At 35.4% G+C, this 72,089-nt stretch overlaps 2 non-coding genes across 2 annotated transcripts; one reads left to right on the top strand and one right to left on the bottom strand.

The window, feature by feature from the left end:
• Positions 1-734: 734 nt before the first annotated feature.
• Positions 735-841, bottom strand: LOC128286182 (small nucleolar RNA R71). The gene has a single exon (XR_008276727.1). It is a non-coding gene; the product is annotated as a small nucleolar RNA R71 (small nucleolar RNA).
• A 47,740-nt stretch (positions 842-48,581) lies between these two features.
• LOC128286292 (small nucleolar RNA R71) lies at positions 48,582-48,687 on the top strand. The gene has a single exon (XR_008276835.1). It is a non-coding gene; the product is annotated as a small nucleolar RNA R71 (small nucleolar RNA).
• Positions 48,688-72,089: the final 23,402 nt, after the last annotated feature.

Genomic DNA, 72,089 nt, shown 5'->3' with positions numbered 1-72,089 from the left:
ATCATACAGTTCAAATAATAATAACAAGATCCATCATAGGTTTTATCCCCCTTAAGTATCTAAGGGGTTTAGTTCATAATAAAATAAGAGTACATCTCAAAAGTATGAAAATAAAAAAACATAAAGAAAACTCTAAAACCCCTGAAGGAATTCTGAGAGAGATCTTCAGTCTTGGAGTAGCTCTGGCTTTTGAGATGGATCATCTGGCTTTCTTCAAGTAATTCCCAGTGTGTGGTACTGTATTCCAAAAAAGTTCTAGAAAGAACGGCCTTATTTTAGGTCACACTTAGGGTGTTTATATAGGCTTTGGATTGGCTTTCTTCCTCCCTAAGTACCCTTTTCCGTGTAAAATACAATTCTTTGAAAAAGAGACATGCCCGTGTGCCACGGGCGTGTGAGATGCCCATGTGGCAAGGCTTAGGCCATGTCATCTTCTCGATTTGGTCCGTTTTGTCCCTTTTAGCTCGTTTTTGGCTCCTTTAAATTCTTGGTGCTCTCTTGAGAACAAAACATGAAATAACCGAATTAAGAGCACCAAAATCCACAAATCTAGTAATAAACATCCATAAATATGCTAAGTATTTGGGGTATAAACATGTATAATCTAGCATTTATCAGTTGTTACGAGATCAAGCACGAGCATGGCTCAATTCATTGTCACCTAGTTCCATATCTACATGGTAAGAATTAGCAGAGAGATTTTTAGTTAAGTATTTCCCGCTAGCAAAAACGCTAAGTTGAAGAATAAGATCACAACCTTCCAACAATTGGATGACGAGTCTTTGTGTGAGGCTTGAGAGTGATTCAATGAGTTAATTTGCAAGTGTCCTTATCATGGGATTCCTCATTGTATCCAGCTGGAGACATTCTATAATGGTCTCAATGCACATACAAGATTGTTGGTAGATGCTTCTGCGAATGGTGCATTTTTGTCTAAGTCTTATAATGAGGCTTATGAGATCATTGAGAGGATTGCGAGTAATAACTATCAATGGCCAACAAATCAAACAGCTTTAGGAAGATGCTTAGTCGGAGTTCATGAAGTTGATGCCTTCACTTTGTTATCAGCTCAGGTATCATCTATTTCGTCTATATTAAAATAGTTTACTGCTAATAGTGCTAATAATTTTGCAACTCAGCCACCAAATCCATTTGAAGTAATTTCCTGTGTATACTATAGGGAAGGTCGTTCTTTTAAGAATTGTCCATCAAATCCCGAGTCAGTGTATTATGTGGGGAACCAATATCAAAATAGGAGTGGACAAGGACCCCACTCCAACTTCTATAATCCTTCATGGCGTAATCATCCTAACCTTTCTTGGAGCAACCAAGGAAATGGACAGAACCACAACTCATTGTAGCATAAACTCAACCAATCTCAAGGGTTTAATCAGCAAGTTCCAAAACGACCTCAAGCTGAGGCATCAAACAGTTTGGAGAACTTCTTGAAAGTGTACATGGCAAAGAATGACACCTTGATCCAAGCCAAACAGCAACACTAAAAAATTTGGAAAACCATATGGGTCGGTTAGCTACAGAGCTTCGTAATAGACCACAAGGAACCTTGCTGAGCGGTACTAAGATTCCAAGAAATTTGGGTAAAGAACATATCAACTTAGTGGCATTACGAAGTGGTAAAATTCTAGAACCCTGATTGATTGATGTCGAAGATAAGCCCACTGAGAAGAATCAACCAGCTGTTGAAATTCCTACACCAAAGGAATCAGAATCTACAAATTCTGACAAGGTAAATCCTAACTTAGTGAATTCAGATACTTTAACATCTTCTTTGGATTCAGATTTACCTACTTAGAAAAGTTTTCTGGTTCAATCAAAAGTTCCACCACCTCCATATCTGCAAAGATTGCAGCAACACAAGCAGAAACATGAGGTGCAATTCAAGAAGTTTTTGGATGTTCTGAAGCAATTACACATCAATATTCCTCTTGTGGAGGCTTTAGAACAAATGTCGAATTATGTGAAGTTTATGAAGGATATACTATCCAAGAAGAAATGACTGAATGAGTATGAGACTGTTGCTTTGACAAAGGAGTGCAGTGCGTTCCTGCAGAACAAACTGCCACCAAAATTGAAAGACCCAGGAAGCCTTAGCATACACTGTAACATTGATGAATCTTAGTGTGGTAAAGCTTTGTGTGATTTAGGAGCAAGTATCAACTTGATGCCTAAGTCTATCTTCAAGATGTTAGGGATAGGTGAAGTAAGACCTACAACTGTGACGCTTCAGCTAGCGGATCAATCTTTAGCATATCCCAAGGGAAAGATTGAGGATGTTTTGGTAAGAGTTGATGAATTTATTTTTCCTATTGATTTCATTGTCTTAGATTTTGAAGCAGATAAGGAAGTGCCGATCATCCTTGGGAGACCTTTCTTAACCACGAGAAGAACATTAATTGATGTGCAGAAGGTGAACTCACCATGCGAGTTCAAGACGACCAGGTAACCTTTAACATTCTTAAAGCGATGAAATTTCCCAAACCGGTAGAAGAGTGTTAAGTTATGGAAGAGATAGAAACCTTGCTTTCTATGGCAAGCAAATTTTAAGAAGATCCATTGGAGAAAGCCTTAAATCTTAACCCTTTAAATGATGAAAAAGGTGAAGAAAACATGGCTTTGATGGAAGCCAATCCGAGAAATTTTATTCATTCCACATGGTTTGAACCGTTGGTGTTGGAAGTCAGAGAATTTGTGCAACCTAAGTTGTCAATTGAAGAACCACCCAAACTCAAACTAAATGTACTTCCTTTACATTTGAAATACGTTTATTTAGGTGACTACTCTACTTTTCCTGTGATTAATTCAACAGAACTAACGAAAGATCTAGAGGAGCAACTAATTGTTGTTCAAAAGAAATTTAAGAAAGCAATTGGTTGGACCATAACTGATATTCGAGGTATAAGCCCTTCTTTTTGCATGCACAAAATTATTTTGGAAAAAGGTGAAAGAGCTCGAATTGATGGAAAAGGAGGCTCAATCCTATTATGAAAGAATTTGTGAGAAAAGAAGTGATCAAATGGTTAGATGTAGGAATCATCTATCCTATTTCAAATAATTCGTGGGTAAGTCAGGTACAATATGTACCGAAGAAAGGTGGAATCACGATTGTTGAAAATAAGCATAACGAGTTAATTCCAACGAGAACTGTTACCTGTTGGAGAATTTGTATTGATTATAGAAAATTAAACAAAGCCACTCGGAAGGACCATTTTTCGTTGCCTTTTATGGAACAGATGTTAGATTTACTAGCAGTTAACAAATTTTATTGTGTTTTAGATGGCTATTCGGGATAGAACTAAATAGTTGTAGCCCCAAAAGACTAACATAAAACAACCTTTACTTGTCCATATGGTACGTTTGCTTTTAGGCGAATGCTTTTTGGTTTATGCAATGCACCTGCAATCTTTCAACGATGCATAATGACAATATTCACTGATATGGTTGAAAATTTTGTTGAGGTTTTCATGAATGATTTTTCTGTTTTTGTTAACACTTATGATATTTGTTTGAGTAATTTGGCTAAGGTACTAAAGAGATGCGAAGAGACGAATCTTGTCCTTAACTGGGAAAAATGCCATTTTATTGTCAAGGAAGGGATTATCTTAGGACATAAAATCTCAAAGAGAGGAATTGAAGTCGATAAAGCAAAGGTGGATGTAATTGAAAGATTACTGGCCCCACTGAATGTTAAAGGAGTTAGAAGTTTCTTAGGCCATGTCAGTTTTTACCGAAGGTTTATCAAAGATTTCTCGAAAATTTTTAAACCATTGTGTTTGTTGTTAGAGAAATATATAGTGTTTGATTTCAGCAAAGCATGTTTGGAAGCTTTTGGAGATCTGAAAAAATAGTTAATCTCAGCCCCAATAATCGTTATACCTGATTGGAACTCACCTTTTGAGTTGATGTGTGATGCAGGTGATTATGATGTTGGAGCTGTGATGGGTCAAAGAAGAAACAAAGTGTTTCACCCTATTTATTATGCAAGCAGAACTTTGACGGGAGCCCAACTCAATTATACGGTAACTAAAAAGGAACTCTTTGCAATAGTTTTTGCTTTTGAAAATTTCACTTATATCTTATAGGTACCAAAGTTATAGTATTTACTTGTAACACCCCGAACCCGAGACCGTCGCCGGAGTCGAACACGAGGTGTTAACAGACTTCAAACCACTTATTGAGAATTTCCCAGACAAGCTACCAATCTGTGTACTAGTCACTTCAAAAATCATAACTTGAGTTTTACAACTCAAAAATCAGTTTCGTAATTTTTCCCTGAAACTAGACTCAAATTTCCATCTACAGATTTTTTTTTAGAATTTTTGGTCAAGCCAATTAGTACAGTTTATTAGTTAAAGTCTCCCATGTTACGGGGGTCGACTACACTGACCTTCGTGCGTTACAACTCGAATAACTCCCTGTGCAGGGATTCAATACTGATGTCGTTTGTTTCTATAGAAACTAGACTCAAAGAGGAATTTATACATATATGGTATGACTCCTAATTATCTCTGGTTAATTTATAATGAATTTTCAAAGTCGGAACAGAGAATCCAGAAACCTTTCTGGCCCTGTTTCACGAAAACCCAAATATCTTTTAACATACAACTCATATGACTGTTTCGTTTCTTCCATATGAAAATGGATTCATCAAGATTCATTTACATAATTTATTCACTATTTAATTATATTCCTACTATTTTTAGTGATTTTTCACATCCACGTCACTGTTGCTGCCAGCATCTATTTCTAGGGTAGACTTTCTCTAACACATAGTTTCTATGATTCAACCACCCCTTTTTCATATATAGTCCAAAATATAATCATGATGACCCATTCTAATGGCTGGTCATTGCCAAACATTTCCGTGCTTCTTAATGAGCATATACATACCAAATGATTATAACATTATGCTCAAAACATTTATACGCCATTTTCGCATGGCTATTCAAAATTTTACATACCAAGTTCAAACAAAACATAATAGCCTATACATGCCGTAATGTACTCCAAGACCAGCTACGAAGAAAATACCAAAAGTTGTTAGCCGGTGTGATGACTTCGATGACGGTCCCGAATACACAAAAAGTCGAGTCCAAGAAACCTAAAATAGGTGACAAGCAAACACCGAATGAGTATATAACTCAGTAAGTCATAAGCAATGCACTAACAACCATTAATAACATTATCGCAAGAGGAAACAAAATGGAACAAGGCTAATTACTCCATTCAAACTGAACTATACCATAGTTCCTTAGACCTTTCGATTCAATCATACATCTACATGACCTTTCACTCATTCCGCGATAATTCTTATGTACGTGACTTCAATTTACATTGTCACATAGGTTCAAACTTACCAAGCTCAACTCCAAATATAAACATAGCGCCTATTAGCCATGAACTCAAGGTACTTACCCGACCCGCTGTCCGTGGTCAACTCAATAATGTCGCACACTCAGTTTCAATAGTGATTCAAAAGCATATAGTGAGTCCGCACACTCAGTGCTATATAATCAACTCGCACACTTAGTGCTATATGATCAAACTCGCACACTTAGTGCTGTACAAATTTTAAACCCGCACACTTAGTGCCATTCTCATGATCACAAATGTTTATACCCGCACACTTAGTGCCAAAATCAACAACTCAATATTTCTCACCTCTTTTCTTTTCATTCAATACTTTCATCACCACATACATACATGTGTATAAATTTATCATTCCTTTCGGCATAATTACATAGACATTATGTCTATTTAAATCAATACAAAATATATGCTTAGTGACCTACCTTGTGTTGGGTAAAACAGTCCAAGTCGGCTACTCGATGACCTTCGTCTTTCCCTTGCTTGATTCTCCTTCTTTAACTCCTTGAGCTTAATCAATAAATCAACTAGTTTAACCATCTTGCTAAACATTCATAATTCAATTACACATGCATATGTATGTTTGTATATTCGCAACCATCCTCACTTATTACCCATTTAGTCAATTATCTAAGCCAAGATAAGGCTTCAATACGGTTGCCTCTAACCGAATACATGCACACCAATCTACTTCATTTGGCCGAATATGCATGTCTATGTTGAGGCCAATTTTACACTTAATACCACACAAAAAAACAGCATACATTTTACTAACTAACGATTACATATTGTAGCTCAATACACATCTCTCATTTACTACATAACCGAAACATCATCACAAGCAAATATACACCTTGAAATAGTATATATGTCATACCAATTCATCATGTGCAAACACATATTCATGTAGGTGCAAGGGCCGAATCTCAAGTTGTTTATATCCAAATATAAACACATATCCAAAGCTCAAATCTTACCTACCATCATGAATCATACTTATGGATATACCATGACCGAATATATCACAACACCATAATTTTGGTCATGATTAAGCAAAGAACTTAATGTCTTACTCAAAAATACTAAAAAGAAAGTCCAAGAGCCATCAATCCCCCATCACATATACCATTAACAAGCTTCATATTTAACATGCAATGGCATTAACACAAAATCCACCTTGGCCAAATACCATCCCCATGATATAACAAAGATTTGAACCATGGGCTAATAAGAACATCAAGCTAGTAACTAAAAACATGCATGAATCTCATGGCACAACCTCAAACATACCTTAATCTTGATGCAAGTATAGCCAAACCCCTTCCTAATCCTCTTCCAAACCAAACATGAAGCGAAATTCCCTCTTCTTCCTTAGGATTTTCGGTCAAGAGAGAATGAAAGGATGATCAAATTTTTTTCTTTTCTTTTCTTCAATACACAGCAATAGGGGTTCACTCACACACATTTTTTTTCATTCTTTATTACCCATGCTTATTTGTTTATTTCTTTTCTCCCTAATGCACCAACAAAACATGTCTATGACATGTTTTGCCCATCCTCATTGTCATGGCCGCCACCTCTTATAAAAGAGGGATATTTGACATGCAAGGCCATTGTTTTGCATGCATGCTTTAATTAGTCATTACACATTCCCCATCATACTTCCAAAGTTTTCTACTAGGTCCTTTCTAGTGAAATTCACATTTATAACTCTAAATCAAAACATCAAAAATGTCACACATGAGTTAACACATATTATAGGCAATAAAATAAATATTAAATTATTTTTATGCCTCGGTTTTGTGGTCCCGAAACCACATTCTGACTAGGGTCGTTTTAAGGCTGTCACATTACTGACCATACGACCATTAAATACTTGCTCACGAAGAAAGATGCGAAACCGAAGCTAATTCTTTGGATACTGTTACTTCAAGAATGTCCTTGAGATCCAAGATAGAAAAGGTGCCAACAATCAAACAGTTGATCATCTGTCGAGGATGGAACAAGATTAGGTAACTCGATCATATGTGCCTATCAATGAGAATTTCCCAGATGAGCACTTATTTAAGGTAAATCAAATTCATGAAACACCTTGGTTTGCTAATTTTGCAAATTATCTTGCATGTGGAATAATTCCTTGAGAAATGACATACCAACAAAGGAAAAAAATTCCTTCATGATAGTCAGTATTATTTTTGGGAGGATCTATTTTTGTTTAAAGAATGTGCAGATAATATAATTCGAAAGTGTGTACCTAAAAGTGAGATTGCTGAGATCTTGTATCATTACCATTCATTTCCAAGTGGGGAACACTTTGGTAGTTCACGTACTACAGAAAAGATTTTGCAAGCAGGTTTCTTTTGGCCTACGCTATTTAAAGATGCTTATGCTTATGTGAAGAACTATGACAAATGCCAATGGAGTAAGAATATATCAAGGAGGAATGAGATGGCCTTGACAAATATTTTGGAGATTGAATTATTCGACGTATGAGGCATTAACTTCTTAGGCATGTTTTCTTCTTCGTATAGGAACAAATACATCTTAGTTGTTGTGGACTATGTATCCAAGTGGGTTGAAGCTGAAGCATACCCTACAAATGAAGCTAAGGTAGTCATGCGATTCCTACATAAGCATGTGTTTACCTAATTTGGGACACCAAGAGCTATTATTAGTGATGAAGGTTCTCACTTTGTGAACAAATGGCTTAAGTGTTTGCTTGAAAAATATGATGTGAAGCACAAGATTGCTACTGCGTATCACCCCTTGTCCAATGGGCAAGTTGAGAGAGTGAACCGTGAAATCAAAGGTGCCCTTGGAAAGGTAGTATCCCCTAGCAGAAAAGATTGGTCTCAAAGGCTTGATGATGCATTACGGTCCAATCGAACAGCATTTAAGTCACCGTTAGGAATAACTCCTTATCAGTTAGTTTTTGGAAAGGCATGTCATTCGCCATTAGAGTTGGAGAATAGAGCTCACTAGGCTTTGAAGTAGTTGAACTTTGATCTTAAGCAAGCCGGTGAGAGAAGGATGTTACAACTTGATGAGTTGGAAGAGATGAGGTTGTTTTCCTATGAGAATGCCAAAATGTGTAAAGAAAGATCAAAGAGATGGCATGATAGTCATATACAACCTCGCGAGTCTAAAGAAGGTCAGAAGGTTTTGCTATTTAATTCAAGGTTGAAGTTATTTCCTGGGAAGCTTAAATCCCGATAGAAAGGACCTTATACCATATACCGAGTTTATCCGTATGGAGCTATTGAATTATACGAAAATTACGAATGTACGTTTAAAGTTAATGGTCAACATCTCAAACATTACTGGGATGGTAAAGTTGAGTAAGTTGAATCCTCGTTCAAATTAACAGACCCTTGATTTTTCATGAACTCATTTTGTAAATAAATAAATAATTAGAACTTATTTTCTTAGCTTATTACATTTAATTAATTCTATCCAAAGAGATTGGAAATTAAGCGGGACCGCTGTGACCCCTCCAACCTTTCCTGGGAATAAATTTAATTTAATTTGTTAAGAAGAAATTTTCTAATTAAGATTGAAAATTTTTAAGTTTCATTTGTCTTGTTTAAATTTTAAATTTTTATGTTAATAAGGGGGTCAAATTTGGCCCAAGTACTAATCATTTTTTTTTTCTTGAGACAAGAAAGTTTTAGTTTGAGGCCCAAGATAGCAAAAAATGAGGGAAAAATCCATACGTTGCCACCACTCCCATTGCTTGCCGCCCAAGTAACCCGAATGTAGCTAAATTTTTGCTACATGTTGCCCTAATTTTTCCTATATAAACCCCTCTTCATTCTACTATTTTTTATATACCTCAAAGCAATTTGCTTACACCTTAAAAATCTCTAAATCTCCCTTTTGTGTCGTCAACCTCAAATTCGAAAGAAACCCTAGTTCTCTTCCCTTTTTGCCTAAATCACCTATTGCCACTGTAAGAAGATTGCCAAAGCACCAACTTTGCTGCCGCACATCCCCATTGTCACCGCCATACACTGCTGTTGCTGTCACACGCTATCGTTGACGCCGCACCATTCTTGTTGTCACAAAATTTCTACCGTAGCAAGTTCTACCCACTTTCCAATTTCTCTTGTTCCCAGTAAGTAGAAACTTTGTCAAATTTTTGGGAAAAGATACCATGTCTCGCAAAAGAACTAAATCATCAAAGACTACTCCTGAAAACCCGATTTTGATCGAGGAAGAAGTGAAAGAGAGATTTGATTCAATTTTCAAGCATCAACCTATGATGCCGGAAAAAGGCTTTAACTTGAATAGTAATGATTTGATGGTTATTCTTGTGCCAATTAGAAAGATAATCAATTTTCTCAAGTGGGAACGATTTTGTGATGCTCGTTCACTTTCCGATGATGAATTAGTTCTAAAATTCTATGCAAGTTTGACGACAGAAGATGCTACTGAGGTCATCGTTCGAAAGAAAAAGGTACCTCTTACTTCTAAGTCTATCAATGATTTGTGTAACTTACCTGATGTTGAAGAAGATGAGTACTACCCTATGATGAACAATATCAATTGGGATTTTTTTCAACAAGTGCTTGATGTTGTGAAAAATCCGAGATCCCAATGGATTATAAGAAAGTATGGGAGCCATTCTTGTCATAGGGAATACCTAAAACCAGTAGCAAAGGTGTGGTTTTATTTTGTTTGCTACAGTTTTATGCCTATCTCACATAGTTCCACCATCTAGATCGAACGAATGCTCTTGTTATAGGCAATCTTGACAAAAAAGTCCATTACTGTTGGGAAAATTATCCTCAATGAGATTCACGATTGTGCTAAAAAGAAGGTAGAAAGTACTTATTTCCCATCATTAATCACTTCACTTTGCTTAAAAGTCCATGTTAAACACAAGCATATCTGAAGGGGCGATATATTCAAGGGTGCATTTCAACTTATGATCTTGAAAGGTTAGTAGAGAGGGTGCATGAGCTGAACTAAGGCGAGCAAGAAAATCCAACTGAGCCAGATACTGAGGAGTCAACAAATGAAACTGAGACTAAAGCTAATTCAGTTCCAGACACTGAAGAGGAAGAATCTGATAAGGAACCAAACAGTTCTAAACCAGTTGAAGGATCTGAAAACCATGAACCAAGGGTTGAGCCAGAAGAAGAATTAGTCAAGCTATGTGTTGAACCTAAATCTGCAACTCCTATGCCGACTTCTGCAAGTGCTTCAAAGAAATCGGAGTTGTCAATTTTGATGGATATGTGCAAGTTCATGCATAATCAACAACAAACTTACTGGAAATATGCAAAAGTTAGAGATGACTCAATTCAAAATCCTTTTAAGAATATCTCTAATACTTTTGTTCCTGTGTTCCCATATGCTATCTTTGAGACATGGACGGAAGATACTGACGATGCAAGCGGAGATGGAGCTAAAAAAGACAAGGGGAATGGGTCAATAAAATAAAAGGGGGAATCTTGTCTTATTATTTATTTATGTTTAGGTCCTTAGGAATTTATTTCTTTCGTAATTAGGATTTAATTTTTGCAGAATAAAACATAGCAAGCATGAATAAACTTAACACTTCTTTAGAAAGAAAAAGACTAAGTGATGTGGTAATGGGAATGAACATGCCTAGGATTGGGTTATTAGGAAAGACTTGGTATTTAAGCAGTCTTAATGACTCACCTCTCTTTCTTTACAACCCTACCTAGTTTTCAGTTTTCATTCATTACTTTGTTCTTGCAATGAGGACATTGCTTCTTTTTAAAGGGGTTATGGCAAATAAATTGCTCAAACTTTTAAATTGTTTTCAAGTATGTTTCAATAATTTCTTTCATAAGTATGTTTTAATAAATGAATGTTTAAAGATATATATTTTTTAGTTAATAAGATAGTTTGTATGCAAGTATGAATGATGATTTTATCTGAGTGAAAGTATGTTGTAACGCCCCGTACCCGAGACCGTTGCCGGAATCGAACACGAGGTGTTAACGGACTTAATTAATTACTTAAACAGCTCATACAATTCATTTTAAAATTTTCCAGACAAGCTGGCTAACTGCATCACAGTCACTTTAAAAATCATATCTCGAGTTTCAAAACTCAAAATCCAATTCCGTAAATTTTTCCTGAAACTAGACTCATACATCTATCTACTAATTTTTTTCTAGAATTTTTGGTCAGGCCAATTAATACAGTTTATTAGTTAAAGTCTCCCCTATTTCAGGGTTCGACTACTCTAACCTCTGTGTATTACGAATCAGATATCTCCCTGTATAGAGCTTCAATGACTATGCCATTTGTCTCTAATAAAACTAGACTCAATAATGAATCTTTACATATAAATCATGAATTTTAATTATCTTTGTAAAATTTATGGTGAATTTCAAAGTCATAACAGGGATCCAAAATCGCCCGCCCCTGTTTCACAAAAATTTAAACATCTCATAAAATATAGCTCATATACCTGTTTTGTTTCTTCCATATGAAAATAGACTCATCAAGCTTCGATTCCATAACTTTCCATTTCTAATATTTTTAGTGATTTTTTCAAATTCACGTCACTACTGCTGTCTGAATCTATTTTATGATAAATTTTACCTATTTCATGGTTTCCATGGATTAGCTAGCAATTTGACATACATAGCACCAAATATGCTCATGATTAGCCATTCCAATGGCTAATCATTACCAAGCATTTCCATACCACTCAATAACCATATCATAAGACCATATATACAAAATGATTATAATGCTATACTCAAAATATACAAGCCATTTTCGCATGGCTATACGAATATATACATTACCAAAAGATACTTAATTAACAACAAATGTCAGTCCTATACATGCCATTATCAAAATTCAACTAAAAGAGTACCAAAAAGGGGCTTAGATAGTGTGGATGACTTCGACTTTGACACTTCCGAGTCCGATAGCTGACGAACAAAATCTATAATACAGAGAATTTAAGCAACGGAGTAAGTGTTTCGATGCTTAGTAAGCTTATAAGTAAGGAAATCATTTGAAACAAAAACACAAAAGAAATAGCATTTATAAGGATAAATAAATGTCTATGCACAAGATCACATATTCATTTTAATTTACACTTCTATCAATATGTTTACACATTCGAAGTCAAACTTAACTAAATTTCATTTGAATCAATTTCATGTAACTCGAGTGAGCTATAGACTTCATATAACCCTAAGAAATGGCTAGGAGAGCATTATTCGATTACATAATCACAACTTATACTGTACCAAATTTTTCCAATGTATATACGATCCATACCTAGTCATATTAGGGATTATGAGCACATTAATCGGAATTATTACGACAGAATCGCACCTTTCCAAACATAAATACTTTCGGAATTTGTCTCCGATATAACAACCAGCACGAATGCCTTCGAGACTTAACCCGATTATAATAGCCCGCACGAATGCCTTTGGGACTTAACCCGGTTATAATAACCCGCACGAATGCCTTCGGGACTTAACCCGGTTATAATAACCCGCACGAATGCTATGCACATATATATATCATAACCCATTAGCATTACTAGAAAACAAGTTCAACATGCTTATCAACCCTTACTTTTACTGCTCAATAGCTACATACACGTAATATGATTTCATTTCGCTATTCCACATGAATTCTTTAACCATTCGGCTCCAAGTCATATAAAATAAAAATCATTTGTTTCACTATGTAATTTATATAGAACCATAAGATCACAATTTATCTACTATGCTTTTATATGATACCTATAAAATCATAAGCTAAGTTCCGTTACTCAAAGACTTACCTCGGTATATTCGAACGGTTGTAGATTGGTTACTCTATTGCTTTCTCATTTCCCTTATCCAACTTCGATCCTCCTTGCTCTTTAGCTCAATAAATGTAAATAAATTTGTTTAATATCTTAACTAATATTATTTACTTATTATTCACATTCGGCAGTCACATAACTTCAAAGTATAATATGTTTTATATAATATGCCAAGACTAAATTTTTATGCTTATTATACCGATATCTATTTCACATGAACAAGCAAAAATTCACATAACTTACCATGCTTCCATATACATGAATTTAACTATATATATATATATATATATCTAAATGTCCCTATGTCTCAAGGTACATACATAAAGCGTTCATATATCTATACCTATGTGTGACTATCACAATTTAATCGATTACTTGTTTTATGCACTACCACGTATTCACATATATATATATATAGTATGCCATTTACTCATAAACCCCATTATGCCGAATATTCATTTAATATTTTGTTCACATACTCATACATAGACGATTTGAAAATTTCCCTTTGACCAATATACATTCGGCAATGATCATAACAACTTAGCAAGTCTTAGAATCCTTCTTTAACATTTTGACTTCATCTTGTTATCCCCCCCCCAAAGACCGAATGCACACATATAAAAATATAATGCCGAATGTCATTAACCAATAGTCACACACACTACTTATGTACAAAAATTTATCCACCCTAGCCTATAGTTCATTCGGCCATTCATCACTCAACCAAACAAAATTTCATAGCAAACTCCTATGACCGAGCACACACATATACTTACATCCCAATACTCATAATATTCAAAATCACATTTTAAATAAATTATCTTAAACAATGCCGAATCCTTAAGTGATTAAACATCAAATTTTACTCAATTCAAAACATATAAACAACATTTATTCATGACATTAAGCATCTTTATTTCGGCTATTACTAGTATAAGCATTAACCATTCATATTTTTTGAAAGACCAATTTCGTTCCTCAACACATTCATCATCAAAATTCAAATAAAACAATCAAAATTCCTTCGTTTATAACCATAGCCGAATGCTCCATTCACCCATCATTATTGAAAATTTTAGCATGGGCTAAGCAAGAACCATGATAATTTACCTAAAACAAGTAAACATTTCACAAATTTAACACAATATACTAACCTCCCTAAGGATTCAAGTGACCGATATTCTTCCCCTCCTTTCTTTCTTCTATTCGGCCACGCTGAACAAAGAGAGAACTTTGTTTTCATCACCAAATTTCTTTATTTTTATTTAAAGTATACAACCATTTAACTAAAATTAATACATATTTTAATATAAATTCATCATCATGGCCGGCCACTACTAGAAAAAGGGGATATTTGACATGCAAGTCCAAGCATTTTTATAACATGCATTAATAAGTCACTTCAACATTTGCCTAACACATTTCTAAATTTTCTCACATAAGTCCTATTTAATAACTTCGCATACAAATGATAAAATTAAAGCATGAAACTTTCACACATTCCTTTTCACATACAATAAACACAAAATTTAATGGTTAATTATTTTTACGACTTGGTTTTGTGGTCCCGAAACCACTTTCCGACTAAGGTCAAATTAGGGCTGTCACATATGTTATCATGAAGAATGGAATGCTTGTATGGTCTTAGCCTTAGTAATGTTTGCCATGAAAACTTAGTTTCTTTTGAGATTAGACAAGCATGAAGGTTTATATCTTTAGAATTGACTTAGTAACTTTCTTGAGGCGAAATCCTAGGGGACATAAAAATCTAAAATGATATAGGCACTATTTCTTGGGATCGTTTGAGACTTTTCAAGCCAACCCTATGATATTTGACCCTTAAAACTAAAATTTTAAGCTTAAAAGCCTGTTAATTGCAATGAACCTACATTATAAGCCACATTACCATCTTTTTAAAGTTATCCTAATTTTGTGCACCTATCTTAACTAAAGTTGTCTTGGTAATCAACATTTGAGGAAGTTTTCATAAAGATGCATGTGCTCATGCTTAAAAAAAAGTGAAGAAAAGTTTGCTCAGTCTCCAAAAAGAAAAAAATGTATAAGCTTGAGTTCAAAATAAGTTTGGGGGTCTTCCAAAGGTTCACTTAAAGAAAAAGGTTGTATTACGAGAAAACCAAGACAAAGTTAAAGGTTAAGATTTTTAAAAACCAAAATGTCCCATCTCTTAAAATCTCTACCTTTGACTGAGCCCAATTACAACCTTATAAAACACCTATTTATTTGATGCTTATGTCACTTACATTAGTAGAGAGAAAGTCCTAAGTTCAACATATGAAGATCATAAATAAGCCTTAAGATTGTTTTTTTTATTGATAGGAAATTATGTTGAATGAAGAATGTTATCTATGACTGTGACATACACGCAAACTATGATTCATGTTGGCATTTTTTGAAGCTTAGTATAATCTTAAGGAATGTTTGCATATGAATTACTTGTTAATAAAAAAGATTGATGAGCATGAAGTTATTAATGCATGATTATAAGACAAATATTGATGCTACTTATACAACTAGCAATTTTGCCTTAGCAAGACCTTTTACTGTGCATGAACATTCTTGGGATGAGCAATGATTTAAGTTTCGGGGTGTGTAAACGGACAAATATATAGGATTTTTCTTTTATCATTTATCACCTTTTTACTTAAAATTTTTGTTAAAACTTTTATCACCTTTTTACTTAAAATTGTTATTAATGTAACAGTTCGGTTTAGACCCTAGTCGGAATAGTGGTTTCAGGACCACAAATCCATGTCAGAGAAATGTTTAAATATTATTTCTTGTGTTTATGATGTGTGAATTAGCATGTGTGAAAGTCTCGTACGAAAATTTGAATGTTTGTGTGCTTAATTTAATAAAAAGGATCTAATCGCGTAAAATACAAAAGATGTGTGCTAGATGTTAAAAGTGCCTAATTGATTTGGCCTTTTAAGTATGAGGTCCTTATTATGTTAATAGACCATTGAAAGCATGAGTAGACATAAATGGCCTTATGTTTAATGATTTAATAGTTTTATAACAAAGGGTAAAATGGGAATTTAGTTATTATGTTAATAATAATAAAACAAATGCATGAAAATGCATCATTTTATGTTCATCCTTGGCTGAAAATACAAGAAAAGAAAAGAGAAAATTTTTCTTAGGGTTCGACACTTGTGACCTTTGATTAAGGTATGTGTTTTGATCTATTTTTGATAATTTCTACGTTTTCGTAATCGTTGCTTCGAATACTATCAAACCCATGCCTCAATTTCTAATTTTAATGATGATTTTGAAATGTGCTATTGATGAAATTATTATCTTTTTAAAGTTATTTGTTGATAAATGAAAGTTTAATGTTGGGTTTACATGTTTTTTTCTTTGGATTTTTGATGATTTTGAGTAAAATGGACTAAATTGTAAAAATGAGAAATTGAGGGACTAAAATGTGAAACAAATGAAATGTATGGACTAGTATGAGTACTAGGAGAATTCGGGTTAGCTTGTGTACAAGAAAATTATGTGTATTTTGTGATTTTGTGATTTAGGGACTAAAGTGTTGAAATGTGAAAATGTGATGGTTAGTTTGCAAAATGCCCTATTTGTGTGTATATGAATTGGTTTGAATGATTTAGTGAATAAAAGGATTAATTTTGAATACATATAGATCAAAAAAAGAGGAATTCAAACTTAGACCGAGGGAAGTTGAATATTATATAGTAAATAGTTCGAGTTGACAATTTCGAGTACGAGGTAAGTTCATACGTAAAACATGATGTTACAAATATATTTTTGATGCTTGGATTATACATAGATTGTATATATAATTGATTATGGTTGAACACAATGATAAATTAATGGTATTTAGCACTAAGTGTGCGATTCAAAATAGCTTCGACTATATGAGGCACTAAGTGTGCGATCCCGAGATTGCTTTGGTTAATTGAGATAGCACTAAGTGTGCAGAATTATTATAGCATTGGCTAATCTTTAAAGCACTAAGTGTATGGATGTTTAAAGCATTGGTAATCTTCAGAAAGTCTTAAAATATCTGAACAAGAGGTGAGAATGAAAATGAATGGATTCAGGAAATTTTAGGTATGTATGATACCTATGTGGTAGATGGTATTATTCTTATAATGTTCATTGAATAGGTAAGAACATATGGATGGTGTTGGCATAAAATTGATAGATGAATTGAGAATTTATAAGTACTTATGTGTTTTTGTTTTATATTTTATATACTATTGATGATTTTTGGTACGAGCTTACTAAACTTTTGGAAGCTTACTTTGTATGTGTTTGCATTGTTTTATAGATATCGAAGCTACTGTGAGCTCGGGGATCGTCAAGGATCATCACCACACTATCGAATCTCATTTTGGTACTTTGAAAATGTATATATTAAAGTATGGCATGTTTAGGCTAGAAGTGTAACACCCCTAACTCGTAAGCGACATCGGATTAGGGTTACGAGGCATTACCAGACAGACAGAACATTTCAGACCAATTCAAAATTACAGATATTATTGAAATCATTTCATAAGCAATTGTCACTTAAGATGGTCTACGAGACCTAAAACATACATTTAAGAATGGTTGAGCTAAACCGAACACATTCATAAAATCTAGAACATAGAAAATTTTTCAATTTTGTTGAGGTCACACGCCCGTGTAACCAGGCCGTGTACCTCACACGGGCATCAGACACACCCATGTGAACCAGCCGTGCCAAAACAAGGTAACCATACTGACTTTCACCCACAGCCAATAGGCACGCCCGTGTGCTATGGTCGTGTGTTACTTGGCTAGCTACTGACTTTAGCCCATGGCCACATGACACGCCCATGTCCCCTGATCGTGTGGCACCATGCAGGCTTGATTTAAGCCAATTTACAGCCCCTTTTTGGGTCATCCTTACAAGCCATATTAAACAACATTCATACAAAATATTTATCCAATTTCATGCTCAAAACATGCTTCATTACAACTATTTCATCATCATTAAAAACTCATTCAAACAATACCAAAACTTAACACATACATACCATTTGATAGCCAACTTTCATTGCATAACCTATATTTACAATTCAAAACTTAATATATAAACCTTCTAGCCTATACATGCCATACTTTAAAATATGTACACTTTCAAAAGTACCAAAATGAGATTGATAGTGTGGTGACAATCCTCGACTATCCCCGAGCCTTCAGTAGCTACGATAACTGTAAAACAAACAAAAATCACATAGAGTAAGCTACAAAGAGCATAGTAAGCCAAATACAATTGGTCTAACTAATAAAGCATAAAAGTAAAATTCAACAGTGAAGATTCATAGCCATTTCACTGAATAATTCATAAGCTTAACCATGCTCTTTTGTTGCATATATCTCATGCTTCATTTCCAAATTCCATACATATTTTACAGAGACAGAGTCTTTCATATTCAGAAATTTAGTACGATACAAACATACCTGCATAGGTCATTCATGTCATATACTCAATTTTAGATTTCGTAAGCTATCATCAGATGGGTCAGAAACAATACAGATGCTCATAAACAAGTACAATGCCGACGTCCCGGACGTGGTCTTACATGTAATTCAATATCGATGCCTTTGTCCCAGACAGGGTCTTACACAAAATCAGATACGATGTCGATGTCCTAGACATGGTCTTATACTCAAATCTCAATCGAGGCCTGTGTCCCAGACACGGTCTTACACGATGTCTCAGACAGATGTCAACTTTGCTTAGGAACATACAGAGCTTTTCAAATATTATCATATTATCATACTTTACTCCAAAGATATTCATCAGGAACTCAAGGCCATCCAATACAGATTGCAGTTTATATGTGCAGAATTTATTTCAATTAACGCGTAATTGTAATTTGACTTACCTTGAACGGATTTCGGATAAAACAAGTCATCTATTCAACTATTTTGGACTTCCCCCGATCTAAGTTCGATTTTCTTTGTTCTTGATCTAATACAATACAAATTCAACCATTCAACCATTCATTTCATTCAATTTAATCCATATACACATATTTAGGGCACTTTACATTTTAGCCCTTACATTTTCACACTTTGACAATTTAGTCCATCTTTCTCAAAATCACCAATATGCAAAATTTCTTTGCAACAAGGGCTAGCTGAATTTTCATGGCTTCTATATAAGCCCATACAACATGTTTAATTTACAATTTAGTCCTTCAAAACTTCATTTTCAAAATTTAACCCAAATAACTCAATTTCATCAAAAACTCAAAGACAAAACTTATGAACCATCTACCAAGCCTTCATAATTCATTCAAAAACATCACAAAACTCATGATATCAACAATGCCATTTCATGAAATCTTTAACAGAAATAGAAATTCATACATGGGTTTTGAAGAACACGAAGCAACAATCACAGAAACGTAGAAATTATCAAAAACGGACCAAATTACATAGCTTAATCAACCAAATAAATGGTCGAACCCTAGGATGGTCTTCTTCTTTCTATTTCTTTGTATTTTTGGCAATACTTGCATGAAATGGCTTCATTTTAATGTTTATTTTAATTTAATAACTTTAATAATCATTTTCCCATTTTTCCCTTAGCATATATCATCAAATTTTCAACCACTAATGTCCATCATTGTCTACCATTAATATAAATGGTAAATTTTACATGAAAGGACCTTTATTTTAAAAGCCAAGCCAATTAGGCGCTTTAACATTTAGCACTCAACTTTTATATTTTACGCGATTTAATCCTTTTTCATAATTAAGCACAGAAAAGGACAAATTAAATCTTAGAAATTTCACAGACATAAATTCACATATCACAGACACAGAAAATAATATTAAAATATTCTTCGAACTAGGGTTTATGGTCCCGAAACCATTATTCTAACTAGGGTCAAAACTGGACTATTACAAGAAGTGTTTAGATTATGCTTTGTGATTGTATATATATTTAGCCATGTGATATGGCTTGGTATGGATGTGATTATGATATGGTTTTGGTATATAAATTATGAGACAATATTATATATTTGGTGTGTTTATGTATGAATATAAGAAATGGTAAAATTGGTAAACTTTTGGCATGTGTTAGCTATGGTGATTCATAAGTTTTGATCATGAAATTGATACATATGTTTGGTATGGTTTTATTTTAGATCTGTATAGATTTGGTTGATGTATTAAGATAGAAATTACATGAATAGATTATGTTTTGGTTGTGAATTGGTCATAAAATGTTGTGTAAATATGTTTGGTTTGGTGCTTATAGGTTTGACTCAATTGGGGTGGCAAGTTGGCTATTCAAATGACCTATTTTTGTCCACACAGGTAGAGACACGGGCGTGTGTCTCAGCCGTGTGCGACACACGGCTATTGTGTCCCCTGGGGTACCCTAGAATTGTAAGTTAGGCTCGAGCACGGCTAAGGCACACGGGCGTTTGGCTAGCCGTGTAGCCCAAGTCAGATTCGACCACGACCAATGCACACAGGCCTGTCTTGTGGCCGTGTGAGAAAGTCAGTACATATGCCCTGTTTTGACATGGTCTAAACACACGGGCATGTCTAATGCCGTGTAAGGTACACGACCTATTCACACGGGTATGTGACCTGTACTTGTTTGAAAAATGTTTAGATTTTGGAGAATTTTTATGTGTTTGGTTTAGTCCCAACCCCTCACTAATACATGTTTAAGGTTTCGATGATCTATATAAGGGACTCTATATGGATGATTGATCTTTAATACTTTGATGCTTATGAAATGAATGTTAATGTTCAGATTTTTTCTGGTAATGCCTTTAATCTTAGTTCAGCGACGAATACGCGTTAGGCGTGTTACAGTTAAAACTAAGTAACTGTTTAATAAATTAATGAAATATGTGAAAATATGAAATTAGGACATAGAAATTATTAAAATGTGATTTTATGCTTTATTTTATAGTTTTCATGCAATAAATGGCTTATTTTATATTAATTTGAATAAATTATATATTTTAAGACATAAAGTGGGCCATGCATGATTAAATTAAATAATAAAATATAAAATTATATTTAATAATTCATTTTAAAATATTTCATTAATAATTTGGGTTTTAAATTAATTAATTAAATTGAAAAAATTTTATTCTTTTGTCACCAAACTTGTTGATTTCTTTTGGACAGGTCTGATAGTGTTGTTGGATTACAAAACCATCCAAAATGGGGACCAAGTCAACCCAAAATTTGGCTGCACATGGCTGTCCATAAACCACTTTTTGGTTTAATTGCACAAGGTCCTTGAAGAGTTGAAGAAATTAGAGATTTACCTAAAGATTTGCACTTGACCGAGTCTTAGTCCTGAGTTGTTGTGGCACTCAAATTGACCAAAAATCAAGCAAAAATCAGCTCAAATTCCTCCATTTATGGCCGGCCATCCATGGAAGATGCTTTGAAAGGTGAAAACTCCTAGTTTTAGTAAACTATGCCCCTCTCCTCACCTATAAATAAGACCTCATCACTCATCCCTCATTCCTCATTCATTCCCTTAGCATTCTTCTTTTCTCCCCACACCTATCATCATCTTTTCATAAAGATTTTAGTATTTGAGCCTCTTGAAGAACCCTAGGTCAGCCACTTTGGAGAGCCATCAGTAAAGGAGCGAAGCAAAGGAACGAAGGAGCCTTGTCAGTTAGAGACTTAGGTAAAAGCCACCCTGAATTGGGTTTAATCTTTCTTTTCTTTAATTTAATTTAAAGATGTTTGCTATGTGTTCTTTGTTCTTGTTTACAACAAAGTTACCTTAATTTTATTTAAGCTAGGATGATCGCTTTGATTAAATAATATTTATTAGATTGTAACACCCCAAACCCGGCCTGGAAGTTTGGCTCGAACTTGGCGTGTCACATTGAAGTGTTCTTTGAAAACCATGTTTCCATTAAAAACCCTTCTTAATAATTAAAAACTTATACCCTTTTTAAACCTTGTTAGAAAACCTCAACTGAATAACATTCTTAACAACTTTGTAAAAATCTTGGTAGTTGCGGAAACTTACTTTAAAAACAATTGCGGTTACGTGATGTTTTGAATAACAGTAGTTGCTTTGGAAAATCGTGTTCTAATACTAGCAATTATAAGAACAATAAATAAAATTCCAAATTTGAAATCCAGAAAATTACAACGGCTTTAATACAACCCACATAAAATAATTTAAAGGTAATAATCAAAACTGTAACATAAACAGTTTGTGTGGCTTCCTCCGAGCCCCTAGCAACCCCGATCCATCTAAGGTGGAAATTACCGAAGGTTAATAAACGGGTGAGTTTACTTAAAACTCGAGTGAAATCCCTACTATAAAAAGGAACAACAGTCATCTAAAAGAATTAAAAGTCTGCCCCACCTTACTTACAATTTCAAGTACCAATCGGTCTTAGCCCATTACAACAGACAAGCATCGATGGACCTTAGCCCATTACGAAATAAGAAACATGATCGTAATTGGAACCAAAATGAGAATCAAAATTAGAATCGAATGTAATCGTAATCGTAATCAATATTAGTAATGTAATCGTAATCGTAATCGTAATTAGGTGACGAATCGAATCGAATCGAAATCGAATGTAATCGTAATCGTAATCAATATTAGTAATGTAATCGTAATCGTAATCGAATTAGGTGATAGAATCGTAATCGAATCGAATGTAATCGTAATCGTAATCGATAGTAATGTAATCGAATCGTAATCGAAATTACGTGACAGAATTAGAATCAGAATGTGAATGCAATCCCAACCCAATCCAGCCGTATACACCCCCGTACCAACCTTACACCATGTGGGGAGACAACTCGACCCACCCATCCGCTACACACCATAGAATTTGCAGCATGGCTGCCAGAACAGATATCGTGACAGAGTCACCAGATATAGATATTGTGGCAGAGCCACCAGAATCAGATAATGTGGCAAACCCACCTAACAGAATACGTGGCACAAAGCCATAGATAACTGTAATAACTTCGGCACATAGCCATCAGTGACGGTAATATAACTAGCGCACAGCCTTCGGTAAATATGATTGACACAGAGACGTCAACAAATATGTTAGGCACATAGCTACAGGTAAATACGTTTGGCACAAAGCCATAGTCAAGATGGCACAAAGCCATATTTAGGTTGGCACAGAGCCATTAATAACGGGTCTATAATCGGCACGAAGCCCACAACAATGGCACACAGCCTTCGGTAACGTGATCGGCACTCAGCCATCGATCGGTCAACAGATATTGTGACAGAGTCACCAGATACAGATATTGTGGCAGAGCCACCAGAACAGATATTTGTGGCATAGCCACCAGAACGCTTCCTCCGTACAAAATCCCAACCCATGCAACATGTCATGTATGTAGAATGTCATGCCCATATTTGAATCAAACAATCACACCAAGTCATTCATATCACCAACATATATTCACAATCAAATCCACAACCACACAAAGTCGGTTACTTGCCCACAAGGGCAAAATAGGTCATTTAACACCCTAGGGCAAATGGTAATTTTACCCCACAAGGGTATCTCAAGAATTCTACCCTACGGGGGTATTTCTGTATTTCTACCCTACAAGGGTATTTCGATAATTCTACCCTACAGGGTTTTTGGTAATTCTATCCTATAAGGGTATTTCAAGAATTCTACCCTATAGGGTATTTCGAAATTCTACCCTACAGGGGTATTTCAAGAATTTCACAATCAAGGGTAAAACGGTAATTACGTAAATCGAGGGTAAACGATAATTTTGTAAACCGAGGGTAAACCAAGAATTTATAAATCAAGGGTAAAACGGTAATTTTACAAATCGAGGTAAAAGCAGTAATTCAGAAATCGAGGGTAAAACAGTAATTCTATAAACTGAGGGTAAAACGGTAATTCTGTAAATCGAGGGTAAAAGAGTAATTCTGTAAACTGAGGGTAAAACGGTAATTTTGTAAATCGAGGGTAAAATAGTAATTTTACAAATCGAGGGTAAAACGGTAATTCTATAAATCGAGGGTAAAACAGTAATTCTATAAATCGAGGGTAAAACAGTAATTCTATAAACTAAGGGTAAAACGGTAATTCTGTAAATCGATGGTAAAACGGTAATTCTGTAAACTAAGGGTAAAACGGTAATTCTGTAAATCGAGGGTAAAACGGTAATTTTAAAAATCGAGGGTAAAACGATAATTCTGTAAATCGGGAGTACTTTGGTAATTTTACAAGTCGAGGGCATTTCAGTAATTGGTAAACTAAATATTCTAAACATGGATAACAATACGAATGGGCCTAAAGCCTATTCTCGGCCCAAATGGGCCCACACGCTCGTGTGGCCCTTTTAGCCCAAACCTAGCCACAGATATGCGATTCACCTAGCCTAGTCCAATATTTACTACACAATCAAACAACTTATCCAATTGGGCCCGTAAGCTCATTGGGCCCACATGGCCCCTTTCGGCCCATCACGGCCCGAAGTAGCCATCCAACAACAAGAGTAGTGATAAATACACACCTGATTGGAGACTGGAGTTAATCCACGCTCCGAGCACTCTTAGCCGACGCCCAACCAAACGAGCACGCCATAAAGCGAAAGGGATCAGCCAAGAAAGGTACCTTTACTCTCCTCATGGTTCTCTCTATTTAAAGCCAGCTTCCCATCCACTCTTATGTTAGCTTCCCGATGTGGGATCCCTCCAACATCAGAGTTTAAATTCAACACCAACTCTTGCCGCCCCCTGTTAGCAAAATAAATGCTCTTTGCTTGCTATGGGATTCGAACCCATGCCTCCCCTCAAATGCTCCACACGCCACTTGCCACTAAGCCATAAGGTTTTTTGTGTCACAATTTCTCCAACAATATTCTTAAGGCCTACCTACTACACCCAGGGTTTGATTCACCTTAAACCAAATTTTTTGCTAGAGTCCGTGTTTAAACCGGGACTTCTCCAACACTTCTTAACACACTTAACCACTAAAACAAGCCTTCATTAACGAAATTTGCATGCACAACAGAATATTATAAGCTGCCTTCAACCGCTCCCATACTCAAGGCCCAAAACTTCTAGGCCCAAATTCAGGGTGTTACATAGATTCATGCTTATAATGTTTGTGCCTCAATCGATCATGTTTTCAATTAAAATCAAGTCTGTATTTCGTTCATACGTGATTTGAATGCACCTGAATTAGCTGAGCGATCCTAACCAAACGATGGCTAGTGGACGCATAATTGAAATGTACATGCTCAATTTAAATCCTAACCTGATTAAATTACAGGTTGCATAACAACCCTAACCAGGCTCTATTATCTGCATAGTTTTTAGATTTGTGTGATTAAACTGTTTCAAACCTAACACGTCCCCGTTACCTCGCACAGATATTAAGAAACACTTAGTAAATAAGGATCAATAAAATGCGTATTTACCTAGTAAAGGATTCCGAAAGGACCTAACGTGGTTTCCAAACTCATGAAAGATCGAGTTGCCATGGAATGTTTTTCTAAATATTATTAAGCATGTTGATAATAAGTTGAGTTTAATTAAAGTAATTGTTCAAGTTTATTTATGTTATAATTGTTGCAAATTGTGTTTACTTTTGTTAAAATCTATTTCTTTCATATAGTTTGCATACTTAGGTTAATTTGCATTAGGAATCATTGCATTTAGTCTAATATCTTTTAATCATCACTTCTTAGCAAAATTGTGTTTTTATTTACCAAATTGTTAATATAATTTTACAAATTAAGTGGCTTAGAACAAATACAATCTTTTTGGAGACGATAACTCGATACTTACTTATTACTTGATAATGACTGTGTACACTTGCACAAACTTACGCATTACAGTGTTACACAATAACTCGACATTCACTTGTCACTTTATTACTTGTTGCGATTGTGTACACTTGTACATTTCCATCATTCCACTTATGCAAAGAGCAAATGTGCGAGAAGATGAAGAGACTACCATGGTGTGGTTTGTAAACGGCTTAAACCTTTTGATAGCCAATGCTCTTAAACTTCAAACCTACATTGACCTTGAGGAGGAGGTACACAAGGCAGTTGAGATTGAGTAGTAGTTTCAACAATGTCAATCTCGTCCATTTGGTGCATCACAATATTATAGAAGTACAATTTCTAATTCTTCTTCTAAGAATTCAGAAACTCCTTATGCTAGTAATAAATTACTGCCAAAACATGATGAGACTAAACCTTTTGAGTAGAAAAGTGGGGCTCTTAGAAAACCTTCTTCTACATCTTCTAAGCAACCCACTTCTACTAATTTTTCACCAAAACAACAAAGAGCTCGTGACATTGAATGTTTTACGTGTAGAGGGCATTGGCACTATAGTCGTGATTGTGCCAAAACGAGATTTTTGTTGACAAAAAATATGATAGTGAAAATTTTTTCCTTGAATTTATGGAGTTAGATGAGATAAAAATGTCATGTTCTCCTACTGAGATATATTGTACTAATCAAATATTCATAATACTTGTGAGGTGGATATCGAAAGTAAGGAAGAAAAAATTGAAAAGATAGAGAGAAAAGAGACCTTGAGTGATGAAACTCTACTTGATGGTCCATTTTTTGTGAGTGAAAATACATATGAGGTAAAATTGAAGGGTTCTCAAGTGGGAAAAAAAAAATGAAAAACAAGAAAATATTCATGCAAAAGTAAGGAATGATTATGTTTTAACTAACTATAACTCAAATTTGTTTAGTGGTGCTTCCTTGTTACAGGATTTTAAGGATTCATTGACAGACTTCCACTTACATTAGTCTACCATCGATCGACATTTTTTGTAACAACCTATTTTTAGTGAAATCAAAATAGTTGTTTTGGGACCACAAATCTGATGTCAAAAAAATTATTTTATTATTATTTTAAGCTCTGCAACATGATAGTAGCATTGTATAAAAATTTCATGAAGAAATTTTATCATTTGCTTGCTTAATTTGATAAAAATGACTAAATCGCGTAAACTGCAAAACTTATGTTCTATTAGAAAAAGGTGTTAAATTGCTATGAAATTTAATCAAGAGTGGCCTTAAATGGATATTAAACCATTAATTTATGTAGTGGACAATTATGGACACCATTAATATGTTTAATAAAGACAAAACAAATAAAACAAAAAAAAATCACATTAACTTGTCCATCTTCATCTAGCTGAATGCCTAAGGAAGAAAACCACCATTTTTTAGCTTAAAACATTTTTCCAATCTATACTCTCATGCATGTAAGTATTTTTCCTCCTGTTTTTAATGATTTCTATGTTTTTGGAGTTGTTGTAGCTTAATCTAGCTAGCCCGAGGATTAATTTGCAAAATTGTTAAAAGTCTAGGGTTTTACCATGAATATATATTGGTTTTTTTTATGTTTGATGGATGAAAATGAATATTTGATGATAGTTGAGCAAATTTTGTAAAGAAATTTTTGATGAATTTTTGATGAATTTGTCATTTAGGTATTTAATTGAAAAATAGAAAAATGTTCATGGTAAAAATGTGAAATAAATGAAATAGAGGGATTTCTATGGACTAAGTTAATATTTGGCTAGCATGGGTGTGGACTAAATTGCATGAATTTGCATTTTTTTGAGCTAAGTAATAAATTGTAATGAATTCAAAATTGTAGGGGCAAAAGCATAATTTTTCCAAAATATGATTTTTGGATTAAATTGAATAGAATAAAACTGAGTAAGCTAAATTTGGTTATATAGATCAAGTAAAGCAACGTATAGATCGGGGAAAGGAAAAAGTATCAGATTAGTTGATCATAAATTCTCATTTACGATCGAGGTAAGTTTGTACATTTGATTAAAGTTGTATTATGCTCAATTTACGTGCTTTTATGTTATATTATAGTATTATGTCTCTACGGAAAAATCCAACGAAGTTTCGGAAACTTTCAGATTCCATTTAAACCTTAGGAATATATAAGACACAAATGACATGTCATTAGGGGTTACCGTGTTTTGGGTGTTGGTCTTGTACATCCTATCGATGGCTGAGTTTTCAGCATGTGTTGCGGTTACTTGACAACTTGTGTGAGCAGGCCGTGTATCTATGTCCTGACTGACAGCTGGGGTGAGCAGACCCATTTATGGCTCAAGAGAGAGCATTGATATGAGATATGAGATAATAGTGGTTTCGACCACATGATGGCACAAAGTGTGTGAGATTCTCGCGTATCTGATATTATTCTAGTGGTTCAACGGGTATGAAAAAGGGAAGGTTCGACAAATGCTTCAATTAGTGTTGTTATGAAAGTATGAAAATGTATGAGTTGATGATGTTTGAAATATGCTTAGCCATATGCTTGTAAATATGAATGCTTATATGTAGTGTGTACAAAAGCTATGATGTTTTGAGATGATTTGCTAAGCTATGTGATTATCTAACTTGAAAGGTGGTTGTTGCTTAGGCTAATGCCAGGTCATGTTGGATTATCTCAAATTATTTTTATGATTATAAATTGAAATGGTAAGCTTTGTTTATGAATTAAGAACTTAATAAGCATTATAGGCTTACTTTTTGTTATTTATTTTGTGTTTCTAGATAAACGAAAGCTCATTTGGATTGGAAGTGGTCGGAGATTCATCACACTATCCATCAAATATACCGATATATTTTTAAATTTTGAGTCATGGTTATAATGGCATGTATAGCCATTTTGTTTAATGATTTTAGCCATTATGTGTGGCTTGTATATGTGTTATTTGGGTTGATGAACTAGTTGGTATGATATTAAGGTTATATGGTATTTTCTGTGGTTGTTAATTTGATGTTTGTGTTGGTTAAGTTGATGGTAAGAAAATGCTTATGGAAAATGTGTGGTATTTTGATATTTAGTCTAATTGGTAAGATGCATAATAGGTATGAAAATAGTTAAAATGGTACTTATTGTGTATATATTTTGGTGTATGAACAATATTGAAAATATCGCTTTATGGTTATCCAATTGGTATGATTTGAACATGAATGAATTGGATAGTTGTTTAGGTAAATTTGATTGTGGAAGTTGAGGTGCCATTTTGGCATATTGGTTGTATGGATAGTTTTAGGTTATTTAAGTTTGAATTTTGCAAATGTTAAGTGAGTTTTGGATGCTTGATTATAGGTGTTTTTGGCTTATAGAAGTGGTAGGAATTTGGGTGAGGAAATGGCTTGAAAATGACCTATTTTTCAGCCATACGAGCAAAGACACAGGCGTGTGTCTCAGCCGTGTTTGACACACGGCCAGGCGACGCGGCCGTGTGTCCCTTGTAGCTTTCAAAGGGTTACAAGTCAGGCTGTTACACGACCTAGCACACAGGCATGTGAGGTTATTTCGAAGGGTACACGGCCTGACACACGGGCGTGTGGTTTGGCCGTGTAGCCCAAGTCAGTGAGTTACACAGGTACGGACACGGGCTAGGATATGGCCGTGTGTCCCTATTACAAATACCCATATGGCCTAAGACACCGGTGTGTCTCTTGGCCGTGTGACCCCTGCAGTTTGAAAATTTTTAACTTTTTTTGAAAAAATTCATATGTTTTCAATTGAGTCCCGATTTATTCCTAATGTCTTTTTAAGGCATCGAGGGCTCGAAAAAGGGACCATTTGTATGATTTTTAGTTGATGTTGCTATGATTTATATGATGAATTGTTAATGTTAATAAATGTTCATTGTATGATGTTATGCTACGGTAATACTCCGTAGCCCTAATTCGATGACGGATATGAACTAGGGGTGTTACTCTTTTACTTGTGGGAGAGAGGTAAGTTGAACATTAATAATTCTCTACAAGTGCTACAAGGTAAGAAAGGTAAGGAAATATTAGAAATTGATTTAAAAAGGCCTATAATAAATGTTTTTGATAAGTATGCTACTGATTTTGTTTTTCCTTACAACATGATTTACTGTTGGTCAAATTTCATTAAACCTTGGTTTGAAAGTTCAATTGATTTTATGGGTTTATCCAGATTTGTAAAAGCTAAAAATAGTAATTCTATTGCACTAGATAGGTTTATTAAAACATTTTATATATTTGTTCATGCAACAAAAATTTCTATCTTGACCTTTAACGATGAATTTTTACGTAATCTTAACATTCTTGATTTTTATAATTATGTGAAATTCTTGACTCATTGTTGGAAATTCTTATGGATGACCATGTATATTCAAAGAAAGTTACATGTTATTTTTTACTTGAACACTTATGTGCCTAACATTTCTTTGTTTACTATTGATGGTTTGTTTTTGATGGAGAGATACTTGATCCATGCTCATTTGGGATATCAAAATCATATCTTTGGTCCTTGAGATAGTTTTGGTGCACAAGAAAGTTTAAGTAATCCTTGAGATAGTTTTGGCGCACAAGAAAGTTTAGGTAAGTATCTTTTTTCATTTTATTGTTATTTGTTCTAATCCCTTTTCTTTTTGTACAGTTAAAGTGTAACAGCCCGATTTAGGGCCCAGTCAGAATAGTGGTCTGAGGACCACAAATCTAGAGTTGAATAAATTATTTTATTATTACTATTTTGGAGTCATTTCATGTTTATATAAGTGTATGAAAAAAAATTTGGTGAGTTAGTTTTGACGTTTGCGAGGCCAATTGTGAGAAAGGACTAAATCACATAAAATAAAAAAGTCCTAAATTGATAGCTAAAAGTGTCAAATAGCTAAAGAATAAAAATTGGAGGTCTTTAAAGGGAAATTAGACCCTATTGTGATAGCTTGGCTGGCCATGGGAGGTAAAAATGTTGAAAAGTCAACATTAGGTAAGTTGATGACATAATGTATGATATAATAATGCCCTAAGCCTAGCTATCATATTTTCCTTTCATTCATTCTTCTTTACCACCGATTATTCAGCCATTGTTAGGGGTTTGAGCTTCAAAAATTTCAGCAACTCATGTAAGTGATTTTTATGGCTTTTCTTGAATATTTTTGTACTTTTGAGACCCTTGGAGCATAAGCTTTCAAATGAGGGTACTATTTTGCAAAATGAATAAGAGTTTAGGGTTTTTCCATGAAAGGATTTGTAATGTTGCTGAGTTTTTGTTAAACAAAATGAGTCTTAGGTGTCTTATAACCAACTTTTGTGAAAAGTGTTAGCATGAAAACACCTAAAAGGACCATTTTGTACAAGTTGTAAAATAGATGTTAAATATGTGAAATAGTGAGAATTTGGAGTTGCTATAAGAGTAAAAAGGGTTCGGCTAGGCTTAAGATGTGAAGAAATTCGATAAAAATCGATTTTCAAACTTAGGGGAAAAATGGTCATTTTGCGAAAGTCTAGGGGCAAATTGGTTATCTTGCCCAATTATGGATTGTGGAGTGCCTAGATTGATAAAGTGACTAAATAAGTGCATTTCGTTATTGTAAATCAAGATATACCGAATCCGAACCTAGACCGGGGGAAAGTCAAGCAAATTGACTAGTCGCCACATTTTTTAATCTGAGGTAAGTGGTATGTAAATGATATAGCTACAGTGTTAATGTATGTGTTGAATTGTACTTGAGATTAATATAGCATGAATTGCTTGATTGTGGAATTGAGAAAGCATGATGGTAATAGAGATAGTAGAGTTCCCATTTGAACCTATGAAATAAATCAGACATTGATACGTGATCTTTGTGACAGGTTTTAAATATTTATAATGAATCGTTCTTGAAACTAACTATTATCATGATGAGGCAAGTGTACCTATCCAACAGTAGTATAGTTTTAGCAAGACCAAATTATCGAACCCAAAGAACTAAAATTACTAGTATCAACTTTCTTTTTATTATCTAGCCTAAAAAATAAAAGGGTTTTCTTTATCTAACTAATTAACTAAACTAAGAAATCACAGAAAAGAAATTTGGGAAAAATATTTTTTGGAAAACTCGATTGATTGAGACAATACCTAAGGAAAAATCCACCTAGACTTCACTTGTTATTTGACTCTGAATCGGACGATATATTCATTCAACTTGTTCCGTAGAGATCCCTAAGTTATATTATTATCTCTCTCGAGACTAGCAACATCTAACCCTAGTTTGAATAATTGAAATCTCTTTCTAATTAACGCCCTAGGGTTGCATTAACTCAATCTATGGATCCCCTTATTAGGTTTCACCCTAATCTGGTAAAATCTTGTCACCCTATCTCTAGGCGCGTAACCAACTCCACTTAATTATGACAAATTTACTCTTAGACAGGGTCTATTCCTCCTCTGAATATGAGTTCAACTTCAATTAATATCCTAGAATATCAAAACAAGAATTAAGAACACATAATTAAGGACAAGTCAAATATTTATCATACAATTCAAATAAGAATAACAAGATCCATCTTAGGTTTCATTCCCCTTAGGTATTTAGGGGTTTTAGTTCATACTAATGAAAGACGACATCTCAAAAGAATAAAAATAACAAAACATAAGAAAACCCAAAACTCCTGAGGGAATCTGAAGGGAGATCTTCAGTTTTGATGGTGAATCTGGATTCTGAGATGGATCAATCGACTTTCCTTGAGCAATTCCTTGCTTCCTCCTGTGCGTCCCCCTCTTCTCCTCTTCTACGGTGTACTTATAGGCTTTGGAATGCCTATGAGCCCTCAAAATTGGCCTTTTTCGAATTGGACTAAACTTGGGCTCGACAAGGACACGCCTGTGTGCGATTGCTTAAGGCTGTGCTCAAGGCTATTAAATGGGCACGGGTGTGTGATTTACCCGTGTAAATCTTTCTTTGACCTTGCCAAACGGACACGGCCGTGTGGTCTGCCCGTGTGAGGAAGTCCAGGTCATGTTGATTTCGTACGTTGGCCCATTTTCTCCGTTTTCGGTCCATCTCTCGTTCCTTTCACTCTTCTATGCTCACCTAAGTATAAAACATGAAATTAAGGCATTAGAAGCATCGAATTTACCAATTTTAAGGAAAAATCATCCATAAAATGTGCTAAGCATGGGATAGAAATATGTATAAATTACGATTTATTAAATACCCCCACACTTAAGCATTTGCTTGTCCTCAATCAAAATCCTCAACTCATAATCAAAATAAATTCTTCTTAACTTATAATTTCTATCGATAATATCTCAAAATAATCCATAGGTAATCGTACATTGAAAATTCAACTGAAAGAACATCAAAGTTTCAAACATTCCAAGTTGAGCATTTTATTATGAAAACATAGGTATCTCCCCTCATCTTAGTAATTACCTTTTATTCAAAATACAACAGAGTTTCACATCCTCACTAAAGATTCACTCAAATCACTCGTGGTGTTTAAGTACAATAAATGAAGCACTCAATAGTCAATAATGAAAAGTCATTCTTGCATGAAAATCAAATCTCCACCACTATAAATTGAGATGAAAAATCAATCAAAAGGTCTTTAGAGGGTTGTAATGTGGCTTTGGTTAGAGGTGTGGTCACAAGCTGAAAGAAAGGGTTAGAATCGAGATTGAATTGAAAAATTACCTAACTAGAAAAATGACTAGTCATCAATTGCGTACAATAGAGCTTTTTCTTAGAATATGGAATTTAACTTCTTTAGCTCAGAAGATCACTACTACTAATATGTATACATGTGTTTGTTCTTTTTAGAATAAGTCAAATTACAAAATAGAATAAAACATAGCTAAGAAACTATTCCAACTCAAATCTCGACAAAAATAGGGATCAAATTAATTTAGGGGATTTCAATAATAATGAGTTATGGGTTACTATTAAGGGTAAATCAATGAATGGGTTGTTAGGCTCAAGTGGGTTCACTAATGATTAAATGTGAAGGTAGGCTTTTATGGAGTGAGTGGGTTAAACCTAAGTGCCTTTATCATTTTGACATACAAATCAAATAGTGTGATCTTGACGTGCATAATTAATTAAGTTCTAGAATAACAATTCAATACTGACGTACTCATAATGAAAGTGAGCATGAAAGAAATAATAGATGCTCTAAAGGCTCAATATCTCACAAAAATTATGGCTTTTTTGATGTTTAAACTTGTGACTTCAACTCAAAATAATACCTAAACTTGGGGAAACAACCTAAAAGTTTTTAATTCTTCAAAAATCAAATTATCATGCTTGATTCCCTAATGTCTTAAAGTTTAAACAATCAATGCATAAATACCTATGCTTTAATTCAAGATATATCAATAAACATTATAGACTAATTGGAATTCATTCTAATAATGATATGAGAAGATCGCATGAGAATAAAACAAAATTTAGGGATTTTTCTGATATAAAAGAACTCCCACACTTAAGATGTACATTGCTCTTAATGTACAAAGGTGATATATCGAAAAAGATAGATTTATAATCATAAGATTGGGAGAGAAGTGAAACTTCCTGAATGATGAATGGATTCCTTGAACTGGAGTTTTTAAGAATAATCAGCGTGAGAGTGGAGGAGGATACTCCGGTGGTGTTAGAGGTTCATTAGTCCATAAGTCATGCAAAAAGAATATTATATCTAGTGGTAGCTATGGTCGTGGTCGAGCAAGACATGCAATCATGGAGAACCTTTCCTGGTGGAGTTTTTAATTCCTATGTGATGATGAGCTGAGGAGCTCTTTATAACTGTGACAGAATCAGGAACTTTTTAGGAAATATAAGGAAGCATAATTACTTTTAATGGAATAGTCGAAATTGAGAATTGTAAAATAAAAATAAAAATTATAAAATCTAATAGAAATAAGCTTAAAGAAAAAATAAAAAGTAGTCTTAAAAAAGAATAAAAATAAAAACATAAAATAATAAATAAAAGTTTTTAAACATCTTCATCGCTAGGTGGTTCACGAGGTGGGGGTGGCGATGAGATGTGGAAGTGCTGACAAATCTGCTGTAAAGTAGCATCAATGTTATCGAAGCGCTGAAAACACTGTTGCTTGAATCGGGTAAGGCGTTCAGAGATGTCAGCGTATAAAGCCGCCGCATGAACTAGACGAGAGGGTGGTGGTGGCTAAGACAGTGGGTCCTCATGATGTGGAGGGACATCATCAGTAATGTCCTCAGGGTCTCCCTCCTCGGCTAATTGGGCAAGGCGATACTGAGGATGGTGGGTTCCTCGACGCTTCTCAATCATCCTCATACTAAGCATGCTCGAGATGCCTTGTGGGGACATCTGGCTAATAAGAGTAAGGGAGGATGATTAGGCTACTGTGTTGAGGAGCCCGAAGTGCCGTACCAGTCGAGTCACATAGGGGCCAATGGAGATGACCCCCCTCCGATGCCGCTTCGTCTGGTGGCGAATGGCGAGGGCAATAAAGTAGGCGAGGTCAAGTACATGCCCGTTCGCCATGCTACATATAAAGTAGGCGTTATGAGGTTTGATGACGTCGGTGCTCTCTCGACGTCCTGTCAAAGTGTGTGCCAAGATGGCGTGTAGGTACCTCAATGAGGGAGAGAGAGCCAATGCCTTGGAGCGGCTTGGGTCATAGGTGGCAGAACCGGGGACCAAGCATACCAGCACTTCGAGGGAGAGTAGTGGATGTGGCGACGGAGAGTGTCGAGGTCGTTCTCATCCATGAACTCCTCTGTGTACAGGCCCAAAGCTATACCGAACTCGGGCACACTCAACTGGCAGACTAAACCGCTGAGACGGAACTAGACTGTTCCAGGATCATCAAAGTTGGTCATGACATCTTGAACATGGAATGTCGAGCAAAGTTCATGTGTGAGATCAAGGTACGTCGGCTCGATGATCGCAAAGAAGAGGTCCTATGGATCGGTTGTAAGGAGTGTTCGTACATCGTTAGCTAACTGGACTTGTTCAAGCGCTGTCAAGTCAATGCGGCGACCCACACCTAAAGGTCATGCCCATAGGATTTGGAATAGTTCCTCCTGATTGTCGGCAGGAAATTGGAGGTATGGGTAGTGAATTTCCGCGGTAGGGACCGAGGAAGATGCCTCTTTCTACTTTTTCAAAGCGGGAATGGCAGTTTTCTTGCCACGTGAGCTTGACATGGTATACCTGGAAAAAGAACAAAGAGTATAGCATCACTAATTAACTCAAGAAGTAATCATGAATATAGTTAAACTAACCAGTCCGACCAACAATACTAAGTAGTTTAATCTAAATGATAGAAGTTTATATAGCAATAGACATAATAAAAGCATGATTATTTTCAACATAAAATGAAAGAACTAGACTCTTATGGGAACAGACGAAAGGAATGAATGTATCAGAAAGCATTAACTAAAATGGCAAAGAATAAACTATAAGCATGACTATAGTGAGAACTATGAATATAAATAAAAAATCTACCAAATAAAACCATAAGAATCATAAAATTAGTAAACGGGATGAAGAAAATAGAGAGAAAGAGTAAACAAAAGCTAAAAAGATGAGAATGGGTGTCAAAAATAGAGTTGGAGGCGGCGCATGGGCGTGGCAGGGAGACCATGTAGACTTGCGGTGGCTAGGGTTAGGGATTTTGGGTGAAGAAGATGATGAATAGTGAAGGTTATTTATAGATTTAGGGATACACGTCTAGGGGACACGCCTGTGTTCCCAAATTTTGCCCGTGTGATTCGCGAATTTTGAATTTGGGCGCGTCTGACTTTTGGCCCACGCTCGTGTTCCTTTGGCGTGTGGGTGCACATGGCCATGCCGCACGACTGTGTCTGTCTTTGTTCGCTTCTCCCACACCCGTGTATGTAGGCCCACACCTGTGTTAACTTGATAGGTTCGACCACGGGTTCTAGACACAGGCGTGGTGAATGCCCGTACTATTTTCTCAGGTTCAACCATGATTCTACGACACGGGTGTGTCGCACTCCCTTTTTTTTGGCAGATTTGCCCACGGTCCTAACGCACGGTCGTGGCGACTTATTGCATCTCGTGTTGGGGAAAATTTCACCCTGTTTTCACACAGCCTAAGGCATGCCCGTGTGCCTGGCCATGTGTGCTTTAGAAAGCTTCTGTTTCATGAGTCGGTTAGTATGTTAGATGTTAAAACTAAAATTTAAAGAAATTAATATTGTTAGTGCTCGGGTTGCCTCCCGAGAAGTGCTTATTTATAGTCTAAGCTCAACTTACCTTTCTAGTGTGTGATCATGGTGGATCGAGGAGTTTACATTCCTCATCCCTGCTATAAATTTTATCAACATAAAGTTTAAGACAAGTACTATTTACCTTGAACGTGTTGAATTTGGGGTGATTTACCTCGATCGTACTGTATGGAAAAAATGCTAGTTACCGCAAGAGGGGTTTTTTCATTCGGTTCAGAAGTGGCGATTCAAGGATCTGCTGCATCTAGTAGTACTTTGTCTCCAACTTAAAGTTGATTTGGTAGGGTATTGAGCTCGTTCTGGCGTAGTTTTGGTTTATTATGTTTTCTCGGTTTAAATGTCAACCATTCATCTAACTCCTTGATTCGTAACCTTCGTTCTTCATGGGTAGATTCTTTGTTGTGGATTGAACATGGCTCATGTGTGTCCTTCGAACTTATTTTCTGCAAAATAGGTTGCACTGTATGAACAGTCTTAGTAGAACAATTTGTACAATCACCTTTAATTTTTGATGTGTTGCTCGGGTTGCGAGCTTGAAGGTTGATTGTTTCATCTCCTCCACGAAGTGTGAGTTCACCTATGCCAACATCAATAATTATTCTAGCAGTTGCTAAAAAGGGCCTTCCCAAAATTAAAGGAACATTACTGTCCTTTTCTGTGTCTAAAACAACAAAATCAACTGGGAATATAAATTTGTCAACTTTAACGAGTACGTCTTCAATGATACCCCTAAGAAATCTGACAGTTTTATCTGCTAATTGAATACTTATCCTAGTTTGTTTGGGTTTCCCTAGACCTAGTTGCTTAAACAATTTGTAAGGCATAACATTGATACTAGCCCCTAGATCAGCCAACGCATTATTAACATCTAAACTACCAATTAAACAAGGAATCGTGAAACTCCCTGGATCTTTTAGTTTGTTGGGTAGCTTATTTTGAAGAATGGCTGAGCAAACTGCGTTCAGCTCGACATGCAACCTTTTATCTAACTTTCGTTTATTTGCTAGAAGCTCCTTTAAAAATTTGACTGCGTTCGGCATCTGCGAAAGTGCTTTAATAAACAGTAGGTGAATATGTAGTTTCTTTAAAAGTTTAAGGAATTTACCAAATTGTTAGTCTGAGCGGTCTTTCCTTGTCGCATTGGGGTATGGTACACGAGGTTTATATTATGTACTTACCAAATTTTGTTCGTTTTGGCCTACCTCATTCTTACCTTCGCTTACCACCGGTTCCGGCCTTGGTTTTGCCACTAACCCTTCCTCAACATGAATAGCAATTGTGTTGAGTTGCTCCCTTGGGTCAGATTCAGTGTTGCTTGGCAGGTTACCTTGTGGTCGTTCGGAAATCAACTTGGCGAGCTGTCCAATCTGAGTTTCTAGCCCCTAGATTGATGCTTGTTGATTTTTGACTGCTGTCTCGGTATTCTAAAAACAAGACTCTGACACCGAGATGAATTTGGTTAGCATCTCCTCAAGGTTTGGCTTTTTCTCCTGCTGGTATGGTGGTTGCTGAAAGCCTGGAGGGGGTGGTGGTTTCTGATTTCCTTGGCCTGCCCATGAAAAATTGGGTGATTCCTCCAACCTATATTGTAAGTATTGCTATAAGGATTGTTTTGAAATCAAGGATTACTACCCATGTAATTTAACTGCTCATTCTCCATGTTGTGGCCATAAGGTGGGTATTCTGAATTGCTCGATCCACCTCCATTTGCTTCGTATTGCATTACCTGGTGAACCTGTGAAGAACTAAGAAAACCATCAATTTTCTTATCCAAGAGTTCTACCTGATTTGTAACACCCCTTAAAACCTCATATTGTATCATAAAACACCAGAATACACAAATTTTACCTATGGGTATTTTTCCAAATATGAACCCTAGGTTGAATTATTGCTAGCATAAGCTAAATCAAGTTACCGGGACTCCAAAAACGTAAAGAACTTGAAAAATGGGGTTAGAACGGACTTACAATTGAGCTTGGGATGCTTGAAAACCCTAGCCATGGAGTCTCCCTTGGTATACACGTCCATGGTGAAGAAGATGAGCAAAATTAGCTTTTAATTTTGTATGTTAATTCATTTTACACCTAAATGACCAAAATACCCTTACTACTAAACTTTCCAAAAATTCCATCCATGTCCAATTTTTGTCCATAACTTAGAAATTGGTCAAATTGCTATTTAAGACCTCCTAATTAATATTTCAAATCAATTTCATACTAGAAACTTCTAGAATGCAAGTTTTGCAACTTATTCAATTTAGTCCCTAACTTGCATAGAATTTCTTCACGAAATTTTCACACAATCATGCAATCATATCATAGACCTCAAAATAATCATAAAATAATTATTTATATCTCAGATTTTGTGGTCCCGAAACCTCTGTTCCAACTAGACCCAATTTTGGGCTATTACAACTCTCCCCCCCTTCAGAGATTTTTGTCCTCGAAAATCTTACCGGAGTGAGGTTTAGTATCTTTCTCATAATTTCCAGCATTACTAACTAATTGTTTTCAAGACGATACTTTCAGAAACACTCTGTCATTAATTTGAATCCCAAGATAACTCAGTAAACTCTGATATTTCTCTAACTCTGTCCTTCACTTGTCAACCATTCTCAGACTCTAGTCATATCTATAATTATTTTATCACTGAACTCTTTGATTCCACACTTAGGAACATAGTCAACATGATTCTCATGAATTTCCATTATATACACCTCATCGGTAAGGGGGTGAGGTCGTACAGTCTCTAACTCAATTCTGACATATATCTATATGACACATTTTTTTCATTATCCACATATGTCATTATAATCATACTATCCACTTAAAACAATTTATTATTCATACCTGTCTTACATAAAATTTCCAATTATCTCATTTCAAACAAGTGCACTCACTCATACATTCTACGAATTTTGAATAACTTTAATCATCACATTTACTAATTAATTTAGTCAAGCATGCAACAGCATATGAAGGCCAAACAAATATGAATAAAATATATCACTGTATAAACTTTCATCTCACATATTATCACATATACGTATATCACGAATTCTTATTCATACTTTTCCGAGTTTAACACATCATAGCTACACTTTATTCAAATACTTCAATATCGCTATCAAATGGTCAGATGTAGCTCGGTTGGAGAATATTTCATTTTAAACAAAATAGTCCTTATTAGTGTCGGGAGACATCACACTATCACATATTTGTGGCATGTATAACTAAACTCTTACACTTGCTATGTGTGACACCCCTAATGTGACCCTAGTCGGAAAGTGGTTTCGGGACCACAAAACCGAGTCACAAAAATAATTAGATGTTATATTCTGTGCTTATTGTATGTGGAATTTGTATGTGTGAATATTTCATGTTCGAATTTTGTTAATTGTGAGTGAATTTTATTAAATAGGACTTATGTGAAAGAATTTAGAAATGTGCTAGGCAAATGTAAGTGGCCTATTTATGCAAGTTGCAAAATAATTGTACTTGCATGTCAAATTCCCACTCTAGAGGAAGTGGCGGCCATGATGGTATGGGATACAAAAAACATGCATTTTGTGTTAATATTATAATGACTACATGGTTTTATAATAGGAAATAAGTAATAGAAAAAAAATTAAAAAGAAAGCCATACATTCCCACCTTGTTCTTGCCGAATGTTGGAGAAAGAAAGAAGAAATATGCTTGAGAATTTCAGCAAGATAGCAAGCTAAAAATCCAAGGTATGTGCATTGGGTCATAGAGAAAATTGAATCAAAAATTGGTTGATCTTTGTCCTCCATTGCCGTAGCCTAAAGGGAGGAGAGGAAAGTTTGGTTGCTTTGATTTTGGCTTAGAAGATGGCTAGAATGAGGTATGTATTGAATGATTCTTGAAAATCTATGCATGTTTGAGATGATTAGTTCAAACTCTACTCATCCCATAGATGTGTTTTGGTTTTGGTTTGATAATGATGTTAGTGATGGTGAGTTTCGGTCATGCATTAACTGAAATTGTAAGTATGATTTATGGTATAATTTGTGTGATGGAATGGTCTTGAGAGTTGGCTTGATTAAATGGGTAAAATGGTAAGTGTTTTAAAGATGATGTAATGGTTATTTCGGTTTATGTGAAGTAAATATAGATGATGGTTATAAGCTGTTTTATGATTTGATAATGGTGATTAAATCTTGTAGTTAAGTGTTTAGATATATATATATATTAATAATGAATTTAGTTGTACTTGCTATGTGAGAAATGTGCAATGCTATAGGTATTTGATTATTAGATATGGTTATTTTAAGTTAATTTGTGATGGTATGATCGCATTGATGAAGTGGTGGGAAGAATTAGCTATTATGCTTGATACTAATGCCGAAAATGAGAATGTTGTACTTGAAAATGTAGGTGAACATGACAAGTGTATTCGGCTTAGGGCCTAGAGGATATGAAAAATTGGTATTTATTTTTGATTGTGTGTGTATGACCATGGATAATTGGCTGCACAAATATTATGAATACATAATGTATGATAAGTTTATTAAGTTACAAAACATTATACATGATCGGCTAATGTAAATTATTTGAGTAAAGTATATCTTGATGGTACATTTCGGCTAGTATAAAATGTATATGGATGTCGTATGACTATGTTTAATTTGGGAAGTAAATTGTTTGATCTAGCTCAAGAGCCTAGAGGATCAAAGTTGGATAAGGGAAAGAAAGAGGTGATCGAATAGCCGTCGTAATCGTTCGGCAACGTCCGAGGTAAGTTTTAAGTGATCAAACGTTGAGTAAATTCAATCAAAATAGGACATAATGAGTTGATTTAATAAGATATGATGTGGTCATGATATGTTTAAAACTCAAATGGTAAGTTCATAAGTGTTTGGACTTGGAAATTTAAGAGCAAATTGTAATAATTTGCTTAGGACAGCAGCAGTAACGTGATTTTAGAAAATCACCATAAATTGTTGGTGTGGAATTATAGGCTGAATAAAGTATGTAATCAAAGCTTAATTAGTCTAGTTCCTTATAAAAGAGGCCGTGTGAGCAAAGAAATTTCCTATAAATAGATATTTAAAGTTGTGCGGGACAGTGTCGGAATGACTCAGAAATTCCCTATTCTGTTTTTGGAAAATCATTATAATTTGTACAAAAATGGTTATGAGATAATATTTATATGCTTAGACTCCTTAATGAGTCTAATTTCAAATAGAACCAAATAGAACACATTATGAATTCCGTACAATGAAAAATTTGATTCGTAGTGAAGGGTGGTCAGATTAGTCAAACAGTGAAACAGGGGAAACTTTAAGAAAAATCTGGTATTGATTGGCCAAACCTAAAATTCTGAAAATTTTATGGGTGGAAGATACATGAGTCTACATTCGGGGAAAATTAACGGCAATTGATTTTGAGTTTTGTAGCTGCAGTTATAAACAACTTAGTGACTGTTATTCAGGAAAACTGCTTGTAGTGAATATGTGATGTTGTTGTAAACTTGATGAAACTATTTGAGTTGCTTATAGGCTATTGCTGAAATTGATGTACAAGAAAAATATGAAATTTGTATGAGATATATATATGTGATAAGGCCTAATGGCCGATGTGATGAATGTGAAAGTGTGTATATATGTGATAAGGCCTAATGGCCGATGTGATGAATGTGAAAGTGTGTATATATGTGATAAGGCCTAACGGCCGATGTGATGAATGTGAAAGTGTGTATATATGTGATAAGGCCTAACGGCCGATGTGATGAATGTGAAAGTGTGTATATATGTGATAAGGCCTAACGGCCGATGTGAAGAATGTGAAAGTGTGTATATATGTGATAAGGCCTAAAGGCCGATGTGATGAATGTGAAAGTGTATATATATGTGATAAGGCCTAATGGCCGATGTGATGAATGTGAAAGTGTATAAATGTGATAAGTCCCGAAGGGCATTTGTGTCAGTACTATATCCAGGTTAAAACCCCGCAGGCTTTATGCGAGAATATTATCCTGATTAATGTCCGTAGGCTTCGTGCTCGTACTATATCCGAGCTTTAAAGACCCGACGGCTAAATGCTAGGATTCAAGTAAGACTTTGATATTGAGTATCTGCATTAAGTTATCATCAAATAAGTATTATGTATTTAAGATGTTCAGGTACGTATCACTTACTCATCGGTGGAGTGATTTCTAGGTGAATTATCAGTATCAAAGAGGTAAGGATTATGATTTGTAAGCTTAAGTATGGATGTGATTATGAACAAGTGGAAAGGATTATTGAAAGCTGATAATCGATGAAGCATGTGCTTTGGAAATATTTGACCATCTAGGTCATTATTATTCGAAAGTATATATGTGGCAGCCAAGTGTTACGTTTAATGACATTATAGATCGAGATGAAGCTCTAGATTAACTTCATCGAACAGTTGAAATGAATGACCAATGATAGTGATTGAGAACACTTTGTTTTGCTTAAAACTTACTAAGCATAAATTGCTTACTCCGTTTCTTTGTTCTCTGTTTTATAGATTTTGCTCGTTAGCTATCAGATTCGGGATCATCGAAGTTGAAGTCACCCACACTATCAAAGCCCCCATTTTGGTAAAATTTTGGTTGAACTTTGAAATGGCATGTATAGGACTACCCTTTTGTTGTAGGTCATGTACCTTTCGGTTTTGTGTAAACTTGGATAGCCATGCGAAAATGGCTTATATACGTTTTTAGCATAGTACTATAATCGTTTGTATGTTGATCACTATGAGGTATGGAATTGTTTTGAAATGATTAGCCATTGGAATGGTTAATCATGATCACACTTTGTGCTATGTATGCAAAAAAAGGGCCAATTGAACCATGGAAATCATGGAATAGGTAAAGCCTACCTTAAAGGCAGATGCTGACAGCAGCAGTGATGTGGATGTGAAAAATCACTAAAAATATTAGGAATGGTATTAAATAGTGAATAAATTATGTAAATTAACCTTGATGAATCTACTTTCATATGGAAGAAACGAAACGGTCATATGAGTTATATGTTAAGAGATATTAAAGTTCTCGTGAAGCAGGGCCAGAACGGTTTCTGGATCCCCTATTTCGACTTTGGAAATTCATTGTAAATTAACCAGATACGATTAGGAGTCATGCCACATATGTATAGATTCCTCTCTGAGTGTAGTTTCTATAGAAACAAACGGCATCAGTATTTAAGCCCTGTACAGGGAGATATCCAATTCGTAACGCACGAAGGTCAGTGTAGTCGATCCCTGCAACAGGGGAGACTTTAACTAATAAACTGTACTAATTGGCTTGACCAAAAATTCTATAAAAAAATATGTTGATGGAATTATGAGTCTAGTTTCAGGGAAAAATTACGAAACTGATTTTCGAGTTTTAAAACTCAAGATATGATTTTTAAGGCGACAGTGATGCAGTAACCAGCTAGTCTGGAAAAATTTTTTTATGGACTGTGAAAACAATTAAGTTAAGTCTGTGTGCACCTTGTGTTCGACTCCGGTAACGGACTCGGGTACGGGGTGTTACACTATGTTAGTCCTAGAATCGACTAAACCTGCTCTGATACCACTAAATGTAACACCCCTTACCCGTATCCGAGGCCGGGCTAAGGTACGAGGCGTTACCAGACAAACATACAAACATTAAACTAAAATACGAGCCATAAAATTTTATTCATATTTCAAAGCGTTCATTCTCTTACACATAGTCCCTTATTTGAGTCTACGGAGCCCAAAACATACTTTAGAAAGGGTTTGGGACTAAACTGAGAACTTACGAAAATCTTGGAAATTTCATGCTTTAAGGCTCCACACGCCGTGTCCCAAAGTCGAAATTCCATACAATTTGAGACACATGGTCGTGTCTCTGCCTGTGTGGAATATACCTAGGCTATTTTCCAAGCTTTGGTCAACCTTGATCTCTTACACACTTATACAAAATCAAAAGCATATAACATGGTATTCATTTAATGATTATAAATCCTCAATTAAACCACAAACATAACATTTGTATGTCATCATACATGTGTCTCTCATACTCATTTTACCTTGTTTATTATAGTACCACTTATACATTTATACCAAGATTATCATCTTACCAAATATCTTCAGCTTAATCATCAAGCATTCATATTTAAAGCTAGATCATATCTTTATAAAATACCACGATTCAGATGCACAGAATAACATGTTTGCCTGAAACATTTCAATTCAATTCCATACCCAACAAGCATTACATTGAGACTAGTCATATATATATATATATATACATGTCATGATACATAACATTCTCTTTTTGTTTTCTTATAAACACATATCATTTATTTCATTATATCAATATTTCATATACCATAGTTTCCATGTATTCCACATATATTTATTTTCTTCCTCCTCCTCTCCATTCCACATCCTTAATGTATATAGCATTCTTGTAAGTACGATTTCACAATTTACTAATAAATGTTCACATCAAACTGTCCACACGAGTCATAGTCACTTAATTATTTATAATTCGAGCTACAGAGCTCCAAATTAAGATCCGTAAATTTCCCCTGAAACTAGACTCACATATCGTTCCACCATAAAATTTCATAATTTTTGGTCTAGCCAATTAGTACAGTTTATTCATTAAAATTTTCCCTGTTTCACTTTTTTAAAGTTCTGACCTCTCTTCACTAAAAAATAATTATCTCATAGTACAGAACTCGGATAATGTTCTTGTTGATTTATCTTGAAAATAGACTCATTATGGATTTTAAAAATATAATTTTGAGACTCTAATTATTTTTCTCCAAATTTTTGTGATTTTCCAAATTCAGAACAGGGATCACGTAATCATTCTGAATCAGTCTCACAAAAACATAAATATCTAAAAATATAGAACTCCTTTGCTTTGTATGTTTCTTTTATATGAAAATAGACTCATTAAGATTTAATTTTATATCTCATTCAGTCTTTGATTCAATTTATACTATTTTTGGTGATTTTTCAAAATCACGTCACTGCTACTGTCCAAAACAGTTTTATTGCTAATTCACTCTTTCACACTTTCTTTGTATTAACCTCATTTTAACATACATATCACAAATCATTTTTACCATATTTCATACATCACAAGTATAGGCCCATGATGACAAGGTCACCATAAAATCATCCTCATGTATAACTTACTTGTTTATAACCTTACCACATCCTGGTCACTTAATGAACACATCATTCACATAACCAAGTTCCTGCACTTATTCATCACAAAACTCACAAAGCAATACATAGAGAGTCTCCGTTGAACACTTGGATCAATCCTCGATACTTGGTGGTTTCAGCACATAGCTCCACCCATCATATAGTTCGGCTCTCTTGTACACATGGTGAACACTTAGTACCACCCATGTGACCTAGCAGCTTATCTCGTAGCTCTCTTGTCTACATGGTGTCCTTCACTTGGAACCACGCATGCGACCTAGCTACATATATCCCGTAGTTCTCTTGTCTACATGGTGTACACATAGTATCACCCATGCGACCTAGCTACATCATAATGTCTTGTAGCTCTCTTGTACACATGATGTGCACTCAGCACTATACATGTGACCTAGCTACATACCATCATATCATCCAATCTTTCCAGAAGGTTCAACCGGATTTCTCTCTTTTCCAACAATTTCACCAATCAAGTAATTATCCACAAACATATTTCCAATATTTTTATAAAATATCATAATACAAGTAATAGTGATGTATTACTTACATATAAACTTACATCTCATTTAATATCAACATAATAACATTAAATTACACATTGTCTTATTAAAAATCATATGAACTTACAATTTCCCATAATATCCATAATCATAGAAATCACATTTATGTATGATAATTCAATGCACTTCATGTACCATAGACATATTTTTAAATCAATTCATAAACTTGGCACCATAATCATTTAATTTAACATAATTCAATTAATTCACTAAATTTAACTTTCAAATATAAATTACAACATTATTGTTGTATTATTATCATACCAACTTACATACTTTCAACACCTCGGAGATCATAGTAAATATATCAATTTTACATTGAAACATGCATAAATTAATGCTTATTATACATATGAACTTACCTTGATATTAAAACGGCCATTTTACCAACTTTCCCAATTTTGATTTTTCTCTCATTCTAGGTTCAAATCTCGTTTTCGGGATCTAAAACATCATATTTTACTTATTTAATTAATGTACTATTCAAAACAGTCCTTAACTCAAACTTTGGAAAAATTACAATTTTGCCCTAAACTTTTGCATTTTACACTTTTGCCCCTAGGCTCGGGAATTAAACTTCATCCCTTATTCTTATGTTTTATGACATGATGATCACTTTTCCCTTCTATGGCAACATCAAATTCTCACTCTAACATATACTTATGACTATTAGGTATTTTTACCGATTAAGCCCTTTTGCTCGTTTTCACTTAAAACCGAGTAGCACAAGTTGTCTAACATAACTTAAAACCTTATATTGTATCATAAAACACCAGAATACACAAATTTTACCTATGGGTATTTTTCCAAATATGAACCCTAGGTTGAATTATTGCTAGCATAAGCTAAATCAAGTTATCGGGACTCCAAAGACGTAAAGAACTTGAAAAATGGGGTTAGAACGGACTTACAATTGAGCTTGGGAAGCTTGAAAACCCTATACATGGAGTCTCCCTTGGTATACACGTCCATGGTGAAGAAGATGAGCAAAATTGGCTTTTAATTTTGTATTTTAATTCATTTTACCCCTAAATGACCAAAATACCCTTACTACTTACTAAACTTTCCAAAAATTCCATCCATGTCCAATTTTTTTCCATAACTTAGAAATTGGTCAAATTTCTATTTAAGACCTCCTAATTAATATTTCAAATCAATTTCATACTAGAAACTTCTAGAATGCAGGTTTTGCAACTTATTCAATTTAGTCCCTAACTTCGAATTAAGCACTTTATGCATAGAATTTCTTCACGAAATTTTCACACAATCATGCAATCATATCATAGACCTCAAAATAATCATAAAATAATTATTTATATCTCAGATTTTGTGGTCCCGAAACCTCTGTTCCAACTAGACCTAATTTTGGGCTATTACATGATTAGAGAGCATGGTGACTGAATCGACGTTATAAACACCGGCTGTTTTTGTTGGATTTGTCCTCATGACTTGCCACTAATATTTATTCAATGACATCTCCTCTATAAATTCATAGGCATCTTCAGGTGTTTTATTATTGATGGTTCCACCAGTAGCTGCGTCAACCATTTGTTGAGTCGAAAGATTCAGGCCATTATGAAAAGTTTGAACCTGTAGCAGAGTGGTAACCCATGGTGAGGGCAACTTCGCAAAAGGTCCTTATATCTCTCCCATGCATCGTAGAGTGTTTCAAAATCCATCTGCACAAAAGAAGAGCTATCATTATGTAATTTAGCCGTTTTAGCCTGCGAAAAATATTTTAGTAAGAACTTTTCGCTCATTTGTTCCCAAGTTGTGATTGACCCCCGCGGTAATGAATTCAACCACTGTTTAGCTTTGTTTCTCAATAAAAAAGGGAATAATCGAAGGTGAATGGCGTCATCTGAAATGCCATTAATTTTAAATGTATCACATAGTTCTAAAAAGTTTACTAAGTGAGCGTTGGGATCTTTGTCCTGCAAACCATCAAACTGAACAAATTGCTGTATCGTTTGAATTATGTTAGGTTTCAGTTCAAAAGTATTTGCAGCTATACCAGGTCTAACTATGCTAGATTCAGTTCGTGTTAAAGAAGTTTTAGCTTAATCATATATAGTGCACGGAGTAGGATTTTGATTAACAGCAATCTCAGGAGGTAGCAAATTTTCTTGGTTTTCAGCCATCTCCTCGGTTGTGGTTTGAATATCATCCTCTTGCTCGTCTGCTGTGTATCTTAAGCTGCACCTTATTTCTTTTTTATTTTTGCGAACTGTGCGATTGATCTCACTGTCAAAAAGTAATGGTCTTGACAGGTTTCTTCTAGTCAAAAACTATAAGAACCTGCCAAAAAAAGGGAAAAAGAAGAATTAGTAATAAAAATTAGAATAAAATTTAAATTGCAGTAAAAGTAAATGGCTAAAGTAATAAAAATCAAGTGTTTCTAATATCTTAGTTCCCCGGCAACGGCGCCAAAAACTTGATACGTGATATTCGTGACAGGTTTTAAATATTTATAATGAATCGTTCTTGAAATTAACTATTATCACGATGAAGGCAAGTGTACCTATCGAATAGTAGTATAGCTTTAGTAGGACCAGATTATCGAACCCAAAGGAACTAAAAGTACTAGTATCAACTTTCTTTTTATTATCTAGCATAAAAATACAAAGGTTTTCTTTATCTAACTAATTAACTAAACTAAGAAATCACAGAAAAGAAATTTGGGGAAAATACTTTTTGGAAAACTCGATTGATTGAGACAATACCTAAGGAAAAATCCACCTAGACTTCACTTGTTATTTGACTCTGAATCAGACAATTTATTCATTCAACTTGTTCTGTAGAGATCCCTAAGTTATGTTATTATCTCTCTCGAGACTAACAACGTCTAACCCTAGTTTGAATAATTGAAATCTCTTTCTAATTAACGCCCTAGGGTTGTATTAACTCAATCTATGGATCCCCTTATTAGGTTTCACCCTAATCCGAAAAAATCTTGTCAACCTATCTCTAGGCGTGCAACCAACTCTGCTTAATTATGACAAATTTACTCTTAGACAGGGTCTATTCCTCCTCTGAATAAGAGCTTAACTTGAATCAATATCCTGGAATATCAAAACAAGAATTAAGAACACATAATTAAGAAAAATTCAAATATTTATCATAGAATTCAGATAATAATAACAAAATCTGTCTTAGGTTTCATTCCCCTTAGGTATTTAGGGGTTTTAGTTCATACTAATGAAAGACCACATCTCAAAAGAATAAAAATAACAAAACATAAGAAAACCAAAAACTCCTAAGGGAATCTGAAGGGAGATTTTCAGTCTTGATGGTGAATCCAGCTTCTGAGATGGATTAATCGGCTTTCCTTGAGCAATTCCTTGCTTCCTCTTGTATGTCCCTCCTCTTCTCCTCTTCTAGGGTGTATTTATAGGCTTTGGAATGGCTAAGAGCCCTCAAAATTGTCTGTTTCTGAATTGGACTAAACTTGGGCTTGGTAGGGACACGCCCGTGTGCAATTTCTTAAGGCCGTGGTCAAGGCTGTTAAATGGGCACGGGCATGTGATTTACCCATGTAAATCATGCTTTGACCTTGCCAAAGGGACACGGTCATGTGGTCTGCCCGTGTGAGGAAGTCCAGGCCGTTTTGATTTGTACGTTGGACCATTTTCTCTATTTTTAGCCCGTTTCCCATTCTTTTCACTCTCTTATGCTCACCTAAGTATAAAACATGAAATTAAGGTATTAGGAGCATCAAATTCACCAATTTTAAGGAAAAATCATCCATTAAATGTGCTAAGCATAGGATAAAAATATGTATAAATTATGGTTTATCATACGTTCATGCCATAACGTATGGGTTATTGTGAGCTAGTGTAAGACATGTCTGAGACATGCATCGGCCACATAATGAGAGCCAGTGTAAGACCATGTCTGGGACATGCATCGGCCTCGAGACGTAAGCTAGTATAAGACATGTCTGGGACATGCATCGGCTACGAGATGTGTCAATGTAAGACCATGTCTGGGACATGGCATCGATGTCTGACCCCATATTGGTGGCTAAATAAATATCCGATAATATTCCAAATGGTTCAACGGTGAAAGTATGATTTAAAGTTATCTAGGAAAGTATAACTGTGTTGTGAGTGGTACAAGTACCTATATGATATGTATGAAATGTGAGCTCAATATATGCTATATGAGGTGTAATGAATATTGATGAGTAAGTTTTGCTTATGCCACTTGTGTATTATGATACTTGTTGATGAATGGTAAAGATATGTTGTATATTTATTTATGTGCAACTTACTAAGCTTTATGCTTACTCCCTTTCCTTTTCCATTTTCTTATAGTGCCATCTATCTAGCTCAAGGATCAACCGAAGTCAGAGATATCGATCACACTATCAATCGAAGCTTTCGGTATAGTTTGATATTTATTTTTGAATATGGCATGTAAAGGGCTTAGACTTTGCTATTTTTGTGACATTAAAAACTGACCAAATGTGTTCTTGGGTTGGGGACCCTTCATTTTGTATTAAGCCTTGAATGATGGCTAATATTCATTTTGATTTATATGCAACGATGTTATTTTCATAGATGAGTAAAATGCACAAATGGAATGTTGTTTATTGTGGCTGATTCGGTTGCATGAGATAGTCTTATCTAGATTATGGTTGCTATTATGCAGGTTGTGTAAGTAAGGGTGGCAAATAGGCTTGGTAAATACCTTATATTGTCTACACGGGTAGACACAAAGGCATGTGTCTAGACCATGTGTGACGCACAGTTTGCCCCATGGGCGTGTGGTCCGGCCGTGTGTCCCCTGCACGTAAAAATTTCAAGCCAGTATGCATGATAGTAAACACACGGGTAGAGACACGGTTGTGTGTCTCAGTCGTGTGATGGACACGGCCTAGTAGACGAGCGTGTGCATTGGCTGTGTGATATTTTGGGGATGCTGAACTCAGAAATAGAATGTCCATATTTTTACACACGGGCGAGGACATGGGCATCTCATGGCTGTGTGAGGGACACGGGCCAGGCACACAGGCGTGTACCAGGCTGTGTGAAAACCCCTGTAGGTGTGAATTTAGAATTAATTCCACACATATGGAGGACACAGGCGTGTCTCTCTATTACATAGGCCGTGTGAGCCACACGAGCCATCAACACGACCATGTTGAAATGGCCACACGGGTGTGTTGCCCCTCTACACGGGTGTGCCCCCTATTTCAAAGTCAAATTTTCTCTAGAGAGTTTAAGGACTCAGGTTGATCCTGAATAGTTTTCAATGGTCGATTTGGGGCTCGTAGGCCCATAATAAGAAGTTGTATGTAGAAATTGAAAAAGTTCTAATTTGGATCAAGTCTTGGTGACTTAGGAAACACTTGCGTGCATAAGATTGAGTTAAGTAATGCCTAGTATTTTGTTCCAATGTGGGTTACGGGCATGGGGTGTTACATTTAGTGGTATCAGAGTTATGGTTTAGTCGGTTCTAGGACTAACCTAGCGAGAGTACGGGTCTAGCTATACATGTCATAATTGTATATTGATAGTATGACAACTTCTGACGATTATAAATTGTATTTCTATATAGTAAATGGATCTTAACAGAGCCACGATGAGTAAAGTGGAGAGTAACAAACTGGCTCCTACCGAGGGGACCGCGCCAGTTGAGAGCGAGCCCGTGACTATGGGCCAAGGCGGAGGGGCTAGAGAAGCCTATCTTTGAATGATGGATGCTTGGTACACGGAGTTCGTTCATGCAAATCTGAACACTCTACCTCCCCCACCTTGTCCGATTCCTCAGTATGCCTCAGTAGCTCCACAAGGCGCGGACTTGGTTAGGAGGGAGAAGCCTCTGGTAGACAAGATTAGGTAGCAAGGGGTTGAGAAGTTCCGGGCTAACTTAGATGACGACCTAGAGAAAACAGAGTTTTTGTTAGAGAATATTGTCAGGGTGTTTGATGAATTGTCGTGCATGCCTGAAGAGTGCGTGACGTGTGCAGTGTCATTCCTACAGGATTCGACTTATCAGTGGTGGAATACTCTCGTGTTCATTGTATCGAGAGAGAGGATCACTTGGGAATTCTTCTAGGAAGAATTTCAGAAAAAGCATATTAGCTAGAGATTTATAGACCAAAAGAGGAAGGAATTTTAATAGTTAAAGCAAGGCAGTAGAACAGTGATGGAGTATGAATGAGAGTTTGTAAAACTCAGCAAATACGCACGGGAGTACGTGTCCTCAGAAGCACCATGTGTAAAAGGTTCGATGATGGTCTTAATGAAGATATACGAGTATTTGTTGGCATCTTAGAACTAAGAGAATTTGTGGTACTCATTGAGAGAGAATGCAAGTCAGAAGAGTTGGTGAAAGAGAGGAGGAAAGCAGCTATTGAGTCGCGAGATTCAAAGAAGAGATAGATGGGGTAGTCACATCAGTCCTCATTTAAGAGACCGAAGGAATTTGCTACTTGATTGACTGTTTCAGTGGGGTTTTCGAATAGAAACAAGAACCAGCAGAACACAACTTCTAGAGCCCAAACCACTTCTGTCGCGAGCATTGGTAATGCTCGGTTGAATAGGCCAGAATGTTTGCAATGTGGTAGGTGCCACTTTAAAGAGTGAGGGGGAATGAAAGGGGTTGTTTTAAGTGTGGATCATTAGAACATTTCATCCGAGACTATCCTGAAATGGAAGAGAGAGAGAAAAAGTAAGAAGCGAAGGTAATTAGTGCTCCTTTGAGGGGCAGACCACAAAAGAACTCTAGAAGCAAGGCTACTAGTAGGGGTGCACCGAAAGATGCTGCAGTGAGGTCCAAGGGCAAAGCGGTTGCAAGGACTTACGCTATTTATGCTCGTGAAGAGGCAGAATCTCCCAACGTGATCACGAGTACTTTTTCTATCCATGGAATATCTGTTATTGCTTTAATTGACCTGGGTCTACCTACTCTTATGTTTGTATGGAATTGATACCTCGTATGAACATGATAGTAGAGTCCACTGAGTTTGTAATAAAAGTGTCTATCCCTTTAGGCAGACATGTGCTAATGGACCAAGTATGTAAAAATTGTCCTTTGACAATTAAAAGTCATTGTTTTCCATTTAACTTGATTTTATTGCCGTTTAATGAGTTTGATGTAATCCTTGGGATGGATTGGTTGACTTATCATAGTGTTGTAGTGGACTATGGGAGAAAAGTTATTGACTTGAAATGTGAAGACGAAAATGTTCTTGGATTGGGCCAGATGAATCAGATAATTTTCCTATAATAGTATCATCTTTGACTGTTGAGGAATATTTGAGGAAAGGATATGAGGCTTATCTTACTTTTGTGCTGAAGACTCAAGTGTCTGAGTTCAAGATAGAATCGATACTAGTGGTTTATGAGTTTATAGATGTGTTTCCGAAAGAATTACCAGGATTACCTCTGGTGAGGGAAGTAGAGTTTGGAATCGAGTTGATACCGGGCATGACACCCATCTCGATTGCTTCGTATAGGATGGCTCCTACGGAGTTAAAGGAATTGAAAGCTCAACTCCAAGAGTTAACTGACAAGGGATTTACGAGACCGAGCTTTTTCCTGTAGGGTGCTCTGGTGCTCTTTGTGAAAAAGAAAGATGGGTCAATGAGGTTATGCATCGACTATAGATAGCTCAATAAGGTAACGGTGAAGAACAAGTATCCTTTGCCAAGAATCAATGACCTGTTTGATCAGTTAAAGGGAGCCAGTGTATTTTCCAAGATTAACCTAAGGTCAGGATAGTACCAATTAAGAGTGAAAGAGCAAGATGTACCGAAGACTGCGTTTCGGACAAGATATGGGCATTATGAGCTCCTCGTCATTCCCTTTGGTTTGACTAATGCCTCGGCGGTGTTTATGGATTTGATAAATTGCATTTTTCAGTCGTATTTGGATAAGTACGTGGTGGTCTTTATCGATGACATACTGATTTACTCGCTTGATAAGAGTGAACATGCGAAGCATTTGAGGATTGTATTACAGACCCTGAGAGACAAACAATTGTACGCCAAGTTCAGTAAGAGTGAATTCTAGCTTAGGAAGGTTGGATTTTTAGGACACATTGTGTCAGATGACGGGATTAGAGTTGACCCAAGCAAAATCTCGGCTATTATTGAATGGAAACCGCCAAAGAATGTGACAAAAGTCCGAAGCTTTTTGGGTTTGGCTGGATACTATAGAAGGTTTGTTCAAGGGTTTTCTATGATCGCTACTCCAATAATGAGACTACTACAGAAGGATGTCAAATTTGAGTGGTTAGAAAAGTACCAACAAATTTTTGAGAAATTAAAGGTTTTGTTAACCGAAGCCCCAGTGTTTGTGGAATCGGAGTTAGGTAAGGAATTTATGATATATAGCAATGCCTCTTTGAATGGGTTGGGGTGTGTACTCATGCAATAAGGCAAGGTTATAGCCTATTCTTCAAGACAGCTAAAACCACATGAGAAAAATTACCTGACACACGATCTAGAGTTGGCCGCCATGGTGTTCGCATTGAAGATTTGGAGACACCATTTGTATGGCGAGAAATGCTGAATATTTACCGATCACAAAAGTCTCAAATATTTGATGACTCAAAAGGAGTTGAACCTGCAGCAATGAAGGTGGCTAGAGCTGATAAAGGATTATGAGTTGGTGATTGACTATCACCCAGGCAAGGCGAACGTGTTCACCGATGCCTTGAGTAGAAAATCATTATTTGCTTTGAGAATAATGGATGCCCAACTGGCTTTGTTAGATGATGGTTCGATCCTAGTGGAGTTGAGAGCTAGAACGACATTTCTACAAGAGATCTGTGAGGCTCAGAAAGATGATAAGGAGTTGCAAGCTAAAAAGACTCAGTGTGAGACGAAAAATGAATCTGAGTTTCGTGTAGGTGTTGATGGATGTTTAATGTTCAAAAATAGAGTTTTTGTACCCAAGGGCAATGAGTTTATTTAGAAGATTTTGCAAGAGGCACATAATGGTTGTTTGTTCGTCCACGCGGGGAGTGTAAAAATGTATAACGACCCGAAGAAAATGTATAGGTGGTCGGGGATGAAAGAGATATTTCAAAGTTCGTTTCCTAGTGTCTTATGTTTCAGCAAGTGAAAGCTGAACACCAAGTACCTTCGGCTCTACTTCATCCTATAACGGTTCCAGAGTGGAAGTGGGATCGAATTACCATAGATTTTGTGAGGGTTACCGGTAACCATGAAGAAAAAGGATGTTGTTTGGGTTATTTCGGATAGGTTAACAAAGTCAGCACATTTTATACTAGTGCGTACTGACTACTCCCTTGAAAGATTGGCTAACTTGTACATTTCTGAGATTGCGAGGCTACATGGAGTGCCTTTGTCGATTATTTCGGATAAAAACCTGAGATTTACCTTTAGGTTTTGGAAAAAGTTACAAGAGGCATTGGGGAAAAAGTTGAGTTTTAGCACGACATTCCATTCGCAAACCGACATTCAGTCGGAAAGAGTGATTCAAATTTTAGAAGATGTGTTACAGTGTTGTGTTCTAGAGATTCAAGGTAGTTGGGAAAGGTACTTGCCATTGGTTGAATTCGCCTACAACAATAGTTATCAGACAAGTCTGAAAATGGCGCCTTATGAAGCTTTGTATGGGCAAAGTGTCGAACTCCCTTATATTAGACTAAACTCAGAGAGAGTCAGATTCACAGGGTCGATTTAATCAAAGAGACTGAAGAGAAAGTTAAAGTGATTCGTGACTATTTGAAGGCCACTTCGGATAGATAGAAATCCTATGCGGATTTAAAATGTAAAGAGATCGAATTTCAAGTGGGTGATCGAAATTTTTTGAAAGTATTCCCGTGGAAGAAAGTCCTCAGATTTCGTAGAAGAGGCAAGTTGAGTCCTCACTTCATAGAATCTTATGAGGTTATCGAGAGAGTAGGACCGGTTGCCTATCGTTTGGCATTGCCACCAAAATTGGAAAAGATTCACGACGTGTTTCATGTATCCATGCTACGTCGGTATAGATCAGACCCTTCGCATGTGATTGCGCCAATCGAGGTTGAAATTCATCCGGACATGACTTATGGCGAATAGCCGGTCAAGATTTTAGCTCGGGAAGTCAAATAGTTGAGGAATAAGAGTATTGCACTCATGAAAGTTTTGTGGCATAGACATAGAGTCGAGGAAGCCACATGGGAACCCGAGGAGATTATGAGAGATAAGTACCCAAACTTATTCATCGGTAAGATTTTCAGGGACGAAAATCCCTAAGGGGGAGAAATGTAACAGCCCAATTTAAGGCCTAGTTAGAATAGTGGTCTTAGAACCATAAATTCGGAGTTGAATAAATTATTTTATTATTACTATTTTGGAGTCATTGCATGTTTATATAAGTGTATGAAAAAAAAATGGTGAGTTAATTTTGATGTTTGCAAGTCCAATTGTGAGAAAGGACTAAATCGCATAAAATACAAAAGTCCTAAATTGATAGCTAAAAGTGTCAAATAGCTAGAGAATAAAAATTGGAGGTCTTTAAAGGGAAATTAGATCCTATTGTGATAGCTTGGCTGGCCATGGGAGGTAAAAATGTTGAAAAGTCAACATTAAATAAGTTGATGACATAATGTATGATATAATAATGCCCTAAGCCTAGCTATCATCTTTTTCTTTCATTCATTCTTCTTTACCACCAATTATCAGCCATTGTTAGGGGTTTGAGCTTCAAAAATTTCAGCAACTCATTCCTCTTACAAGTAAGTGATTTTTATGGCTTTTCTTGAATATTTTTGTACTTTTGAGACCCTTGGAGCATAAGCTTTCAAATGAGGGTACTATTTTGCAAAATGAATAAGATTTTAGGGTTTTTCCATGAAAGGATTTGTAATGTTGCTGAGTTTTTGTTAAAGAAATGAGTCTTGGGTGTCTTATAACCAACTTTTGTGAAAAGTGTTAGCATGAAAACACCTAAAAGGACCATTTTGCACAAGTTGTAAAATAGATGTTAAATATGTGAAATAGTGAGAATTTGGAGTTTCTATAAGAGTAAAAAGGGTTCGACTAGGCTTAAGATGTGAAGAAATTCGATAAAAGTCGATTTTCAAACTTAGGGAAAAAATGGTCATTTTGCGAAAGTCTAAGGGCAAATTGGTTATCTTGCCCAATTATGGATTGTGGAGTGCCTAGATTGATAAAGTGACTAAATAAGTGCATTTTGTTATTATAAATCAAGATATACCGAATCTGAACCTAGACCGGGGGAAAGTCAAACAAATTGACTAGTCGCCACATTTTTTAATCTGAGGTAAGTTGTATGTAAATGATATAGCTACAGTGTTAATGTATGTGTTGAATTGTACTTGACATTAATATAGCATGAATTGATTGATTGTGGAATTGAGAAAGCATGATGGTAATAGAGATAGTAGAGTTCTCGTTTGAACCTAGGAACTAAACCGGATATTCATGCCATAACATATGGGTTATTGTCAGCTAGTGTAAGACATGCTTGGGACATGCATCAGCCACATTATGAGAGCCAGTGTAAGACCATGTCTGGGGCATGGCATCGGTATTGAGACAAGTGCTAGTGTAAGACTTGTCTGGGACATGCATCGGCCTCGAGACGTAAGCTAGTATAAGACATGTCTGGGACATGCATCGGCTACGAGATGTGTCAGTGTAAGACCATGTCTGGGACATGGCATCGGCACAGATACACTAGAACTTGTGTAAGACCATGTTTGGGACATGGCGTCAATGTCTAACCCCACATCACATTGAAGGCTATATGAGTATCCGATAATAATCCAAATGGTTCAATGGTGAAAGTATGATTTAAATTTAACTAGGAAAGTGTAACCGTGTTATGAGTGGCACAAGTACCTATATGGTATGTATGAAATGTGAGTTCAATATATGCTATATGAGGTGTAATGAATATTGATGAGTAAGTTTTTCTTATGCCACTTGTGTATTATGATACTTATTGATGAATGGTAAAGATATGTTGTATATTTATTTATGTGCAACTTACTAAGCTTTATGCTTACTCCCTCTCCTTTTCCATTTTCTTATAGTGCCACCTATCTAGGTAAAGGATAAACGAAAATCAGAGATATCGATCACACTATCAATTGAAGCTTTCAGTATAGTTTGATTTATATTTTTGAATATGGCATGTATTTTGCTATTTTTGTGACATTGAAAACTGGCCAAATGTGTTGGCTTGGGTTGGGAACCCTTCATTTTGTATTAAGCCTTAAATGATGGCTAATATACATTTTGATTTATATGCAAAGATGTTATTTTCATAGACGAGTAAAATGCACAAATGGAATATTTTTTATTATGGCTAATTTGGTTGCATGGGATAGTCTTGTCTTGATTGTGGTTGCTATTATGTAGGTTGTGTAAGGGTGGCAAATAGGCTTGGTAAATAGTCTTATATTGTCCAAACGGGTAGACACACGAGCATGTGTTTAGACCGTGTGGACGTACGGTCTGCCCCATGGGCATGTGGTCCTACTGTGTGTCCCCTACACGTAAAAATTTCAAGTCAGTATGCATGATAGTAAACACACAGGTAGAGACATGGTCGTGTGTTTCAGCCGTGTGATGGACAAGGCCTAGCACACGGGCATGTGCATTGACCGTGTGATATTTTGGGGATGCTGAAGTTAGAAACAAAATGTCCATATTTTTGCACACGGGCGAGGACACGGGCATGTCATGGCCGTGTGAGGGACACGAGCTAGGTATAAGGGCGTGTGTCAGGCCGTGTGAAAACCCTTATATGTGACAGCCTAAATTGACCCTAGTCGAAAAGTGGTTTCGGGACCACTAAACCGAGTCATAAAAATAATTAGCCGTCATAGTGGATGCTCATTATATGTACATATGCATGTGTGAAAATTTCATGTTTGAATTTTGTTAATTGTAAGTGAATTTTATCAAATAGGACTTATGTGAGAAAATTTAGAAATGTGCTAGGCAAATGTAAAGTGGCTGTTAATGCATGTTGTGAAAATGATGGGCTTGCATGTCAAATTTCCCTAAATTAAAGCCTAGTGGCGGCCATGACAAAGGGTGATGGGCAAAACATGTCATAAAACATGTTGTGTAAATGGGTTATGTTGGAATAAATAAAATAAGGAGTATGGGTAATAAAGAAATGGAAAAAGGAAAGAAGGTGTGTGATCCCCCATTGCCGTGAGTTGAGGAAAAGGAAACAAAAAAAAGTGTGTTCATCCTTTTCATTTCTTTTGGCGAAAATTCTAAGGAAGAAAGAAGGAGTTCTTGCTCCATGTTTGGTTTAGAAGAGGATTAGGAGGAGGTTCGCCATACTTGTATCAAGATTAAGGTATGTTTGATGTTGGGCCATGAGATTCATGCATGTTTTTTTAGTTGCTAGCTTGATGTTCTTATTAGCCCATGGTTCAAATCTTTGCTATGTCATGGGGATGGTATTCGCCAAGGTGGATTTTGTGTTGATATCATTGCATGCTAAATGTGAAGCTTGTTAATGATGCATGTGATGGTGGATTGATAACTCTTGAATCTCCTTTTAGCATCCTTGAGTGAGACATTAAGTTCCTTGTTCAATCATGACCAAAATTGAAATGGTAAGGTGTTGTGATGCATTCGGCCATGGTAGGATATAGAAGAGAAATAAGGTTGTTGTTAGATGAAGTAGAGTCTAACAAATGAGCTCAGATGTGCATTAGTTGCTAGATGGAGAAGAATCGGCTAGCAAGTTGTGTGCTAAGGCGAATGTAATTTGGTATATTATGGGTAATGCATGTGTTGAATTAGTGTAAAGGAGAGGATGCTTTAATAGTGTATATATGTGTATTAGCCAAGTTTTGAACTTGAAACAAATGGTGTTTAGTCAACACAAGTGACCATACTTGTAGAATGTATTAAGTGTTGCAATCGGCCTTAGCATAGATGTGTATGTTCGGCCATTGGTAGCCTATTGATGGCTTTAGCTTGACTTAGAAAATTGCTAAGGGAAATATTAGCTAGTATGTTGAATTCGATTCGTGATTTCGTACATATGTGACTCTAATGTCTAATGTATATATGGGCTAAGTACCTTGAGCTTCTCTTTTGATGTTCGAATGAATTGTATTAAATTGTTGATGTGATTAAAAATGCGTATGATCATTGTGTATTTGAGCTAAAAGGTGGCGATATGACCTATCAAACTCCTTGTCATATTCGCCATAAGCTAGCAAAATGAGACTTTGATAAGTTAAATTTGTTTGAATTAGCTCAAGAGCTTAGGGACCACAGTTGGATAAGGAAAGGAAAAAGTGATCGAATAGCCGTTGAAGCCGTTCGACAACATCCGAGGTAAGTTTTCGAGTAATGGAACTTAAATTATGATTCGATTAGATTATGTCTTAAGTAAATCAAAATCATGCTCTTTGTATGTGGCTATTGAGCTGAAATTGTAAATATGATAAGTGTCTTGTGTTGAGCTTTGGTAATGAAAATGAAATATGGATGTGTCATGATTTATTGATATATGTGTGCATGGTTCTTCGAATGATGTCCGAGCTAAGTCCCAAAGGCTTTGTGCTAAGTGACTATATCCGGACTAAGATCCGAAGGCATTTGTGCGAGTTACTAAATCTGGACTAAGATCCGAAGGCATTTGTGCGAGTTACTAAATCCGGGTTAAGTCCCGAAGGCATTTGTGCGAGCTACTATAACGGGGCTATGTCCCGAAGGTATTTGAACGAGTAGCTATATCCGGTTAAACTCCGAAGGTACGTGATTCAGGAATGAATGAACTTGCTGTAAAAATTTCAGTTAATACGCTTGTGAAATCCCAACAATGAGGTATGTTTCAGTATGTGCTTTGAATTAGTTGAGCCCTTACAAATAAGTATTCGCTCGGTTGATAAACGAGCTACCGCCTTTAGCTAAGTTGATCTTTTGTGTATGAACATAAGGGTTGGTAATGTGAAGTAAGTATGATATTGAGAATTTGTGCATATGAAATTATCCGTTTAGCTATATGAATGCTATGCTTTTGTTGTGCTGGAATCCCTTGCTCAAAACTTACTAAGCATAAATTGCTTACTCCGTTTCTTTGTTTCTCTGTTTTATAGATTTTGGCTCGTCAGCTATCGGACTCGAGATTTTTGGAAGTCAAAGTCTCCCACACTATCAAAGCCCCCTTTTGGTACAAATTTTGGTTGAACTTTGAAATGGCATGTATAGGACTACCCTTTTTGTTGTTGGTCATGTACCCATGGATTTTGTGTAAATTTGGATAGCCATGCGAAAATGGCTTATATATGTTTTTAGCATAGTACTATAATCGTTTTTTATGTTGATCACTAAGAGGTATGGAAATGTTTGGAAACGATTAGCCATTGGAATGGTTAATCATGATTATACTTTGTGCTATGTATGCAAAAAGGGCTAATTGAATCATGGAAACTATGAAATAGGTAAACTCTACCTTAAAGGCAGATGCTGACAGCAGCAGTGATGTGGGTGTGAAAAATCACTAAAAATAGTAGGAATGGAATTAAATAGTGAATAAATTATGTAAATTAACCTTGATGAATCTAATTTCATATGGAAGAAACGAAACGGTCATATGAGTTGTATGTTAAGATATATTTAGGTTTTTGTGAAACAGGGCCAGGACAGTTTCTGGATTCCCTGTTCCGACTTTAGAAATTCATTATAAATTAACCAGAGATAATTAGGAGTCATACCATATATGTATAGATTCCTCTTTGAGTCTAGTTTCTATAGAAACAAACGTCATCAGTATTGAATCCCTGTACAGGGAGATATCCAAGTTGTAATGCGCGAGGTTCAGTGTAGTCAATCCCTGTAACATGGGAGAATTTAACTAATAAACTGTACTAATTGGTCTGACCAAAAATTCTAGAAAAAAATTTGTAGATTTATATATGAGTCTAGTTTCAGGGAAAAATCACGAAACTGATTTTCGAGTTGTGGAACTCAAGATATGATTTTTAAGGTGACAGTGACACAGTTAGCCAGCTGTCTGGAAATTTTTAAATGGACTGTGAAAATAAATATATTATGTCTGTTAGCACCTCGTGTTTGACTCCGGCCACGGTCTCGGGTACGGGGTGTTACATTGTAGGTGTGAATTTAGAATTAATTCCACACGGGTGGAGGACACGGGCGTGTCCCTATATTACCTAGGCCGTGTGAGCCACACAAGCATGTTACCCCTCTATAGGGGCGTGTGCCCTGTTTCAAAGTCAAATTTTCTCTAGAAAGTTTAAGGACCCGGATTGATCTCAAATAGTTTTCAATGGTCGATTTGGGCCTCGTAGGCCCATAATAAAAAGTTTTATATAGAAATTGAAAAAGTTCTAATTTGGATCAAGTCTCGGTGACTTGGGAAATGTTTGTGTGCATGAGATCGAGTTAAGTAATGTCTCATATTTCACTCTAGCGTGGGTTACGGGTATGGGGTGTTACATAAAGATTCAGGGACGAATCTTCTTGAGGAATGGAGGAATGATGTGAGTCTCAATGCCCAATTTCAGACCCATGGATGTGATGGGCTCACACCACCTCAGGGCCCAACAATAATGTCAACGGTCAAATAAATCAAACCAAGATTCGATTAAAGATAAGATTCAAGGACGAATCATTTCAAGGAAAGAGGGAATGATACATACACAGATGGGGTGAAATTTTTTAAATTCCATTCACCGAAGCTACCAATTTTCATGTTTGGGAAATCAGTAGACCTGCGACGACTTTTTAGGACCTAGGCATTTCTGGGTTGAGATGTCTTCATGGCGTTTGAGTGCCTATCTCTTAGCTTCGAAACGCACTTTGAATCATTCAATTTTGAGTTTGGGATCTTGAGTTATGACCATTTTAATAGAGACAGCGCAAGTAAAATTTCTGGACGTGATTATGGTGGGAATTACGATTTTTGGGCTTTTAATTTGAGTTTAAATAATATTGGATTTAGGTTTTAGGCTTAATTTTTATTATATATGAGCACAATATTGTTTTTATTAGCTCTTATTATTTTATTATTTTAATATTCTAGAATTTTAATAATTATTAAGTAGTTTAATTTATTTAGGAGTTTTACGTTAATAAGAAAGTTCAGTTTAAAACTACTTCTTATTTAGATTAATTAGAGTTCTAGTATACTTAAGAATTTTATTTAAATTTATTCAATTCATTATTATTCAACTTTTATTTTGAGTTAATAAATTCTATCTGAGTTTTCTTTTCAAGAATTTCGCTTGAGTTTCTTTTAGAAGAGTTTTAACAATCTTTTCAGATTATGGGAATCATCTTCAAACTTTTTCTTATCAAGTTTTCTTTCATGGTGGGAAAATTAAAGCCGCTTGAAGGGGATTGTGGACTCTTCGTGTTTCCAAGGGTTCTTAGGACTTTTACATACCACGTTCTATATTTTCATCTATCTTTTTTATTTTCTTATTTATTAATTCTAATCTTAGATTTCATTATTCTATTTTATTCATCTTAGTTATTTATTGTTAATTGTTTTCTTTAATTTTATCTAACTTTCATTCATTTGCATTTCAAGTGATGTCAGATTCCAAGTTTCTTTTTGAACGTCTAGAGCCCTAAGTCAAATCTGTGACTTGAATAAACTTTATGATCCATTTCCGTGTTCATCCACTGTCTTTTTACAAGTTATTTATTGGCCTAATATGACTATTGAAATTTTTATATAGGACCTTTCAAATTCGACATTTACTCACTGTTACTACAAGCATTTAGATTTGGTTTAACTCATGTAGGACAGCCAATAAGTCATGTCTTTTCACTTGATTCATGTATATTTGAAAAGTCATGTATCCTTACTTGTTGGTGAATTAATGTTCCCTTAATGTGTTATTTGGTGTTCTTTTATCTCCCTTAAAATCGAATATCAAAGGATTTGTGCAAAAACCTCTTAAAATGGTGTCATAATGAGTTTTGAAGGCTCCAAAACTATCAAATTTGAAGAGTCTTCCTTGGTCCATTTGAATAGCCACCATAATAAACTTTGAAGGTTTGAAAGCCATCCAAACTTGAAGAGTCATTAGTCCTATGAATAGTCACCTACAAGATAGATAATTCAGCACTAAACAATTACTAAATACACATAAAAATTAGCATACTATAAACATTCATACACAAATTTATTACTGAACATGCAACTCAAACCCAAACTTTATTAACATATGAGATGCTTTAATGCATAACTTAATTAATATGTAGAACACATAATGCAAGTATTAAAAGATACAAATAATAAACAAGACATACTTAAAAGCTATAAAATTAATTAAACTAAACAAACAGCCACATGCAAAACATTGCATGGACTTAGGTCATTATCTTGGGTCCAATAAGGGTTGGACTTCTCATGTTCCGCCCAAACTTGTTGAATTAGGTCCATCATTGTCTTTTTAAGCTTCTTGGATCTAGCCCAGGTCATAGGTCCAATAGGAATTTCAATTGGATTCTATCTTGAATTCTCCTCATCTTTCAGCCCTAATGGTATAGACATGGACAACTTGGTATTTAGCCTATTTGAGATCACATCAGACATTACTATGCATGTATTAATAATATGTTTGCATTTTAATTATGTCATACATTATATTTATGTCTCATATGTTAATGACAAGTTTGTTCATTAGTGTGAAGTGTGTCATTAAATATGTTTATACTATGTTGATTTCTATCATTAAATATGTGTGTCATAATTAAATGTTTCAGCTAAATAAAAATGTGAAAAGCTGAAATGTTTAATGTTTAATATCTAATGCTTGTTTAATTTTTCCTAGAGAGAAGTCTAATGGTTAGTCTATTTAAAACTTTAAAAGGCTATTTGGGATTGCCTTCAAAGGCTATTCGGTTTTGACATAAAAGAGTGTTTATTTAGTCACTTAATTGCTGGGGCATGAAGTGGACGTTTCGGTGTGTGTTTAAGGTGAATAAATGCACAAAAATCATTCAAGAATCAGCTTTCAATGTTGATGCATTGTGACTGCTCAAATGGACCAAGAGTGGCTCTTCAAATCTGATTGATTTCATGCACTCAAAGCTCATTATGGTGCCAATAAAAGAGTTGCCAACCCAAGCATTCAAAAATATTTAGTTTTAAAGGAGATGAAGGGACTACAAAACAATACAATTAAGGAACATTAAGCTTTCATGAAGTGAAGAGACATGCCTTTTTAGCTTTACATGAATCAAGTGAAGAGACATGAATTTTGGGCTATCTACCATGAGTTATAACCGAATTTAAATTTTTTTTAATAGCTAGTTGAATGTTGAATTTGAAAGGCCCTTTATAGGAATTTGAAAGGTCATTTCGGAGGCTTATAAATTTCAACCTAAGTTACTACTACGGAATGAGAGTGGATGAATGTGGAAGCAGATCATAAAGTTTGTTCAAGTCACATTTTGACTTAGGGCTGTAGTGTGACAGCCCCAAATTGACCCTAGTCGGAAAGTGGTTTCGGGACCACAAAACCGAGTCATAAAAATAATTAGCTGTCATGTTTGATGCTTATTTTATGTATATATGCATGTGTGAAAATTTCATGTTTGAATTTTGTTAATTGTAAGTGAATTTTATCAAATAGGACTTATGTGAGAAAATTTAGAAATGTGCTAGGAAAATGTAAAGTGGCCTAATAATGCATGTTGTGAAAATGATGGGTTTGCATGTCAAATTACCCAAAATAATGCATAGTGGCTGGCCATGCTATGGGTGGAAACATGTTGTAAACATGTTGTGTTAGTGTGTTATGTTAGAAAGAATAAAAAAAGGGGTTAGGATTAAAGTAATGCAAAGGGAGGAGTGATGAAAAAAAAATTGTCTCACCCATTCCTCCCCCCCATTGCCGTGAATTGAAGAAAGAAAACAAAAAAAAAAGTGTTCATCCTTGAACATCTTTGGCCGAAAATTTTAAGGAGAAAGGAAGAAGAAAGGATTTTCTTGCTTCTTGTTCGGTTGGTTGGTGTTTAGGAGGAGGTATGTTTGGTGTTGTTCCATGAGATTCATGCATGTTTTTATTTTATTTATTTGTTAGCTTGAGTTCTATCTAGCCCATGGTTTAGATCTTTGCTATGTGATGGAGATGATATTCGGCCATGGGTGTTGTCTTCTTGGTTGATGTTTGATGTTGTGGTGATGAGGCATGAAGATGGGTTAAGTTTGACTAAGGAGGATTTGTGATTGATGCCATTTGCATGCTAAATGTGAAGCTTTGTAATGATACATGTGGTGGTGGATTTTCTTTTTAGCATTCTTGAGTTAGGCCTTAAGTTCTTTGTTTAACCCATGACCAAAATTTAAGTGGTATGGTGTCTTGATGCACTCGGCCATGTTAGGAAGTAGAAGAGAAGCATGGTTGTTGATCATGTTATTTGGATGAAAATGGTAGTAAGGTGAAGTGCAAATGTTAGTATTTGATCTCTAGAGTATATATGTGTATTAGTCATGTTTTGAACTTAAAACGAATTGGTATTTAGTCAATACAAGTAACCATAATTGTAGAATGTATTAAGTGTTGCAATCGACCTCAACATAGACATGCATATTCGGCCATAGAAAGAAGATTGGTGTTGCATGTATTCGGTTAGAGGCAAGCATATTGATGCTTTTATTTTGGCTTAGACAATCGGCTAAAAGGGAGTGTGGGTTAATATGTTGAGTTGATTCATGATTTCATATGTATGTGACTTTAATGTCTAATGTATATATATGGGCTAAGTACTTTGAGTTCCTCTTTTCGATGCTCAAATGATTAAATCAATTTATTTGTTAAATTAAGCTCAAGAGCAAAGGGGAACTAAATCCGATAAAGGGAAGGAAAAAGTGGTCAAATAGCCATCGGAATCGTTCGACAACATCCGAGGTAAGTTTTCGAGTAACGAGACTTAGTTTACGATTTGATTAAGTCATGACGTCTGAGCATAACAAATATACGGTGATATGATGATTCTACTTGAATTATATGTTAAGTTAATTAGTCTATACGTATGACGGGTAGCCGTATGTGCATAGAGATCGTGTCATAAAGCAAACTAAACCATGCTGTTTGTATGTGGCTAGTGAGCCGAAAATGGGATTGCTTAATACGTGACTTGTGTTTGAACTCTAATTATGAAAATGAAATATAGATGTGTCATGATTTATTGATATGTGCATGAAAATTTGGATGATAACCGGGCTAAGTCCGAAGGCATTTTATGCTAGTGACTAGTTTCGGGCTAAGTCCGAAGGCATTTGTGCGAAGTTATTATATCCGGCTAAGTCCCGAAGGCATTTGTGCGAGTTACTATATCCGGGCTAAGTCTCAAGGCATTGATGCGAGTTACTATATCCGGCTATGTCCCAAGGCATTGAGCGAGTAGCTATATCCGGTTAAATCCCGAAGGTACTTGGCTTGGGAATGAGCGACCTTGCTGTAATAGTTTCAATTAATATGCTCGTAAAATCCCAGCAATGAGGTATGTCTCGTATATGCATTGATTTAGTTGATCCCTTACAATTAGTATTCGCTCAGTCGATAAATGAGCTACCGGCCTTTGGCTAAGTTGATCTTTTGTGTATGAATATAAGGGTTGGTAATGTGAAGTAAGTATGATATTGAGAATTTGTGCATATGAAATTATCTGTTTAGCCATATGAATGCTACACTTTAGTTGTGTCTAATTTTATGGCTCAAACTTACTAAGCATTAAATGCTTACTCCGTTCTTTGAATCTCTATTTTATAGATTTTGGTTCGTCAGCTATCGGACTCGGGATTATTGAAGTCGAAGTCGCCCACACTATCAAAGCCCCCTTTGGTACACTTTTGGTTGAACTTTGAAATGGCATGTATAGGACTACCCGTTTTGTTGTTGGTCATGGACCCTTTGGTTTTGTATAAATTTGGATAGCCATGCGAAAATGGCTTATATACACTTTGAGCTTAGTATTATAATCGTCTTGTATGATGTTCGTTAAGAGGTATGGAAATGTTTGGGAACGATTAGCCATTGGAATGGTTAATCATGATCATATTTTGTGCTATATATGCTAAAGGGCTAGTTGAATCATGGAAACTATGTAATAGGTAAAGTCTACCTTAAAAATAGATGCTGATAGTAGCAGTGACGTGAATGTGAAAAATCACTAAAAATAGTAGGAATGGAATTAAATAGTGAATAAGTTATTTAATCGAACCTTTATGAATCTATTTTCATAGGAAAGTAACGAAACGATCATATGAACAGTATATTATGAGATATTTAAGTTTTCGTGAAACAGGGCCAGAACGGTTTCTGGATTCCCTGTTCCGACTTTGGAAATTCATTATAAATTAACCAGAGATAATTATACTTCATTCCATATATGTATAGATTCCTTTTCGAGACTAGTTTCTATAGAAATAAACGGAATCAGTATTGAAGCCCTGTACAGGGAGATATCCAAGTCGTAATGCGCAAAGGTCAGTGTAGTCGAACCCTGAAACAGGGGAGAATTTAACTAATAAAATGTACTAATTGGTTCGACCAAAAATTCTAGAAAAAAAATTGTAGATGGACATATGAGTCTAGTTTCAGGAAAAATTTATGGAACTGGTTTTCGAGTTTTGGAACTCGAGATATGATTTTTAAGGTGAAAGTGACGCAGTTAGCCAGCTCGTTTGGAAATTTAAAATGGACTGTGCAAATAAGTGATTTAAGTCTGCAAACCCCTCGTGTCCGACTCCGGCAACGGTCTCGGGTACGGGGTGTTACATGTAGATATTGGGAAAGAAACTTGGATTTTGACATAACCTGAAACACAATCAAATCCAAGTTAGATAAAATGATTAAAATAAATAACTAAGATAATTAAAATAGAATAATAAATCTACAATTAGAACAATAAGGAAGAAAATAAAGAAGATAGATGGAAAGAAAGAATGTGGTATGTATAAGCCTTAAGAAGCCTTGGAAACACGAAGAATCCACAACCCCGTTCAAGCGGCTCGAATTTCCCCTCCAAGAAAGAAAACCTAGCAAGAAAAAGTCTGAAGCTGATTTCCACAATCTGAAAAGATTGTTAAAACTCTTCCAAAAGAAACTCAAGAGAAATTCTTAAAAAAAAAAACTCAAAGAGACTTTATTAACTCAAAAGAGAAGTTCAATAACAATAAATTGAATGATTTGTGTACAATGCAAAGGCCTATATACAGACTAGCTAAATAAATCTAAATAAAACTCTTAAGTATACTAGAACTCTAATTAATCTAAACAAGAAGTAGTTTTAAACTAAACTTTCTTGTTCACGTACAACTCCTAATAACTTAAACTACTTAATAATTATTAAAATTTAGAATAATAAAATAATAAAATAATAAGAGTTGACAAATAAAATATAGGGCTCATATATAATAAGAATTAAGCCCAAAACTCGAACCCAATATGATTTAAACTTGAATTAAAAGCTCGAAACTCGTAATTCCTATCACAATCACGTCCAAAAATTCTATTCACGTAGTCTTTATTAAAATGGTCATAACTTAACCTCCCAAACTCAAAACTGATTCAAAGTGTGTTTCAAGGATAAAGAGATATGTCTTCAAACTCTATGAAGACATCTCAATCCAGAAAAGCTTGGATCCCATCTAAAAAGTCATCGAAAGTCTACTGATTTTCCAAACTTGAAATTTGGCAACTTCAGTTAATGGAATTTAATAAATTTCACCCCATCTATGCATGTATCATTCTCGCTTTCCTCAAAAAGATTCATCCTCGAATCTTATCTTTGATAGAATCCTGATTTGATTTGCTTTAACTTTGACATAGTTGTTAGGCCTTGAGGTAGTGTGAGCCCGTCACATCCATGGGTTTGAAATTATGCCTTGAGACTTGCATCATTCCCCCTTCCTTAAGAAAATCCATCCCTGAATCTTTAGCAGCACAAAAAGAAAAGGGATTAGAACAAATAACAATAAAATGAAAAAAAATACTTACCTAGACTTTCTTTTGTGCCAAAACTATCACCTAAACTTTCTTGTGCGCCAAAATTGTCTCTAGGATCAAAGATATGATTTTGATCTCCCGAATGACTATGAATCAAGTATCACTCCTTCAAAAACAAACCATCAACACTAAATAAAAAAAAATATTGGGCACATGAGTGTTCAAGTAAAAAATAAGCTGTAACTTTCTTTGAATATACATGGTCATCCATAGGAATTTCCAAGGATGAGCCAAGAATTTCACATAATTTTAAAAATAAAGATTGTTAAGATTATGAAAAAATTCATCATTAAAGGTCAAGATAGAAAATTTTATTGCAAGAGAAAATATATAAATTGCTTTAATAAACCTATCTAGTGCAACAAAAATAATTTTTAACATTTACAAATCTAGATTAACCCATAAAATCAATTAAACTTTTAGACCAAGTTTTAATGAAATTTGACCAACGAGAAAGCATGTTGTAAGGAAAACAAAATTAGGAGCATACTTATCAAAAATATTTATTGTATGCCTTCTTAAATCAATTTCTAATGTTTTCTTACCTTTCTTACCTTGTAGAACTTGTGGAAAATTATTAATGTTCAACTTACCTAACCCACAAGTAAAAGTGTAGATCGATGGTATAGTAATGCAATTGGAAGTCCATCAATGGATCCTTAAAATCCTGTAACAAGGAAGCAACACTAAACAAATTCGAGTTATGGTTAGTTAAACTATAATCATTCCTCACTTTTGCATGAATATTTTCTTGTTTTTCATTTTCTTTTCCCACTTGAGAACTCTTCAATTTTACCTCATATTTATTTTCACTCACCAAAAGTGGACCATCAAGTAGACTTTTATCACTAAAAGTCTCTTTTCTCTCTGTCTTTTCAATTTTTTCTTCCCCACTACCCATAACCCCCTCACAAGTGTTATGAATATCCAATTCAATACAATATACCTCAGTAGGAGAACATGACACTTCTGTCTCATCTAACTCCATATATTCGAGGAAAAAATTCTCACTATCATCTTTTTTTATCAACAAAAGTCTCGTGTTGGATCAATTACGGTTATAGTGCCCATGCCCTTTGCACGTAGAACATTCAATGTCATGAGCTATTTGTTGTTTTGGTGAAAAATTAGTAGAAGTGGGCTGCTTAGAAGATG

The sequence above is a fragment of the Gossypium arboreum genome, chromosome 12, assembly GCF_025698485.1.
Source record: "Gossypium arboreum isolate Shixiya-1 chromosome 12, ASM2569848v2, whole genome shotgun sequence".
Classification (NCBI taxonomy): domain Eukaryota; kingdom Viridiplantae; phylum Streptophyta; class Magnoliopsida; order Malvales; family Malvaceae; genus Gossypium; species Gossypium arboreum.
Note: the sequence above shows the minus strand (reverse complement) of the source record. Positions and strands in the feature narration are given on the sequence as shown.